The 72,089-nt window shown below is 38.6% G+C and overlaps 2 protein-coding genes and 1 non-coding gene across 4 annotated transcripts in view; 1 reads left to right on the top strand and 2 right to left on the bottom strand.

Annotated features, from left to right (window-relative positions):
- The window catches only part of LOC145639044 (uncharacterized), an 8,922-nt gene extending 6,818 nt beyond the window's left edge, over window positions 1-2,104 (bottom strand). For both annotated transcript variants that reach the window (XR_014114810.1, XM_081690151.1), the window contains exon 1: window positions 1,334-2,104. Coding sequence is in view for 1 of the 2 variants with exons in the window: in XM_081690151.1 (XP_081546277.1) it covers window positions 1,334-2,074 (741 nt within the window). In the remaining variant the exon portion in view is untranslated. The remainder of the gene's footprint in view (window positions 1-1,333) is intronic.
- A 47,987-nt stretch (window positions 2,105-50,091) lies between these two features.
- On the bottom strand, window positions 50,092-50,198 carry LOC145641344 (small nucleolar RNA R71). The gene has a single exon (XR_014115380.1). It is a non-coding gene; the product is annotated as a small nucleolar RNA R71 (small nucleolar RNA).
- Window positions 50,199-65,380: 15,182 nt separating this feature from the next.
- Window positions 65,381-70,894, top strand: LOC145637892 (putative inactive heme oxygenase 2, chloroplastic). Its single transcript, XM_081688896.1, has 5 exons — window positions 65,381-65,955; window positions 68,350-68,573; window positions 69,576-69,683; window positions 69,785-69,881; window positions 70,428-70,894. Exons 1-4 carry the CDS (start codon window positions 65,397-65,399, stop codon window positions 69,878-69,880), a joined length of 987 nt encoding a protein of 328 aa, XP_081545022.1. The 5' UTR covers window positions 65,381-65,396; the 3' UTR covers window position 69,881; window positions 70,428-70,894.
- Window positions 70,895-72,089: the final 1,195 nt, after the last annotated feature.

The raw sequence follows: 72,089 nt of genomic DNA, 5'->3' as shown, positions 1-72,089 counted from the left end.
GGGGCCCTAAATTTGCTATTTTACGATTCAAATCCCTTAAAACTGTATAAGATTCCACTTACAATCAATTTGGCAACCACTTAATGAGAACTAACATTACAAAAGAAATATTTTTTAATTTCATAACTAAAATGTGACATTTAATCAACAAAAGCGGCAGGTCAAAGATGAAGTTATGACACTTAATACAGTCTCCCAAAGCAATTATCAATGCACCATGACAAATTGAAGAATGAATATATTAATCATAAAGCAGACAATCAATTTACCCAGTGTCTTACATCAAGAAAGAGTGCCTGCATATCATACCATTCAAATATAAACAATCACTAACTAATACAGAATTTATTATGCTCTATAAAGTCTATAAACTAATCAAAGTGACGGCTCAATTCCACCATAACCCACACATGAAAGAAGAGCTCGGTTTTACCTACTGTAATTTCAAATAGTACCAGTTTGTTCTACAAAACAAATCTTGTGATTCATTGTTTGTAATTTGTGGAACCACATCACCGCTGTAAAGTATATTCATATGCATTAAACAAACCTTTAAAAATTTTCATATTGATTCTGATGAATAATCCCTTAGTTCTATTCATTTAGTTTGAAAGTGGTGGAACAACATCGCCAATATTAAATTACACTCATGAATTATCCAGCCTCAAAAATTTCAAATATAAATAATCACAGGAAAATCCAACGATTTGTCGTTTGTAATTGATGGAACCATAAGTGATAACAACAATGACCTCAAAAATCCTTCATTTGGGTTCTTGTAGGTAAACCTATATCCATTTCTAGTTGGTGGAACCACAACACCAAGGTATAATATACTCATATCAATCATATGCATTACTCAAACTCAGAAGTCCTTAAAATTGGCTCTGGTAAATAAATCCTACAATCAGTTTCTAATTGGTCAAAGCATATCACCTATGTATAGTATACTCATAAGCATCACTCTTCTTCCTCTTCTGCTGGAACGCCTTAATCCCATAAGTGGGAACGCCTACATGAACCAACATGAGCACTTTCAAGTAGATCACCCATCCTAATACTACTCTCAGTCATTGTGGCTCATGTCAAGCAATGTGACAAAGTTTTACTCATAAGCATCACTCAATCTCGAAAATCATTCTTATTGGTTTTGATTGGAAATTCCTAGCATTCGTTTGTAATTGATCAAAACAGATTGCCAATATAGAGTATACTCATATGAATTAATCGAACCTCGTAAAACATTTAAATTCAACCATACTTGCACCAAACCTTCAAATTTCGAAACAAAAACAAAACTTAATCAAAACAAAATACGAAAAGGGATGCTAACCTTCTTGGAGCGCTGAGGCTGAGAAGAAGAAATGAACCTCAAAAGATAAGGAACAGAATGAGGCCTCCCAAAAACCTGAGGCCTAACAAGAGGATCAGCAATCAAGTAAGCCAAAGCTCTAGCAGCCTCAGCCTGAGTCCCACTAACATCACCGGAAACCGTCTCGAGTAGCCAATCAACAACCCTCCCACCACCAGCAGCAACAATGGCGGACCTTCTCGCAGCATTAGCAGCAGCAATGTCAGCCAAGAACGCCGCAACCCTAAACTCAAAACCGGACCGAACCTCGTAATTGGCAGACGAAAGAACCGACTGAAGCGACTGCCATAGGACCGCAGCAGCAGCACCAGTATGCTTCATTTGATTGATGATCCGGTGAGTCGAGTCGGTGGATCGGTGGACTGCTGCCTCGATTGCGGAGGTGATTTTGCGAATGTCATCGCCTCCACCTTCGGAGTAAAATAGAAATGTTGTTCCAGTTACGGCAAGGATGGAGAGGAGAGAGAGGGAGAGGGTGGTGCGAGAGACGGAGGAGGCGGTGGTGGGTGCGGAGAGAGGAGAGAGAGTGGAGGCGGAATTGACATATTTAATCGGCGAATGGTTCGGGTTGTGAGGGTGAGAATTCGATGACGGCGTTGATGGTTGACACGAGGACGGCGGGGTGGAGGAGGAAAATCGGCGTTGGCGAAGGTAAAAGGGATATCGACGATGGCGGATGTTGTGGAGGAAGATACGAAGCATCACAGAATTTGATTAAAAATGGTAATTGGAATGATATGTGATGTAATGTAATTCAATTGTTTGGAGTTGTTTTGGTGGTGTTGTAGCAAACTAGCAATCCAAGGAAAGGAGAATGGAGGAATGAAGAGTGTTGGGTGTTTCTTGGAGAAGGGGAGGGGAGGAGAAGAGGAGGGAAAATTGCTGGAAGATGCGAACTTTCGTGGAATAATACCACTTACGGTTATCATACGGAACGGTAGTTCGTTACCTTTTTTTTTTTTTTTTTTTTTTTTTTACGAAAATACTTCTCTGTTTTTATTTACTTGTACACAGTACTGTCAAAACGGTTTGACTATTCAAAGTAATGAATATGTACTATTTTTAGAAACATGTACAATGTCTGCTATTGAGGTCCCTTGCTTAGGGTTTCGTGGTCCCTTGCTTAGGGATTGTGGTTTTTTTTCGCAATTTTGCCTGTTTCGATCGACAAATTGGGTAATCAGATTGCTCTGATTGCCATTAAGCAATTGATAGTTACTATGGAAGCAGATTTAATTCGAGATTGGGAGAAGTTTAAACTGACGGATGAGGAGAATGCAGTTATTGGAGGAAACGGAGAGATCGAAGATGAGAATGCGTTGAAGGATCAACTCAGACTGGTGCTAGTAGGAAAATTATGGATTGTTCGGACCTTCAATGTTGAAGCTATGAAACGTACACTGACGAATGTGTGGGGCCTTAATGATAACATTGCAATTCGTATGGTGAAGACAAATCTTTTTGTTTTTCAATTCTTTAATGATGCTGACAAAGAAAGAATTTTGGGGGGAGTCCATGGTTCTTTGATGGAAAATTGCTTGTGCTTAAGGCAATTCAAGGTGAAGAGCAGCCATCGGAGGTGGTTTTTGAGAAATCACCAATATGGATTCGATTATTTGATGTGCCTTTCAATAGACGTAATCACTCGACAATGTTTGATATTGGTGAAGCTCTTGGTGGTTTTATCGAGTTTGATGACTCGGACCCGCTTGGATGGGGTGAATTCATGAAATTGAAGATTATGATTGATATTAGGAAGCCTCTAAGAAGGGGAGTATTCATTGCCGCTGGAGGATCGAAGTCGAAGTGGGTGGATATTAAATATGAAAGGCTTGGGGATTTTTGCTTTTATTGCGGAAAGATCGACCATACAGATAAATAATGTGAATCTAAGGAGTTGGAGAGGGATTTTACGAGTACTGTGGTGTATCAATATGACACTTGGATGAGGGCATCTCCCCTTAAACAATCTGAGAAGACTTATACTCTTAGAGAGAAGGAAAGAGTTTAGGGGGAGAAATCGGATGCTATACGCAGGGGTGGCTACATTAAACCTGATAAGCATACGGTGAGGCTCGGTCCGGTGGGTGTGGCTCGTAAACTTCATTTCTCCAAGCAAAGTGATGACAGCCCTATCACTCAACCAAAGATGCGGGAGGCTAGCTTAGCATAAGTGTTTGATTCTCAGAAAAATAAGCAGGTTCTACGCCCGCAAAAATTGGTGAAGGGGGGTGATGGAGGTGGTGATCAGGGAGGGGTGTGATGGATATGTTGCATGAGTTTGAAAAAGATATGAATGAGGGGTTGGGTGAGAGGGATGTAGGGGAAAAAGTAGCACGTGGGGGGGATAAGAGTGGGGAAGTATTGAGGGTGGAAAGCTCTGTACAAGGAGAGGGTGTAAAGCTGCTAGGGGAAGGGGATTTCGTGGGGCACGTGGGTCAAATTCAGTGTATGAGGGAGGTCAAGGAGGGTATACAAGAAAAGGTTAAGGTAGCTAAAGGGTGGAAAAGATTAGAAAGAATGGAGGAGGGGTATAAGGGGGAGGGCAGTGGGGTGAGTGTTGTGTTAGCAAGGGAGGTGGGGTCAAAAAAGAGGGTTCTTTCCACAATGGAGTATGAAGGGAGTGGGAAGTCTATTATGGTGGACGAAAAGAAAAGAAAAGAAAAACTAATGTTCTTGCTCAATCTGGGGACAGTATTATCCAAGTAGAGGGTGTTGGTCATGACCAAGCCCTCGAACAGAAATGAAAATATTGAGTTGGAACGTCTATGGGATTGGCAACCCATGGACGGAGAGGACTCTCCGAGACTTGTGTTGGAGAGAGAGGCTGAATGTAGTTTATCTAATGGAAACTAAAGTAGATAGTAGTGTTATGGAGAGAATTAAAAGACGATGTGGTTTTGAGAATGGGATTTGTCTTAGTAGTACGGGTCGTTCGGGTGGTATGTGCTTTTGGTGGAGGGAGTTGAATGTTGTTATGCTATCTTTCTCTACTAACCATTTTGCAGCCAATGTGTGTAGTAGCGATGGGACACCGTTATGGTGTGCTATGGGTATATATGGATGGCCGGAGACGGAAAATAAACATAAGACATGGGATTTGATGTGAAACCTCAAAAATTCGTGCAATATCCCGTATATTATGTTTGGTGATTTTAATGAGATAGTTAGTATGACAGAGAAAGATGGGGGTGCAACCCGTAGAGAGATTTTGATGGATGCTTTTCGTAATACAATTGATGATTGTGAATTACGAGATCTTGGATATAAGGGGTGCATTTTCACATGGCAACGAGGGAAGTATGTTGACACGGTGGTGAGGGAACGGTTGGACAGGTTTTTGGGTAATGATGATTGGTGTAGCATTTTTCCGGATTTCTCAGTGCAACATTTGGCTAGAGTAGCTTCGGATCATACTCCTATTTTGCTAGATACTATCAATTATTATGAGAGGGGGAGGAAAAGGAAGTTATTCCGTTTCGAAGCTATGTGGCTATCAAATGTGGAGTGCGCAGAAACTGTTTTGAAAGCTTGGAAGGAGGGGGAGGGTAGTGCACTGCACCAGCGAATTGCTTTGTGCGCCCAACATCTGACTAAATGGGCAGCAAAGACTTTCGGCGAATTGAAGAAAAAAAATAGTAAATGTGAGGCTGAATTGCAGGAGGCTCAGGGGGCTCAAATTGACGCTGTGATGCTGGATAAATGTGAAAAGTTGGCGGGTGAAATTAATGAGCTTCGGAGGATGGAGGAGTCATACTGGTACACAAGGTCTCGGGCAAACGAAATGCGGGATGGGGATATAAATACGGCTTATTTTCACAGGAAAGCAAGTCAAAGAAAGAAGAAAAACCGCATCAATAATGGTTTGTTCGATTCGAATGGTGATTGGCGCACTGATGAGGGGCAGATTAAAAGCATTATTTCGGAGTACTTTGGGTCGCTTTTTACTACGGACAATCCTACTGATTTTGCAGCAGCTCTGGAGGGTGTAGAACGGGTTGTCTCTGATGAAATGAACAATGTGATGGACTCGGTACCAAGTTCGGAGGAAATTAAAAATGCTCTCTTTCAAATGCAACCTAACAAAGCCCCAGGAACGGATGGTATGCATGCTCTCTTTTTTCAAAAATTTTGGCATATTATAGGCCCCGATATTGTTACTTTGGTGAAAAATTGGTGGAAGGGTTTAGTTGATATTTCGGATATTAATAAGACTTGCATTGTGTTAATTCCTAAATGTAATGACCTGAAGTATATGACTGAATTTAGGCCAATTAGTTGCTGTAATGTGATTTATAAAATAATATCTAAGACTTTGGCAAATAAGCTTAAGCCATTTCTTAATGATATTATATCAGTGAACCAAAGTGCTTTTATTCCGGGGAGGCTGATAACTGACAATGCCATGATTGCTTTTGAGATTTTCCATTCTATGAAGCGAGGAGGGGAAGGGAGAGATGGTACGGTAGCTCTAAAATTGGATATGAGCAAGGCTTATGATAGAGTAGAGTGGAGTTTTCTGAAAATGGTTATGTGTAAGATGGGTTTTTCGGAGTTGTGGATTCGTCGGGTTATGGAGTGTATTTCTAGTGTGTCGTTCTCTTTTAAGGTGAATGATGAAACCTTCGGATCGGTGGTGCCATCTCGGGGTCTCTGGCAGGGGGACCCGATTTCACCTTATTTATTTCTCTTATGTGCGGATGCTTTTTCTTGTCTACTTACAAAGGCTGCTCATGAGAAGAAACTTAGAGGGGCAAGGATATGTAAAGCTGCTCTTAGGGTGTCGCATTTGTTTTTTTCCGATGATAGTATTTTGTTTGCTAAAGCTACTCTGCAGGAATGCTCGAAAATTGCTGATATTATCAGGGTGTATGAGAGAGCATCTGGGCAGAAAGTCAATCTAGACAAGACAGAGGTTGCTTTTAGTAAGTGTGTGACTATCAAAAGAAAACAAGAGATTGTTGATACGCCAGGGGTCCGCGAAGTTGATAGACATGAGAAGTACTTGGGATTGCCGATGATCATAGGGAAGTCCAAAAAAGCCATTTTTGCATTCTTAAAGGAGAGGATTTGGAAGAAGTTAAGTGGGTGGAAAGAAAAGTTGTTGTCGAAGCCGGGTAAGGAGGTGTTGATTAAAGCGGTGGCTCAAGCAATACCGACTTACATTATGAGTATGTTCAAGATCCCGGAGGGCCTTATAGATGAAATTCATAATTTGTTGTGTAGATTTTGGTGGGGGTCGACGGTTGACCAAAGGAAAATGCATTGGCAAAGATGGGAGAGGTTGTGTTTACCGAAGGCAAAGGGGGGATTGGGATTTCGAGACCTTAAATGTTTCAATCAAGCTTTGTTGGCAAAACAAGTTTGGAAGCTACATTCGAATCAAAATTCTCTAATTTTTAAAATACTTAAGGCTAGGTATTTTAAAAATTCTTCGGTGATGCATGGAAGCTTTGAGGGGTCATGACCCTAGCTACTCGTGGCGGAGTATTTGGGGTGCAAATGGGCTTCTTAGGGATGGTATGGCTTGGAGGGTGGGTGATGGTAGGAATATTAAAGCTTGGTCTGATGCTTGGTTAATCAAGGAAGGTAGACCTTTTATTATACCACAACCTGCTGGGGTTGAGGAGGGCATGATGGTCAGTGATCTGATGGTGGAGGGGACTTTATGTTGGGATGCAACTAAGGTTCGTGAGCTGGTGGATGGGGTCACTGCTGCAGCTATTTTGTCCATCCCGATTACCCCACCACATGAAGTCTGATGGTAGGTATTGGAGCTACACAAAGAATGGGATATTTTCGGTTAGGACAGCATATTGGTTAGCAAGGAGTGTGGGTAATCATATTGATGTAAGCAGCCACGCTGAGGAGCTATGGTCTTCAGTGTGGAAAATGAGTGGTCCACCAAAGCTTAAGCACTTTGTATGGAGTGTTGTGAAGGGGAATTTAGCAGTCAAGGACAGATTGGTGTCGCGTCATGTGCTCGAGGATGCTTCGTGTCAAGTCTGTAGTGATCAATGGGAAACAATTGTCCACTCTCTATTTCACTGCACTACTGCTCGTGAAATATGGGCTCATAGTGAATTGGTTGATCGATTAGTGGATGCACCAACTGAGTCTTTTGCTGCGTGTTGGAGCTGGCTGCAGGGTAAGGTGGATGGGCAGGTGCTAAAACGTATGGCAGCACTTATGTGGGCTGCATGGAGATGTAGGAATTTGATTGTTTTTTATAATGAAACACCTAATTTTGTGTTACTCGCTACTGGGTTCTGCAAATTGGTGAGTGATTATGATGATTATGCTAAGAAAGTGATCCTTCCTATGTCCCAACCAAGCGTTAGCAGCAGCGTTACTTGGATGTGCCCACCACAAGGCTGCATCAAAGTGAATGTTGATGCACATGTCCCTGCAAGTGGATTAGCTGGACTTGGGGTCGTGTTTAGAGACGAAAATGGCAGCCTACTATTGACAGCAACAAAGAGAGTTGAGATCTCTTCCCCGGAATGCATTGAAGCTCGGGCTATTAGGTATGCTCTTCTCCTTGCTCGGAGGTTTGGGTATAGGAATGTGTGGGTGGAATCAGATGCAATTAACGTAATCAAGGCAATTACTTTTAGTGCTTCGGGCTTTTCTCCAATCCATATCATTTATGATGATATTAGTTTAGATAGAGCTTGGTTTAATTTTTGTTTGTTTTCTCATGCGAAGAGAAGTTGTAACACCGTTGCCCACTTGGTTGCAAGGGGTGATACGGGTGATAGTTTGGAGTTTGTACGGTTTAGTTCCTTTCCCCAAAGCAATTACTTTGGCGGAATTGGACCTCTCTTCGTAATTAATTAATATATGCTCTATCTTGCTTTCAAAAAAAAAAAAAAAAAAAAACGGTTTGACTATTCAGGTTTGGTTTGGTTTGAAATCGGTTCGGTAATAAATCGGGTCGGTTTGAAATCGGTTTAAGTGTCTCCCGGGTCGGTTTCAGTTCGGTTTAAATAGTTATCGGTTTGATTCAGTTTTGGTTTATTCTTGGGTGGTTTTAATTCGGTTCGGGTTGTAAACAGTTCGGGTAGTAAACGGTTCGGTGCAGATAGGTGGTTTGTTAACGGTTCGGTGTAAACGGTTTTTATCTCGGTTCAAACAGTTTCGTGTTGGAAACGGTTTTGGATTAGAAACAGTTCGGTTCTTTTTTTGTTCAAGTTATAACTACTTCGGTTCTTTTTCGGTTCAGTTCATAATTGGTTCGGTTCTTTTTCGGTTCATACTATGATAATAATTTGACAGGAAGATATTTTATACTATGATAAATTTTTTATTAATATTAATTTGGCAGAGAGAATTTTTGTACTATGATAAATTTTCAAATTCTTAAATCTTAATGGTTCTTTGTACTATTAATAGTAAGATTATTTTGCTTAATCCATAAAATTACATTAAAAAAAAAGTTGAGAAAAATAATAATACTCGACCGATATTAAACATGTGTGCATAATTAAATTTCATTTAAAACACCTTTTAACTTAATTTTAATAATCTTTATAGTAAGCAGTTTTTAGCCGATTCGTTTATAAGCGGTCTGGTTCATAAACGATTCGGTTTGCAAGCGGTTTGGTTTATAAACGGTTCAGTTTATATACAGTTCGGTGCAAACGGGTCGCTGGTTGTTAAAAGTTCGGTGTAAACGGCTTTTATCCCGGTTTAAATGGTTTCTGGTTGAAAGAGGTTTCAGGTTAGAAATAGTTCGGTTCTTTTTTGGTTCGTTTTAAACTAGTTCGGTTCATTAACGAGTTCGGTTCTTATATGGTGTAACGTTATTCGGATCGGTTCGGTTTCGGGTTCATTCACATACGGTTCAGGTCGGTTATTGGTTTAAAAAAACGGTTTTTAATCGGTTCAGTTTTCATTTGGGTCAGTTTGTTTCGGGCAGTTAAACAATTTCGGTTTGGAATTTGACAGCACTACTTGTACCCAGAAAAACTCCGTTTTGATTCACGAATACTCACCAACTCTCATCAATATTCTCTTTATCACTCTCTCTCTCTCTCTTCTAAACTAGCCTTCTCACAAATATAAAAATTCCGCATTCATTAGAGTTAGAAACACCTAGCCATGCATATTCGAAGCTGCCTTCGCCCTAGATGTGAAAGAAAGAGGTACGAGGCATCCAAGTAAGTGCTTTAATGATTTTCATTGTTATTATGATATAGAAATCATGCTTAGTGTAGACACCCATTTGTGTCTCCCCAAAAACCAAACCCAGTGATGAGTACCTTTCACATCGAATCATAATCGAATGAAGTGAAAGTGTGGAAAGTTTAGTGTTGCGGATAGTTTTAATTTCTTTTCTATTCTCTCTGTTTTTGAAAACTTATTTTAAGAAAACAGCCAATCCAGTTTGTTTGGTCCATGATAGGGGTCCAATAGTAGTTTAGTTGGATGGGGCTTGACAAGAGCTTTCCAAGAATATATTATAAGCCCAATTCCGATGAATATTGAGGAAGTTATGGCCAATTTACTAAACTGGGCCCGGTTTGAGCCTTATATGCGACCCAATGATCTAGAGGAGGGCCTAATATGGATTTATCATTCCTAATGCAATTAGGAATGGTTTTAGTCTTCTAGATTCTTCTAGAAGGTTCTTTTCATTCCTAATTTAATTAGCATTGATAAATTGACTTTTGTTGACTTTTCAGAGTTTTAATTAAAATCAAAGAGCATTTTTAAGGGAAATACGATTTTATCCTCCTTTTAAGAAAACGCGTAATTTTCTGAATCAGCGCCAAACGCCAGCTGTACCGCCTGGCGCTACGCTTGGCGCCAATCAGCCAGCGTTGGCGCTGGTTTAATTTTTTGTGCGCCAGGACTCTGTTTTGATATTTTATCTTTTTGGCTGATTTTCCTATAAATAACGTACTAAAAACTCCGTTTTCGATAACCAGTTTTCAATAATCAACATTCACCAATACTCTCTCTCTCTCTTTTTCTTTTTCTAAACTAGCTTTTCTCAATACAGAATTTCGCATTCATTAGATCTAGAAACACCTAGCCATATTCGAAGTTGCCTTCGCCCTAGATGTGAAAGGTTTAATTTATGAGGGTTTGGTCCCAAATCTCTCTTTCCATTATTTGATTTAATTGTTTATTTTCCTTGATGTTACTAACGTGTGTATTTTGTTATTAGAAAGAGGTATGAGGCATCGAAGTAAGTACTTTAATGGTTTTATTGATGTTATGATATAGAGTTCATGCTTAGATTGTTATTTTGATTCCTAGTATCATGTTAGGATGTTTTCCTTAATTTGATGTTTAGGGTGACAACAATATATTCCTAGTATCATGTCTAGGGTAATTTTAATATCAAGTATGATTAAAAGTATGATGCCTTTTATGTTCTTCCTAATGTTTATTCATGTTAGTATCATGTTAGGGTTAAAGCTTTGATTTTTATTGCTTAGTGACATGCTAGGGTTTGTTATTAATCTTATTAGTATCATGCCTAAGATCTTGCTACTATTATGCTTTAACATGATTTATGATTATTAATTATAATTATGATTATTTTTATGATTCATGATTATGGTTATGAATATTATTATTATTATAATTTTATGATTATTATAATTTTTATTATGATTATTTATTATGTTGCTTGATATATACTTATTGTTATTGCTTGATCACACCTTTTTATGCATGTTAAAGGGAATTTGTACTTGTAATCACGCTTAATAAGATAATTAATAATCTTGTTTAGGGTTAATTTGATTATAATTCAAGTGATCGCCAATAATAGATTTATTTGTGCATTAAATTCAACCAACATAGATAAACAGGTTTAGGGTAAACCTATTGATTGCATGTTAGTCAGAAAGCGCACATGAATACGATCAGAATAAAGTAGAGGCCTATTATTAGGGCAGGTTAAATCTCTTTTAGGTTGGATTTGTACCTTCATCCCCGAACCCTTATTTGGTTCAAGACCTTATGGAGTTGACGATCTCTTGGATCGTTAAGGGGTGTAACCTTCACCCTATGAACGGTTTACAAGTTCCTAAAAAACTTGTTGGCGACTCTTTTGCTGTATCTTCTTCCCTTTTGGACACCACCATACTTTAGTGTATGATCACAGTGGGGTTCAAGCTAGGGGATTAACGCTTGAAATTATTCCCCACAGTTTTTTGGCGACTCCACTGGGGAGGATTTCTATTTTAATTCCTGAATTTGTTTCGGCAATGATTTAGAATGAGTGGATGAGACTCGAAACGTTCTAAGTATTTCATGTGCGTAATTTTGATTAACATTATTGTCATATGCATAAAAAAGATCTCATTGGAAAAACCATCCGTAATGAGTTAAAAACATATGATTTTACACGTAGGAAATTTGAGAAATATCTTTCACAACTAGGACCAAAATAACACTGCGCGAAACTGGAAAATTTTATCGAGCACAAAAAGCTGCTGAGGCATGTAGGAATTAGCGCCAGGAGCCAGAACATTGGTGCCAGACTTTTAACTGTAGCGCCAGACGCCAGCATTGGCGCCAGGCGCTACAGCTAAAACCTGGAACCAGTCTCTGTTTGCTTGCGCCAAATTCCTCCAATACCGAGCAAGAAATATGCGTTCTAATTTCGACCAGTTTTTCGTATTGTTTGCTCGATCCTACTTCCTGATTCAATTTTTTCTCACTTTTCTGAAACCCATATGTGTTCTAAATATGGACATAACCCTCTGGGAATTCATGCTCCATCTACCTGATTGAACGCTCTGAGCAACAAAGGGTACCTCCGAGAATGTTGAATTCACCAAACCATGGAAGCGAGTTTTTCTGAAACTCGCGGTGTCCCATCCACTCGCCCCAACCTTTCACAGTTAGGCTTCCGCGCGGTGCATCCGGACAATTAACCATTGACCCTCTATTGACTAAACCACATCCCGAACTTTAGAGAACTAGAGTCATGGTTAGGTTGCAAACTCATTGCATCATATTGTGCCTACTTGACTAATTGTGCATTATTTGATGTGCATATATTATATGTTTTCCTTAACCGTTTGTTTGACTTGTGTTGAGATTAAATAAATTAATGACTTAAAGTACTTTGCCTAATTAATTAATTTATTAATTAATTTGAGTCAATAAAGTCTAATATCTTAATCAGAATTGACCTAGTACGACTTTAGGCATACCCCTGTCGATTAATAACACCGAAAACAGTCCCAGATTGAAGCTCCAACATTGGCGCCAAAGTCTGGACTGTAGCGCCACTCTGTGGAGTGTGGCGCCTGGCGACAACTCTGTCGTCTGGCGCTACACTACACAGTGCGACGCCAGTCCTGTCGTTTTGCCGACAGTTCGGATTATTGACCGAGTCATCACCTAGTGTCTAATTAACCAGTTTGCTAATTAAGTTAGTTAAATTTCACTGTTAATAATACCTTGTCGAGTCATTAATTGAGTCTAGTCACATAGTCTAGCCACATGGTCATGACACGAGTCTTAACATATCACCTACACTCACTAGTCTTAGCACACACTTTGAGTATATGTCACCATGACCACGTCTTAGGTTCATGCATGAGTCGATTTTTTCCGTCATTTGAGTTGGGGGTACATTCTATTCCTAATTTTCCACATCTCTCCATCTACATGCTTTCTCCATATCACCACCCTCATTTTTATACCTTCTTCTATCCATTGCATGTTAAATAAAGTTTGAGTCAAATAATTAACAATGAATATCCCCAAATTCCTTTTCCACAGTACTTTGTCAAGGAGAGAAGGACGATTAATCAAGGACAACCTCTTTATTCAAGTTTCACTTTTTGATAAACCGATCCGTCAAAAGAGGAAGGCTAAAAAGATAATGGCAAGTCAAGAATAAGTTAATGAACTTAGGAGTCAATTGAATGACGTAACTGAGGTGTTAAAGGCTTTAACCCTCAAAATTGATGACCCTGTGAAGCAACAACAAATGAACCTCATGCAAGAAAGTTTGAGCAAGCTATCTAGTGACTATAAGTTTCAAGGGCTTACTTCACAAGGGGTCTCGCTGGACAAGGAACTTCTTTCGCATAAGTTCAACGCCACTGACATCTCTAAATTCAAGGCAAAAAATAACCCTTACTTCTATTTAAGAGCTTTTGAAACTATAATGAGCATTAAGGGTATCGATAAGAAGGTTTTCCTCTCTCTGTTCCCACTATCTCTCGAGACCGTTTGCTAACAATGGTTCTTCTCCCTTGACAAAGAGAAAACCTCTACCTGGGAATCGATAGTAAACGCTTTCGTTGATAGGTACAAGTGTAATATTCAAGTTGAAATCGGCCATAGACAATTCGAGATGCTAAGACAAAAAGAGAATGAAGGCTTTACTTCTTTCTTTAATAAATGGAGGGAAACTTCCGCTAAGATGATTGAGGCGCCCACTGAAAAAGAATCTGTGAGGATGTTTAATTATCAAGAATCTTCAAGAGAAGTATTCGAAGCATTTAAAATATCAACACAATCTGAATACTTTCAAGGCCGTTTATGACATCGGAATTGAAATCGAAGATGACCTCGCAAAACAAAAAGCTACTAATAATAGTAACCACGGTGGCTGGAAAGGAAAGAAGAACGACAATCCTTCTTCTTCCAAAAACTCCCACTTTAGTAACAATGTTAGTACCTTTGATCTTAGTGAAGTTTTAGCCATGGATAACCAAGGATCTAAGAAGCAAGTAAGGAAAGACTTCACCCCCATTGGGATGAGCTACGATACTGCCTTCGATCGACTCCATGCCAAAGGACTCATTACTCCCATTGGACCTATTCAAGATCCCACACCCGAAAAGAGATTGCCTAGCTGGAATCCAAATGTGCGCTGCAAGTACCATCAAGGTAGGGGTCATGCTACTGAGAGCTGTTGGAAGCTAAAGGAGGCTATCCAACATTTGATTGATAATAACAAGCTTCCCATGTCTCTAGTTAACAAGAAGAGCGAGTGATGATAAAGGAAACAACACAAGACAAGAGGCGAGCTTCAACGACAAGATTTCGTGACCTCTTTTTTCTATTTCTTTTTTATTTACCCTCTCCCCAATAAGTCTAGCATAGGTGTAGGGAACAATTTCAAGCTTTAAATCCCACTAGCTTGAACCACACTGTGATCATACACTAAAGTATGGTGGCGTCCAAAAGGGAAGAAGATAGAGCAAAAGAGTCGCCAACAAGTTTTAGGAACTTGTAAACCGTTCACGAGGTGAAGGTTACACCCCTTAACGATCCAAGAGATCGTCAACTCCATAAGGTCTAGAACCAAATAAGGGTTCGGGGATGAAGGTACAAATCCAACCTAAAAGAGATTGAACCTGCCCTAATAATAGGCCTCTACTTTATTCTGATCGTATTCATGTGCGCTTTCTGATTAACATACAATCAATAGGATTAACCCTAAACATGTTTATCTATGTTGGTTGAATTTAATGCACAAACAAATCTATTATTGGCGATCACTTGAATTATAATCACATTAACCCTAAACAAGATTATTAAATATCTTATTAAGCGTGATTACAAGTACCAAATTCCCTTTAAGCATGCATAAAAGGCGTGATCAAGCAATAAATATAAATAATCAAGCAACACAATAAATAATCAATATCATGAATAATAATTATAATAATAATAATATCATCATAAATAAAAAAATTATCATCAAAATAATAATAATAATAATAATAATAATAATAATAATAATAATAATAATAATAATAATAATAATAATAATAATAATAATAATAATAATAATAATATTCATAATCATAAATTATAACGATTATAATCATAATCATGTTCATGTTAATATTAAAGCATAATAATTGCAAGATCCTAGGCATGATACTAACAAGATTAATAACAAACCCTAGCATGTCACTAAGCAATAAAAATCAAATCTTTAGCCCTAACATGATACTAACGATCATAAATATTAGGAAGAATATAAAAGGCATCGCAGGAATCATATTTAATATTAAAAATACCCTAGACATGATATTAGGAATATTATAATAACAATGTAAACATGAATTCTACATCATAATATCAATAAATCAATTAAAGTACTTACTTTGATGCTTCGTACCTCTTTCTAATAACAAAATACACACGTTAGTAACTTCAAGGAAAATAATAAACAAAACAATTAAATTAAATAATTAAAAGAGATTTGGGACCAAACCCTCAGAAATTAAAACCTTTCACGTCTAGGGCGAAGGCAACTTCGAATATGGCTAGGTGTTTCTAGATCTTGTGAATGCGGAATTTTGTATGAAAACAAAGTAAGAAGAAAGAATTGAATGAAAGATGAATGCTAAAGAAAACTTATTGATTGATTGTTGAAAACTGATTGTAGGTGTATGTAGATGATGAATTGGTCCATGAAAACGGAGTTTTTGATACGATATTTATAGAGAGAATCAGCCAAAAAAGATAATTTAACAAAACAGAGTCTGACGCATGCAAAACAAGGTTGGCGCCAACCCTGGCTAGCTGGCGCCAGGCGCCAATGGCTAGCGCCTGGCGCCAAGCCTGGTTCTAGGCGCCAAGGCCTGGGGTTGGACGCCAATCTTGATTTTAACGCGTTTTCGAAAATCCGATAAATTTAGCGTACTGGAGGATAAAATAATATAATTTCTTCGAAAATGCTATTTGATTTTGATTAAAACTCTGAAAAGTCAACAAAGTCAACTTATCAATGCTAATTGAATTAGGAATGAAAAGAACCTTCTAGAAGATTTTAGAAGACTAAAACCATTCCTAATTGCATTAGGAATGATAAATCATATTAGGCCCTCCCCTAGATCATTGGGCCGCATACAAAGCTCAAACTGGGCCCAGTTCAGTAAATTGGCCATAACTTCCTCAATATTCATCGGAATTGGGCTTATAATATATCGTTGGAAAGGTCTTTGCAAGCCCCATCCAACTACACTACTATTGGACCCATATCATGGACCAACCAAACTGGATTGGCTGTTTTCTTAAAATAAAGTTTTCAAAAACAGATATAAGAGAAAAGAAATAAAAACTTTCCGCAACACTAGACCTTTCCACACTTTCGTTTCATTCGATTATGATTCGACGTGAAAGGTACTCATCACCGGGTTTGGTTTTGGGGAGACACAAATGGGTGTCTACAATAGGCACCTTTTCTTTTCCCTTAGATTAATTTTTTAGATTCTTTCTTTTCCCTTCTTTAATAAAATGAGCATTTATTTCATTATATATGATCATTTCATTATATTGCATCAAAAAAAAAAAAAATCCATGTCGAATTAAGAACAAGGTATACCAATGATTTGAGTCACCCCTTGTAGCCACATCATATCTCCTTTCACCTTTCAAATTTACAATCCTTTCTTCATAAACCACTTTGAGCCTCGTCTAACGATAGACCCTTCATTTTTTTCAACCCATATCTACCTAACCTTGGGATGGGATGGTGTGTAACTTATGCAATTCTAAAAAAGGCTTGAGTGCTTTCAAAAGATCAAAATAAATGAAAAAAATAATAATAAAGTGTACAAAAGGGCAAGTGTTCCAATGTCTTTGATATGAAAATGTCTTCGATATGGACACGTCTCGGATTGCGTCTCTTATCGAGTGCTCGGTACCGTGCGTGAGAAACATGAATGCCAAGTGAGTGATAGACCGCATGATCGGGATTGCCCACACTTATAAAAATAAAATAAATGTTAAAGCAAAAAAAAAAATAGCTAAAAGCCTCAAGCATAAAAATATAAAGATTTCAAAAGCGAGGTTGCACACCTTGGGGGCTTATCTAGGGTCTTGAGCCTTTATCCCTTTCTTCTATAACCTTTATCCTAACCACGTTACAACCCTTAAAAAGACTTTTTTGAGGTATACATACTTGTGCGAGGTTCGGCTAGAGCTACGTTCGGCCTGATTCCTAACGAATACGTAGGCAACCTCACATCGAGGTGCGGCCGTAATATAAATGCATTCATATTTACATTCACAATTGATCATATAAAGGGATCTCCTGTGCTCATCCCTATTCACTTAGAGCTAGACTTGGGGGCTTGATCCCCACATCATTAGCTTAGCTAGACTAAGAGTCACCACCATTTGACTCTTTTCAATATATTTTCCCACACACTTAGCCCTTGCGGCCTAACTTTAGTGTCACTTTCACACAGCGCACAGATACATGACCAAATATACTTCCCTTAGGAACCCTTTGTCATGGAATCTTAACACACCGTTGAAGCATGCCTTGTCATATCAACATCACTCATCAATCATAATTGTCATTGCATCACGAAGTATGAAGTGCTTAGCCTCCGTGCCTAAGTTACCCAAATACTTTCATCATAGAGTCAACTAGGATAGCCTAGGATGGTTTAATCCTTGCACCGTGAGAGATAGTATCAAATGACATTTGACTAAGCTCATTCAACATGCATTAGAAAACTTCGATTCTTTCTTTTTCGCGTCTTTCTTTTTCGGGAGAAAGGCAGTACCCTCCACAAAAATGACGGAAACGAAATTTTTTCGCTTTTTTGCATTTTCGAGTCACGCGATCACATTACAATGCACACACGAGTCATGTACACATTGAGTCATGTCGTGTCATATCACCTTGATTTGAGTCTACCACATGTGTCAAACAGTTCGAGTCGAGTCAACCTCGAGTCAATCACAGCGAGTCAAGTATATGCCTTGAGTCGTGTCGAGTCAATAAGTCAAGCGACCTTAAACCTTAGGTCAACCCTAAGATAATTAAAGAGATTGGCAAAGTTCTATTGTAAAAATTAAATACAGGTGCAGCAGAACAGGGAATACCCTACTCCAGCGCCAGAAGAAAACATCAAGCGTCTGGTAATAGTTTTTAGCGCCTGGCTCTAGATCTCGGCGTCTGGCGACAGAGCCAATTCCTAGCGCCAGAGATATTCCAGCAGCGACAGAACGACAATTTCGGGTTCCTTGGTACGCCAGTTAGCCCCTATAAGCAATTTGACATGATTGAGTAGTCGATTTGATTACAACCGCAAATAAGTGATCGACCTGACGAAAGATCGTCTCACTTAGCTTAAAGCGCCTAATAATTGGCTCATCACGGAGACACCGACATACTGGTTTTAGCGGAAGCAATAAATTTCAAGCAAGCTTTAAAGATCGACAAGCGTTGGTCTTCGGTAGTTTTCTTCGGAATATTATCGCAACAACTGAGGGTGACTTCAAGCGTTCGCTAAGATTGTGGAAGTTGTCGCCAAAGATTTGAGAAGATAGCACGAGATGGGTGGTCTTCGACGGCATTCGTTAAGATTGTGGAGGTTGTCACCCAAGATTTGAGAAGATAACACGAGATGGGCGGTCTTCGACGGCGTTCGCTAAGATTGTGGAAGTTGTCACCAAAGATTTGAGAAGATAGCACGAGATGGGCGGTCTTCGATGGCATTCGCTAAGATTGTGGAGGTTGTCACCCAAGATTAGAGAAGATAGCATGAGATGGGCGGTCTTCGATGGCGTTCGCTAAGATTGTGGAGGTTCTCACCAAGATATGAGAAGAGCGGTTCATGATGAGGCGGTCTTCGACGACTTTTGCTATGATTGGAAAGGTTGTCACTATGATTCAAGAAAAGGCTCGAGATGTAGCAACATTGATCGACGACGTTCCCTAGATTGCGGAAGATCGTCAAAACAAACAGCAAGATGGCGTTCCATAGATTGTGGAGAGTTGTCACAAAGAACTGAAGGGGATGATTTCAAGTGAAGTTATCTTCGATAGTATTCCCTTGGACGTGGAGTATTATCATAGCGGGAGAGGATTGTTCCAAGCGAAGCAATCTTCGATAGTATTCCCTTGGACGTGGAATATTATCAAAGCGGAGGAGGGTCGTTTCAAGCGAAGCAGTCTTCTATATTGGAAGCAGTTACAAGCGTAGCGATTTTCAAGCGGGATGGCATTCTCTTGGCAGGAGGTCATCAAAACAACAGCAGTAGCAAATCAGTTACTTTCAGAGACGTGTGCTCGACAGTGCAAGATACGCGTTTCTTAACTCTTTTATCTGTTTAACTAACGCTAATTTGCAGGTATCGGCGTTACAAGGGTGATTTAGGATCGCAGAACGTTCTGAATCATTCTCCGTCCCTATCAATACTTTGACTTTCGTTTTCGAAACTTGTGTTTCTCCAAACTCAGTCAAAGTGGGGGCTTCTGTAGACACCCATTTGTGTCTCCCCAAAAACCAAACCTAGTGATGAGTACCTTTCACATTGAATCATAATCAAATGAAGTGAAAGTGTGAAAAGTTTAGTGTTGCGGATAGTTTTAATTTCTTTTCTCTTCTCTCTGTTTTTGAAAACTTATTTTAAGAAAACAGCCAATCCAGTTTGGTTGGTCTATGATATGGGTCCAATAGTAGTGTAGTTGGATGGGGCTTGACCGGAGCTTTCCAACGATATATTATAAGCCCAATTCCGATGAATATTGAGGAAGTTATGGCCAATTTACTAAACTGGGCCCGGTTTGAGCCTTATATGCGGCCCAATGATCTAGAGGAGGGCCTAATATGGATTTATCATTCCTAATGCAATTAGAAATGGTTTTATTCTTCTAAATTCTTTTAGAAGGTTCTTTTCATTCCTAATTTAATTAGCATTGATAAATTGACTTTTGTTGACTTTTCAGAGTTTTAATTAAAATCAAAGAGCATTTTTGAGGGAAATACGATTTTATCCTCCTTTTAAGAAAACGCGTAATTTTCTGAATCAGCGCCAAACGCCAGCTGTAGCGCCTGGCGCTACGCTTGGCGCCTGGCGCCAGCATTGGCGTTGGTTCAATTTTTTGTGCGCCAGGACTCTGTTTTGATATTTTATATTTTTGGCTGATTTTCCTATAAATAATGTACTAAAAACTCCGTTTTCGATAACCAGTTTTCAATAATCAACATTCACCAATACTCTCTCTCTCTCTCTTTCTCTTTTTCTAAATTAGCTTTTCTCAATACAGAATTCCGCATTCATTAGATCTAGAAACACCTAGCCATATTCGAAGTTGCTTTCGCCCTAAACGTGAAAGGTTTTAATTTCTGAGGGTTTGGTCCCAAATCTCTCTTTCAATTATTTAATTTAATTGTTTGTTTATTATTTTCCTTGAAGTTACTAACGTGTGTATTTTTTTATTAGAAAGAGGTACGAGGAATCCAAGTAAGTACTTTAATTGATTAATTGATTTATGATGTAGAAATCATGTTTACATTGTTGTTATGATATTCCTAGTATCATGTCTAGGGTATTTTTAATATTAAATATGATTGCTATGATGCCTTTTATTTTCTTCCTAATATTTATGATTGTTAGTATCATGTTAGGGTTAAAGATTTGATTTTTATTGCTTAGTGACATGCTAGGGTTTGTTATTAATCTTGTTAGTATCATGCCTAGGATCTTGCTATTTTTATTATGCTTTAATATTAACATGAACATGATTATGATTATAATTGTTATAATTTATGATGATTATGCATATTATTATTATTATTTTTATGATGATTATGATTTTTATTATCATGATATTATTATTATGTTGCTTGGTATATTTTTTATTGTTATTGCTTGATCACACCTTTATTGCATGTTTAAAGGGAATTGGTATTTGCAATCATGCTTAATAAGATAATTAATAATCTTGTTAGGTTAATTGTGATTATAAATTCAAGTGATCGTCAATAACAGAATTCCGCATTCATTAGATCTAGAAACACCTAGCCATATTCGAAGTTGCCTTCGCCCTAGACGTGAAAGGTTTAATTTCTGAGGGTTTGGTCCCAAATCTCTCTTTCCATTATTTGATTTAATTGTTTATTTTCCTTAAAGTTACTAACGTGTGTATTTTGTTATTAGAAAGAGGTACGAGGCATCGAAGTAAGTACTTTAATGGTTTTATTGATGTTATGATATAGAGTTCATGCTTAGATTGTTATTTCGATTCCTAGTATCATGTTAGGATGTTTTCCTTAATTTGATGTTTAGGGTGACAACAATATATTCCTAGTATCATGTCTAGGGTAATTTTAATATCAAGTATGATTAAAAGTATGATGCCTTTTATGTTCTTCCTAATGTTTATTCATGTTAGTATCATGTTAGGGTTAAAGCTTTGATTTTTATTGCTTAGTGACATGCTAGGGTTTGTTATTAATCTTGTTAGTATCATGCCTAGGATCTTGCTACTATTATGCTTTAACATGATTTATGATTATTAATTATAATTATGATTATTTTTATGATTCATGATTATGGTTATGAATATTATTATTATTATAATTATATGATTATTATAATTTTTATTATGATTATTTATTATGTTGCTTGATATATACTTATTGTTATTGCTTGATCACACATTTTTATGCATGTTTTAAGGGAATTTGTACTTCTAATCACGCTTAATAAGATAATTAATAATCTTGTTAGGGTCAATATGATTATAATTCAAGTGATCGCCAATAATAGATTTATTTGTGCATTAATATTCAACCAACATAGATAAACAGGTTTAGGGTTAATCCTATTGATTGCATGTTAGTCAGAAAGCGTACATGAATACGATCAGAATAAAGTAGAGGCCTATTATTAGGGTAGGTTCAATCTCTTTTAGGTTGGATTTGTACCTTCATCCCCGAACCCTATTTGGTTCAAGACCTTATGGAGTTGACGATCTCTTGGATCGTCAAGGGGTGTAACCTTCACCTCGTGAACGGTTTACAAGTTCCTAAAAAACTTGTTGGCGACTCTTTTGCTCTATCTTCTTTCCGTTTGGACGCCACCGTACTTTAGTGTATGATCACAGTGGGGTTCAAGCTAGGGATTAATGCTTGAAATATTCCCTACAGTTTTTTGCGACTCCATAGGGGAGGATTTCTATTTTAATTCTTGAATTTATTTCGGCAATGATTTAGAATGAGTGGATGAGACTCGAAACGTTCTAATTTTTTCACGTGCGTAATTTTGATTAACATTATTGTCATATGCATAAAAAAGATCTCATTGGAAAGACCATCCATAATGAGTTAAAACATAGGATTTTACACGTAGGAAATTTGAGGAATATCTTTCACAACTAGGACCGAAATAACACTACGCGAAACTGGAAAATTTTATCGAGCATAGAAAGCTGCCGAGGTATGTAGGAATTAGCGTCAGTGAACAGAAGATTAGCGCCGGAATTTTGACTGTAGCACTAGAGGATAGCTCTGTCGCCAGGCGCTACAGCCAAAAGCTGGTGCCAATCTCTGTTTGTTGGCGCCAAATTCCTCCAATACCGAGCCAAAAATATGCGTTCTAATTTTGACCAGTTTTTAGCATTGTTTGCTCGATCCTACTTCCTGATTGAGTTTTTCTCACTTTTCTGAAATCCATATGTGTTCTACATATGGACATAACCCCCTGGGAATTCATGCTCCATCTACCTGATTGAACGCTCTGAGCAACAAAGGGTACATCCGAGATTGTTGAATTCACCAAACCATGGAAGTGAGTTTTTTCTAAAATTCGCGGTGTCCCATCCACTCGCGCCAACCCTTCACGGTTAGGCTTCCGCGCGGTGCATTCGGACAATTAACCATTGACCCTCTATTGACTAACCCATATCTCGAACTTTAGAGAACTAGAGCTATGGTTAGGTTGCAAACTCATTGCATCATATCGTGCCTATTTGATTAATTGTGCATTATTTGCTGTGCATATGATATATGTTTTTCTTAACCGTTTGTTTGACTTGTGTTAAGATTAAATAAATTAATGACTAAAAGAACTTTGCCTAATTAATTAATTATTTTTAGTAAATAAAGTCTAATATTTTAACCCAAATTGACCTAATACGACTTTAGGCATACCCCTGTTGATTAATAACACCGAAAACAGTCTCAGTTCGAAGCTCTAGCAATTGCGCCAAAGTCTGAACTGTAGCGCCACTCTGTGGAGTGTGGCGCCCGGCGACAACTCTGTCGTCTGGCGCTACACTGCAAAGAGAGGCGCCAATCCCGTCGTTTTGACGATAGTTCGGATTATTGATCGAGTCATCACTTTGTGTCTAATTAACCAGTTTACTAATTAATTCGGTTAAACTTTACTGTCAATAATACTTTGTTAAGTCATTATTTGATTCTAGGCACCAAGTTCCATGGTCTTACACAAGAGTCCAAGCATGTCACTTACACTCAACGCACACACCAATACACATACTTTGACCATGTCTAAGAGAGTCTTTTATGCTCGTTTTTCCGTCATTTTTTAGGGGGGTAAGTCGGATATTAATGCTCCAATTTAAATACCATACTTGGTTCTTAAAAAATATATACATTATTTTTGCCAAAATATATGCACCTATTTTTTCCTCTTTAAAACCGTAAAGTCAAGGTCGATTTGAGTCAAGTAATTAAAACAAAATGGTTTAAATTACAGCGCGTGGTCAAGAAAGGAAGGACGGTTAATCAAAGACAACCTTTTCATACAAGTCCAACTTTTCGACAAACCCATTGCTCGTAAGAGGAAAGCTAGAACAGTAATGGCAACACAAAAAGAAGTCAATGAGCTCAGGAAACAACTGGTTACCGTGACTGAGGCACTAAAGCTCCTAACTCTTAAGATCGATGATCCCGTGAAATAACAACAGATGGACCTCATGCAAGAGAGTCTAAACAAGTTAAATAGCGACTACAAGTTTCAAGGGATTAATTCACAAGGGGTCTCGGTGGACAAAGATCTTCTTCCGCAGAAGTTTAATGCCAACGACATCCCGAAATTCAAAGCAACCGATAACCCTTATTTTCAATTAAGAGCCTTCGAAACAATAATGAGTATTAAGGGTATCGACAAGAAGGTGTTCCCCTCTCTGTTCCCACTATCTCTCGAGACCGTTTGCCAGCAATGGTTCTTTTCTCTCGAGAAAGAAAAAATCCCCACCCGGGAGTCCATAGCAAACGCTTTCGTTGATAGATACAAATGCAACATTCAAGTTGAGACTGACCCTAGGGAGCTTGAAATCCTCAAGCCGAAAGAGAACGAAGGCTTCACCTCCTTCTTTAACAAATGGAGAGAAACCTCAGCTAAGATGATTGAGGTGCCGAGTGAAAAAGAGTCTGTAAGGTTATTCATAAAAAACCTTCAAGAAAAATACTCCAAGCATCTCAAGTATCAAAATAATCTCCATACCTTCAAGGCCATCTATGACATTGGAATCAACATTGAAGAAGACCTGGCTAAGTTGAAAGCTGCCAACAATAACTCCAACAGTGGCTGGAAAGGCAAGAAGAACGACAATCCTTCTTCTTCCAAAACCACCCACTCAAACAATGTTAGCACTTTTAACCTAGGTGAAGTCCTTGCTATGAATAATCAAGGACAAAAGAAACCATTTAGGAGGAACTTTACTCCTATTGGCATGAGTTATGACACCGCATTTGATCGATTAAATGCAAAAGGTCTTATAACTCCTATTTGACCATTTGGGGACCCACCAGTCGAAAAGAGGTCAGCTAACTGGAACCCCAATGCACATTGCAAGTATCACCAAGGTAGGGGCCATCTTACCGAGAACTGTTGGAAGCTTAAAGAAGCTATCCAAGACTTAATCGACAACAACAAGCTGTCGTTGCCCCCTGCCATTAAAAAGCCAAGTATTGATAATGCGCCTCTCGCTCATTCCTTGGCTATCTCTGATGAGGAAAACGAGGTTGACCCCTCGTCTCTCATCAAACCTGTTAAAAAAATCCATGCTATCGAAGAAGAGGAGGAGATCTTTTTCGACGCCATGGATAATCTCCGGGAATTAGCAAGTAAAGAAGACATACAATCGCTTACACTGTCTATGATCGAAGGATCGCACTTGCTACGTGAAACTCTCAAGGCTATAAAGGAACTTCAGGAGAAATATGACGAGGTTCCACTCCCGAAAAGCGAACCTAAGAGAGAGTTCACACCTATGGGAACGACTTACGAAGCGAAACGTTTTCCTTTACAAGTCACCGAAAAACCCAAGAAGAGTAATAGAATCTACACTCCAATTGGGATCCCATAAATACAAATGTTCGAAATGCTCTCCGAGAGTAGCGAGATCAAACCTCTCGAACCGAGACCATTCGAATCATTGAAAAGGACAGATAGATATTACTGTCAGTATCATCAATCAGGAGGTCACACTATCGAAAACTGTTTTAAATTCAAGGATTTAATTCAGAAAATTATTGATGAAAAGAAACTAGTCCAAGTTCCACAAGAAGAGGATGCAAACATTAATGGAGTTTGGGACATCGACGAAGAAGACGTCTACTTAAAAGACATGGTAGGGCCTCCACCTTCAGTGTCATACGCCATGGATGACTTTTGGGTTGAAGAAGATTCATCAATAGACGTCCTCACAAGATCCGGGAGAATGCAACCTCCCGTTTCAACACAACCCATGCAAACCACACATCAAGTTCCCTTGCCTATCATTGAAGATAATGATATCGTTAAACAGTTCAAGAAGACAAAAGTTGAAATGAACGTATGGAAACTTCTGGCGACATATCGAGAATATAGGTTGGCTGTAATGAATGCCTTGGACAAAATAGGGATAGATTCCGACACCACTCCTGAGGGGTTGGCTAACTTCCTCACGAGTGATCTACCTAGTCCCATCAATTTGATCACCTTTTCTGACAAGGATTTGCCCCTAGAAGGTGACAAACACTATAAGGCATTAAACCTCACAGTAGTTTGCAAGAGAATGAACGTCCTTATGACTCTTGTAGACAATGGATCAGCCATTAACGTCTGTCCACTTAGAACTGCGAGGATGTTAGGCATAAGGGATGAAGACCTAATCCCGTCAACACACGAAATAAGAGCCTATGACAACACTCGTCGTCAAGCTCTTGGTAAAATTACCATGAATGTAACGGCGGGAGCAATAGAACATGCTAGTCTTTTCCAAGTAGTAGATATCAAAGCTTCATTCAATTTGCTGTTGGGACGCCCTTGGCTTCATGACCTAAAGGCCGTCCCCTCATCTCTCCACCAACAAGTGAAAGCCATAGTTGGGGGAATTCCTGTCACCATCGATGCTTCACCTATGAGAATCAAGTCTATAGAAAATCCAATAATTAATGTGGAGCACGATGAGGATGATGAAGACTTATGGGGCTTTAACGAAGAGGTCTCCTTAATCCAGGAGGATGAAAGGACCCCTCTTTGCCACGACCCCCATTCTAACATGATCATGAATGCTATTCTAAAGAAATAAGGACATTTTCCTGGGATGACCCTAGGAAAGAAAAGGGGAATAGCAAAACCGCTGGAGTCACCTGGCCTCCCTAAATTAGATACATTCGGACTTGGCTTCGAGCCGACTCGGAAAGATCTTAAGCGAGCCCAGGAAAAATCAAAGGCACGTAAGGACGCTCGCACTCAAAAGAAAGCAATCCCAATGGATCAGTACCCTCTCACCCTTAATGGTCAATTCATAAAAGAAGGAGAGGACTATCCATGCCACGAATTTCCTGAGCCATTTGTCATAAACGGCATAAGGCAACCGGGATTTGAAATTTTCTTGGATTGCTATTTCATAGATGAAATCCCAACTCCTATCCATAAGGAGAAAGCACCCTCATGCTTTGACTTTAACGTCATGGGATTACTATTTGGGCGAGAAAAGGATGAGCCGACATACAAAGAGGATAACTCCTCGCTCATTCAAACAGTCCTACAAAGTGAAAACTTCGATCCTTCGAAGCTAATCACTCCAGCGGAAGGATCACTACAAGGGTGGCGCAAGACCGTCAAGGTGACGACTCCAAGTGGAAGAAAGATCTCCATCACGACGGGGCAAGGACCGATGTTCGAAGAGTCGTCAGAGTCAGAGTCTCTCCCTATAGAGTCATCTAGGTCTTTAGTAGTAGCACCCTCCTCTTCTATTTCTCCTAGAATAGTTAGTGATCAAGTCCCTGAGGACATATCACTCTTTGATGTAATGATCTCAGAGTATAATAATACAATTTCTTCTCCTTACTTCTTGTGTTCTTCTTTATCCCAAGATGACGAGCATTGCTTAACTAACAATGAAAAAGACGAAGAACTTATTAAAGCAATGGAAACACTCGAAAAGAAAACACCAGTAATTGAAGAAACTGAGACGGTTGATATCTCAAATGATTCAACCAATAAAAGAGAAGTTAAAATCGGACTAACACTTAATGAACAAGAAAGAGCCTATTTAATTAACTTACTTAAAGAATTTATCGATGTATTTGCTTGGTCATACGAAGATATGCCAGGCATTAATAGAGAAATAGCTCAACACACTATACCACTAATTCCAGGAATGAAACCTGTAAAACAAAAGTTACGTCGAATGAAACCCGACGTAGCTCTTAAAATAAAAGAAGAAGTTCAAAAACAGATAACTGCAGGTTTCATCAAGGTATCTAAATACCCCAAATGGGTCGCCAACGTCGTCCCAGTTCCGAAGAAATATGGAAGGGTAAGAATGTGTGTCGACTATCGAGATCTAAATAAGGCAAGTCCAAAGGACGACTTCCCTTTACCACACATTGATATTCTGGTAGATAACACAGCAAATCACGCACTTCTTTCATTCATGGATGGATACGCAGGTTATAATCAGATTCTCATGGCAGAAGAAGACATGGAGAAAACAACCTTCATAACACCATGGGGCACTTACTGCTATACGGTAATGTCATTCGGGTTGAAAACGCGGGTACCACTTACCAACGTGCAGCGACTGCCTTACTCCATGACATGATGCACAAAGAAGTCGAAGTATATGTGGACGACATGATTGTAAAATCAAAAGACCGTCCAGGCCATCAAGTAGCCTTAAGAAATTTTTTCGAAAGGCTAAGAAAATATAATATGAGGTTGAACCCATCTAAGTGTGCTTTTGGAGTCACCTCAGGCAAGCTTTTAGGTTATGTCATAAGCTCTAGAGGAATAGAGATAGACCCAACCAAAATCAAAGCAATCATGTCAATGCCACCGCCCAAGACCGAGAAGCAAATTCGAGGATTTATTGGCCGGTTGCAATACATAAGTAGGTTCATATCAAAATGGACAACGATATGTGAACCAATCTTTAAAAAGCTTAAGAAAAATGTACCAGTAATATGGGATGACGAGTTTCAAAAAGCCTTTGAAAAGATCAAAGCCTATCTCGCAAATCCTCCCGTATTAGCACCAGCGCTTCCCGGAATACCTCTTAGGTTGTACTTAACAGTTACCAAAGAGACAATGGGAGCTATGCTAGCACAAGAAGTAGAAGGCAAAGAGGACGTAATCTACTATCTAAGTAAGAAAATGCTCGAATATGAAGTACGATATACACCACTTGAGAAATTGTGCCTCGCCTTGGTGTGGGCCACAACCAAGTTAAGACATTACATGCTAGTGCATACAGTCTTTGTAGTTTCCCGTTTAGATCCTCTCAAGTATCTATTCGAGAAATCTACACTCAATAGACGCATATCAAGATGGATAGTCAATTTAGCCCAGTTTGATGTAAGGTTTATGCCGCAAAAAGCTATCAAAGGATCTGTGGTGTCAGACTTTCTAGCAGACTTTCCAATAGAAGACTCGACGCCAATACAAGACAATGAATTTCCAGATGAAGACTTGATGGTCACTGAAGATGATACTTGGACCTTATACTTCGACGGAGCCTCAAACCAAAAGGGATATTGCTAGTATCACCTAAAGAAGAGCATGTTCCAATCTCCATAAAGCTGGATTTCGACGTTACCAACAACGCTGCTGAATACGAAGCATGTGTGGTAGGCCTTGAAACAGCCTTGGCATTAGGAGTAAAAAAGTTACGGATATTCGGGGACTCTTCATTAATCATCAATCAAATCTCCAAAAGGTGGAAAGTAAGGAGCGAAAGTCTAGCCCCTTACCAAACCTATCTGGAAACTCTTACTAATCAGTTAGAGAAGGTATAATACACATATCTACCTAGAGAAAAAAAAATCAAGTTGCTGATGCCTTGGCAAGACTAGCGTCAATGGTTAGGATTTCTACGGAAATCGAGCAAATGCCTCTAACTATAAAAAAAAGGCACAAACCAGCATATATTCAAGCTATAGAAGATGATGAAGTTGTCCAAGACGAAGAAGAAGAAGAAGAACCGTGGTACACGGATATAATCAACTACGTCACCAAAGGAGAATACCCTCCCCATGCTGACAAAAGAGCAAAACGAGCATTAAGACTCTTGGTTCCCAATATGTACTCATAGACAACAAATTACATAAAAGGGTACCTAAGGGTCAAGCTCTATTATGTGTAGGAAAAAAGGATGCTCAAAGAGCAATGAGGATAGTCCACGAAGGAATTTGTGAGACTCACGTAAATGGCAAAATGTTAGTCCAAAAGATAATGCGAGAAGGATACTATTGGACTACAATGAATAGGGATTGCCATCAATACGTAAAAAGATGCCCTAAATGCCAAATCTAAGCCAATTTACAACATGTTCCTCCATCCTTGCTCTACACCTACACGTCGCCATGGCCGTTCTCTACATGGGGAATTGACATCATCGGCAAAATCACTCCCCCAGGAACAGGAGGCCACGAATATATCCTAGTGGCAACTGACTACTTCACAAAGTGGGTTGAAGCACAGTCATACGCTAAACTCACTGGAAAACATGTAGCACTCTTTATCGAGAGAAATATTATTTGCCGATACGGAGTCCCACATGAAATGATAAGTGACAATGGAACTCACTTTTAAGCCGAATGTGAAGAATTGCTACAAAAATATGGCATTCAACATCATCATTCTTCCCCTTATAAGCCTCAAGCAAATGGAGCGGTCGAGGCAGCTAATAAAAATCTAAAGACTATCATCGAGAAAATGACAGAAAATTATAAGGATTGGCCTGACAAACTTCACTTTGCATTGTGGGGTTATCGCACGTCAATTCGCACATCAACAGGAAATACGCCATTTTCCTTAGTTTATGGAATGGATGTCGTACAACCTGTCGAACTAGAAATTCCATCTCTACGCATCGCGTTAGAGAGCAAACTCGATGAAGTTGAATGGACTAGGGCAAGATATGAAGAGCTAATTCTACTTGATGAAAAATGACTAGAAGCTCTACATCACACTCACTGTTATCAAACTCGTATGGCTAGGCATTTTAATAAGAAGGTCAAGACAAGAAACATCAAAGTAGGAGACTTGGTGTTAAAAGCATTAAGGAAAAATGTTTTAGATCCAAGGGGAAAATTTAGACCTAATTGGTCTGGACCCTACATTGTCAAAACGATCCTGTCAGGAGGTGCAGCTGCAAAATTAACTGATATGGATGGCAATGAGTTCTCGAACATGACAAATCTTGACCAACTTAAGAAATACTACCCATAATTACTTAAGTAGGATACTCAAGAGAGCTTCGTTTAGCCTGATTCCTTAAGAAAGGATACGTAGGCAACCCTTAACGGGTGCGGCCACTTTATTTTTTTAAAATCTCGCATCCCAGAATTAATAAAAATTCGACAGAAGATCGACGAAATATCGGCGTCACGGATAACGTTCCGGCGGCAGCCGAAGAATGTTGGCGCCAACCGATGAACATCAGCGCCAGATGACAACATCCGTCGCCTGACGCCAGACTGCCGCAGTCGGCGCCAGTCGCAGATCTGTGGCGCCAATTTACAGTTACAAGTCTGGGAATATTTTGGTGTTTTTCGAAAAAATTTCGACTTCCGTACTCGAAAAATTTCTGAAAAATTAATTCTTCGATTTTCATTGCTTTGATAAAATAAATTTAAAGTAAATAATTTAATTTAAAAGCTGGAATTTCATTAATAAAATAAATTATATTATTGATGGAATTTAAATAAAGCTTAAATAAATTAACTTTAAATAAAAAAATAATAATAAACTAAGTCTAATAATTGGAAATTAAGCAATGCTCTTAATCTTCTTTCTCTTTCTTTTCCCTTTTCCAATTTTTGTCTGCTTCTTCCTCCTCATCCATAACCTTAGGTAGTAGGCATCCTTTAGAGGACCTACATTCAATCTTGGAGTAAATAGTTTCCCCCTCATCTAGGACTCCATGCTTCTTTTCTACCCAGGCTTTCTTTTCTGTGGTGTCAGCTTTCCTTTTTCCTTTATCTTTTGCAGTACTTTTCTTCTTAGGTATTATAGGTGTCTTGAACTCAATTCTTTCACCTAGGCGTTCCTTAACAGGAATCACCTTGTCACCTAGACGGCTCTTCACATCAGTTTTACCCTGATTTTTCTTCACGTCCTTTGAAGGCTTCTTCAGAAGCCACCTTTTCACATCATTGGGCAGGGAAGGAGGAACCTTTTGGGTAATGACTTCCCATAAAGGTCTAGCGCTCCAATAAGCATCAAATTTGTCTACTTCGTGGGAGACAAGGAACTCGTAGGGACGACGAAGATCACCGGAAGGAATAGTCTGAAGTAAGCCGTATTGTCTTTTTACCCTGCAGGGATAATAAAAAGTCATACGGGACAAGCTTGGAAGACGACAGAAAGGCTACTTGTTGACACCAACCATCTTTTCTATTTTCCACCAAGGGATGACCCACTTGATGGTAAAATTACAAGACTCGAAGACCTTCTTCCATTCATGGCGCCCCATCTTAGAGAAGCGTTTCTTCCTTCTCACGAAGCAATTTGGAGTATACTTCTCAATGTTGCCCGGAGGGCTAATTAATTCCAGTCTTTCCATTAGCCACATCTGTAAATATTGCAATGCAAATAAATTATTATTACTATACAAAAATATATTTTTGATTTCCGTAATTAAAAGTATTATTTTTCTACCTGTAATAAAATTGGAGAGCCCCGAAAAGGTGCTTTTGGATTCCTCTTCAATTCATCAAGACAAAGCATGGTCTCTCCAACTATTAATGGCATTGGATTTCTCCCTGATTCAATTTGTTCTAATACAGTGGATATAATTGATTGGCCCTCATTATTTTTACCACTAGTAGGGAAAAATTGATTAAACATGCAAAATAAGAAAGCCCTTCTTCTATAAACATGAAAAGATTCAGAATAAGGCCTATCAAAATAATGGCGAGCAAATTCTTTCAAATTAACTACGCTACCATCTACTATTTTTGATAGATCTTTATCTTTTAAATTGAAGAAGCGTTCAAAATCCTTATAATAATATTCATTTATTCTAGGGATTACTACAAGATCTATTGCAGGGAAACCTAAAATAGCACCAAATTCTTCCGGCAAAGGGCTAATTTCATCATACCCTATTCTAAAGTAATGAGTATCTACATCCCAATATTCTAGAGCGGTATGAATAAAATCTAAATCAAGATCTACCCCTTTGACACCATAAATACCCCCCAAGTGAAAAACATCTAATTCTTTTCTCTCTTTGGCATTAAGTGACCGACACCATTCATGGGTGTAGTTGGTAAAACTTTTGGTGACTAGAGACATGATATTATTTTTTTCTAAAAGCTAAGAAATATTTTATCTGCTGAAATTATGAAGAGAATTGGCTGGGCAGGGGGCTATTTATGCACAAAATCGGAGCAGTTTTAATCTATGAAGAATTCGGAGCCAGCGCTCATTAGCGCCAGACGCCAATATTGGCGCCTGACGCCAAAGCCTGGAGCCAAACGCTAAGTGTAGCGTCTGGCACTACACCAAAACGCGTGGCGCTAGCTGGCGCCAATACGCCTCATTGTACGCGCTTTCAAAAAAACCGTGTTTTTAATCTGATTCGAGTCTGCTAATGACTTTACGGTTTCCTTATCTTTTTCTAAAATATTCATTTATTCCTCCCTTTTAATTAATATAGCTAATATATTAATTATATTATTTTTCTGATTTTATTTGGACTACCTTCCAAGTCAATATTTTATGTGACTTTTCCTTTTTTCATTTTTTCTTTTTTGGGGGAGAAAGTCAGATACCCTCCATCAATAATAAAATTGACGGAATTTTTGCGCAAAATTATTTTTCACATTTTCCTTGCATACACAAACATACACATAATAATAATAATAATAATAATAATAATAATAATAATAATAATAATAATAATAATAATAATAATAATAATAAAATGAAAAACATGATAAATAAGGAATAAACTCATAATAGTATGTATATACAAAACATGTCTAAGTAATGAGTCTAACTAAAAGGCAAAGTTCTATACAAAGTCAAAATAAATAATGAAAAGCACAGGAACAAACTACGGCGCCGGGGGACGTAAACCCATCATTTCATAAAACTCCGCCGTACGAGGAGTAACCTCTCCACCAGCTCCAGCACCAGCTCCATTCTCCGCGGGAGGAAGAAAGCTCAACACGGGACCCGTCCACCCAAGATCAACCTGATGCTGAGGCTGCGGAGGCTGCTGCGATGATGAGCCGACCTCGTACATCCCACCACCTCTAACAGCCGAGGTAGCCTCTCCCTGGCCTACCGGCGCAGCATGTGCACCCTCAGATGAAGAGCCTGAGCCCTCTACCGCCTCAGTACGAGCAGCCTCAGAACGACCGCCCCGACCTCCCGATGTAGTGCGGCGACGTCTTGAGCTAGACCTCGCTGGATCCCTCCGCGCCTCAGGTCTCGTTCGGGTACGAGAAGGAATGGGCTGACCCTGCAAAAGAAATTAAGATTAGAAATAGGCAAATTAAAAGCGGTAATACAAAAACATATGAAAGGAAGACAACCTCCCGAACGGCGTCGTCTCGACGACAGGTAGCCACGTTCCTCATCCGGACAAGCTGGCTCCGGAAGGCATCTATGCATCGTGCAATCGCCGAAACCACCTCGTGTGAGAACTGTTAGAGAAATAAAGTCAGTAAACATACATAACATATATGTACAAAAGTTGCAAATAAACAAGCTTACCCGAGTTTGGTGGCGAGGAATCGACCGCTCCACAAAGCGCTCGTCCTAAAGAGCCGGAGGAATCATCTCCTCAATCGGCCCATATGTCCCCTGATAATGGATAGACATACGGGGTGGCACGAACTCAGCAGCATCATCCTGAAAAGGCAAAACAAAATCAGTAAAGCATTACTTGGGGGCTACTTAACTTAAGGTGAAAAGCTGAAAATCATACCGCCACATCCTCAGCAGGTACAGGAACTGGAGCTAACAACGGCAATAGCTCCTCCCCATTGCATCGCCTAGGGATCGTGTAAGATCGCCAAGGAGTACCAGTTCCCTCTGACATGCTCACCAACCTCGTGGCGTTAAACATGTGACGTGGTGGAGGAGCATGAACGACAAAGGTGTCAGAAGAATGCTGAATAGCAATTCTCTCTCCAAGATACGAAACCGCTCCATAGGTCCCCAAGAAATAGCGACGCTCAACAGAATACTGCGCGGCTAACCCAGGGACTGCCAGGTCGACCCATGGTCGGTACAACACCTCAGGCTCCTGCAAAGAGCATCAATCAGGCAAGAGTGTATCTAAGGTATCGCAAAATGTCAAATGAGAAAAGAATAATACCGAGATGATCCAATCTCGGATATAATCAGTGGACATCCCCACACGGCGGCTGCCCCAGGAAGCGCTAACTGGAACCCTGCGTGGCGACGGTCTCGCCGGCGCAGCTGAGGGGAAGTACTCGTAGAACCAGATCTACAAAAAGACAAGTTATCAGCAAGTGCTAGCTAAAATCTAGAGCTAAACTTTATAGGGAATAAAGAATACCTCTACGACCCTCCAAAAGCTGGACAAAGCAACATTCGACCCAAAGGATCGATATCGACACGAGTCCTGCAGCGCTCGAATGAAATCAGCATAGGCCTAGCTGCCCAGTCATAAGTCCCGATCCGATGAAGATCGCGAACGGCAGGAAGGTAGTAAAGCAGCGCCCTACTACCCTTGTCAGGGGAGAACGTCCCTAACAGCAAGATAAGTGCAAAGATGCGCACCCGCTGCTCTCGGGTAGTCGCACCATCGTCAAAAGCCGCTGCCAGAGTCGAGCGACGAATCCCCCTAGCACTGAACTGAGTCGACTCTTCCTCAGCTCGAGCCCAAATAGCAATCGGACCCAACAGCTCCTCGACCTCAGGAGAAAAGACGTCGATCCCGCTGTCGAACGGCAGTGGCACGGAGCTAAACTCCAGTCCTGTGATGAGACTGAAGTCGGTAGGATTGACCATCATCTCACCCCAAGGGAAGTGGAAAGTGTTGGTGGTGTCCCAAAAGAACTCCACCAGAGCACGAACTACATGATTACCCCCGCTAGAGGCAACCATGGCCTCGGAGGTCTCGTACAGCGCAGTAAGACCGCAAGACTCCCATAGAAGTCTCGTCTGATCATCTCTGGCGATGTACATCTTGTACAGATCGCCTAAGCCATCACAGCCAGAACCATGACAGCGCGTCCTCCCAACAGTGATGCCCCGTCCCACCCTCTCAGAGATTTGGTGGATAGGAGAGAATTACAAGGTCCGCTCATCCCACTCAGGGAATCGACCAAGCGAAGTGGACGGTTCGGCATCATCCTCTACGGGCTCGTGCTCTCGTCGAACGTCTCGGGACCGTGAACCCGAACCTCACTGTCTAGCCATGCTAAATTGTGCAGAATTATCATAAATTAAGGTTCTATAGTATCTAAGGTTCGCCTAGCTGCATGATACTATGTTCGCAAAAAACAGAGTACGTAGTACTAAAACAGAGCACAAATTCAAATTGAGCATGCACGGCATTTTTCAAGCAACCAAACAATTTCTTGCAATACTATAGTAATTATTGTGACAAAGGACAAGAATTGCTAGCAAAAACATCAAGAACAAGCCACATTGTTTTCTCAACCTTAAGAGGTTCAACAATGGCAATTTGTTCATTTCTTCACCAAATTGAGTCAACAATTCTCAAATTACTCCCAAGGCAATATATAAACATAATCAAGCAATTTCATGGCATAAAATTTGATAAACAAAGAGAATTAAGCATTCTAAGTTTCGAATTTTCAAGAAATTCGAGAATAAACACATGCACAAAATTCATTAAAACCGGTGTGAGTTTAAAGGAAACTTACATAGATCGGGAAAATCGATGGAATAAGCTTTGATTTGCAACAAATTTGAGTGAATTTGGTTGAGAAACGAGCAAGAACGGATCAAATGAAGTTTTGAGAATTCTCGAGCAAGAAACACGAGCAACAGCAGCGGAAATGAAGAGGAGAAGGGTATTTAAGGAAAACCCGACTCTAGCGCCAAGCGCCAGACCTTGGCGTCAATCGATAAGCTTAGCGCCTGGCGCTAGCTCCAGCGTCTGGCGCTACAGCCAGATAAGTGGCGCTGATGGTATTTTAGCGGCGCTAGAATGTTCAGCCACTCAGTACGGTTGTTCCGACTTTTTTGCAATATATTTTCGGGTTCCTTTGTACGCCAGTTAGCCCCTCTAAGCAATTTGACATGATTTTTAGTAATCGGCTCATCGTAAAGGCACCGACATACTGGTTCATTCAAAAAAGCACCGACATATTGGTTCATAATTCAGCAAAAGGCACCGACATATAGGTTCAAAAGCAGTAAAAGCGCCGACGTACAGGCATAGCAGAAGCAAAGTTCAAGCGAACTTTTAAAGATCGACAAGCGGAGATCTTCGGTAATTTTCTTTGGAAAATTATCGCAACAGATGAGGATAGCTTCAAGCGAGGATATCTTCAGCAGCATTCCCTAGATTGTGGAGAGTTGTCACCAACAACTGAAGGTGATTTCAAGCGAAGTTGTCTTCGATTGTGTTCCCTAAGATATGGAAGATGGTCACAAAGCGGAAGAGGATCGTTTCAAGCGAAGCAATCTTCGATATTGGAGGCAGTTTCAAGCGTAGCAGTCTTCAAGCAGGATGGCATTCTCTTGCGGGAGGTCATCAAAACGATATACAGCAACAAATCGGTTACTTTTAGAGACGTGTGCTCGACGGTGCAAGATACGCGTTTCTTAACTCTTTTATCTGTTTAGCTAATGCTAGTTTGCAGGTATCGGCGTTACAAGAGTGATTTAGGATCGCAGAACGTTCTGAATCATTCTCCGTCCCTATCGCTACTTTGACTTTTGTTTTCGAAACTTGCGTTTCTCCAAACTCAGTCAAAGTGGGGGCTTCTGTAGACACCCATTTGTGTCTCCCCAAAACCAAACCCAGTGATGAGTACCTTTTACGTAGAATCATAATCGAATGAAGTGAAAGTGTGGAAAGTTTAGTATTGCGGATAGTTTTAATTTCTTTTCTCTTCTCTCTGTTTTTTAAAATCTATTTTAAGAAAACAGTCAATCCAGTTTGGTTGGTCCATGATATGGGTCCAATAGTAGTGTAGTTGGATGGGGCTTGAAAAGACCTTTCCAACGATATATTATAAGCCCAATTCCGATGAATATTGAGGAAGTTATGGCCAAATTACCGAACAGGGCCCGGTTTGAGCCTCATATGCGGCCCAATGATCTAGAGGAGGGCCTAATATGGATTTATCATTCCTAATAGGAATGGTTTTAGTCTTCTAGATTCTTCTAGAAGGTTCTTTTCGTTCCTAATCTAATTAGCATTGATAAATTGACTTTTGTTGACTTTTAGAGTTTTAATCAGAATAAAAGAACGTTTTTGAGGAAAATACGATTTTATCCTCCTGTACGGCAATTTCTATCTGATTTTAAGAAAAAGCGTCAGAATCTTAGTCAGCGCCAAACGCCAGCATTAGCGCATGGCGCTAGCGTTAGCGCTGGCGCTAATGTTAGCGTCTGGCGCTAACTCATGTTTTACGCGTCAGAACTCTGTTTAGATTTTCTATCTTTTTGGTTGATTTTCTTTATAAATAGCGTTCTAATATCTCCGTTTTGATTCATGAATATTCACCAACTCTCATCCAGATTCTCTTGATCACTCTCTTTCTCTCTTCTAAACTAGCCTTCTCACAAATATAAAAATTCCGCATTCATTAGAGTTAGAAACACCTAGCCATATTCGAAGTTTCCTTCGCCCTAGACGTGAAAGAAAGGGGTACGAGGCATCCAAGTAAGTGCTTTAATGGTTTTCATTGTTATTATGATACAGAAATCATGCTTAGATTATTATTTTAATTCCTAGTATCATGTTTAGGGTAAAGAATATAATATCAATTATGATTTTTATGATGCTTCCTATGTTCTTCCTAATATTTATGATTGTTAGTATCATGTTAGGGTTAAAGCTTTGATTTTTGATGTTTAGTGACATGCTAGGGTTTGATATTAATCTTGTTAGTATCATGCCTAGGATCTTGTTATTATTATGCTTTAACATGATTATTATTATAATTTTATTATTTATGATTAGTATGTTGCTTGATTATTTATATTTGTTAATGCTTGATCACACCTTTATGCATGTTTAAAGGGAATTGGTACTTGTAATCACGCTTAATAAGATAATTAATAATCTTGTTAGGGTTAATATGATTATAATTCAAGTGATCCCCAATAATAGATTTATTTGTGCATTAATATTCAACCAACATAGATAAACAGGTTTAGGGTTAATCCTATTGATTGCATGTTAGTCAGAAAGCGCACATGAATACAATCAGAATAAAGTAGAGGCCTATTATTAGGGCAGGTTCAATCTCTTTTAAGTTGGATTTGTACCTTCATCCCCGAACCCTATTTGGTTCAAGACCTTATGGAGTTGACGATCTCTTGGATCGTTAAGGGGTGTAAGCTTCACCTCATGAACGGTTTACAAGTTCCTAAAAAACTTGTTGGCGACTCTTTTGCTCTATCTTCTTTCCGTTTGGACGCCACCGTACTTTAGTGTATGATCACAGTGGGGTTCAAGCTAGGGATTAATGCTTGAAATATTCCCTACAAGTAATAAATTGCAATTTGTAAATCATTTTGTAGGAACGAAAATATATTATTTAAGTGTCACATTGGATATATACTGGTTAAAAATCAAATTACTGACTCGGTGGTATTTGACTATTTATTTAAATTAGTTATTTTGATTGAAATATATTAAATTAGCATATTTTAATTCATTTACATATATTTTTTTTAATGTTAAAGCCCAACATCCAATATACATAAAAACTCTAAGCCTAGGATGTTTTCACTCTATAAAAAGAGCACTCTTTACCTCATTTGAAAAGAGGGGAGGAAAACAAGTAGAATCAAATTACAAAGAAATGCCTCTCAAATCGACGGCCATCAACACAAAGGAAAGAAAAACTTTGAAACATCATCAAATAGTCATTGATCAAAATCAAGCCTCGTCAACAACAAGTCAAAGGTCTACATCAATATAAGTCAAAGTTCTGCATCAAATCTTCAATCGAGATCAAGCTTCTACGACCCTCGTTCAAGAATCAAGTCAATCTGTGAATTACGTCAAAGACAAAGTGTAGATCAAATCAGAGGAACAAATTAGAAATTGTACCCAAAATTATCAAATTAATAAAATGCTTTTTGTTGCATTTATTTTGAATCTATATTTTGCATATTTAAAATTTGTGTTTACAAATTTGGCACGCTTTGGTTTCTTTTTCTTTTTTGTTTATTCTCCTATTTATGACTTGGTTTATTTTTGCTCCTTTTTGGTTTTCACCCTGGCTTACTCTTTTTTCTCTTCTTCTTAATATTAGCTTGTCAGGTCAGTTGGGGATTTATCCAATGCCTTGCTTACAGTGGAGTAGGAATACCAAAATCAAGGTTTGACCCTTACTCAGAAGAATTTGGAGGTTTGGCAGGCTCGCTCTAATAGGGATGCCTTGGCCAGTGAGGTGACTCCCCTAAGAGAGAGAGAGAGAGCGAAGGCCCTGCAACTTCAGCTGGGAGAATTTCAACTCACCGAGACCAAGCTGACAGACTGCGAGGAATAGATGCAGACTTCTCAAGCTAGGGTGCAAACGTTAGAGGCGGAGATTGCTAATTTGCGGGCTGGGCATTCGACTGAGTTGGAAACTTCTAGGAAAGAGGCACTTAGGACCTTTGTGCTTTCTCCCGCCTTTGCCAAGCTACTGGATTATCGCCATGATGAAGGCTGGGAGGCTGCAGCTCGTTGTGTGAGTAGTTTATATGGTGAGGGTGAGGAGCAACAGGCTTATTTTAACGCTTTCTGGGCTAAGGTTGAGGCTGCTAGAGATGTTGGCCTGTTTGATTTGCCTGTTGATCACCCTCGCGTTGCCAACTATAAGGTTACTGATCATGTTGTACTGAACTTGAAGGTCCCCCTGTGCCCCGATGTTGCTGCGGCTATTAGGGTGGAGACCTTGGCTGGTGGGCAATAAAGGTTTTGGCGGCTGTCACCTTCCTACTCCAGCGGTTCCTCTGAGTTTCCCTTACCCAGATCTGTGGTAACTAGGTAGTTTTTGTTATTATCTTTGGGGTGTATAGCCGCCAAAGATTATGTTTTCTTTGTGCCTTCTCAAAACACTTTATCCTTTCGCTACTGGGTCTGTCTAGCCTAACTTGAACTTGTGTTTTATTAACTTGCTTTGCTAAATGTTTCCTTATCTTGGTGGATGAGGGTTCAACTTTACAGATATTGTGACTCCTGCTGAATGTTTTACTCTGCCTGGTGGGCAAGGGTTCAGATTTACGTTGTATGTATTTGATAATCTATCTTTCTATTATTTCGTCCCTTAATTGCCTTGTAGTTTGCGTGTTTGCTTGGATTTGCTGCTAAGCCACGGTGTAGTAGTACCTAGACCTTAGCATAGCAGCCCCTTCAACGTGCTTAGTGAAGCCTCGTAGGTTGGGTCTCCCTGTTTTCCCGATTCTTATTTTTAATTTGGCTGTAGAGGACCTTCACGTTTTCTGGCCCCTTGCCGCATTTTGTAGGAGCTTTGATGAGCTCTGCTCTTCTTATCTTTCTCATGCTGGATACTTGTATATTATGTACTCTACTTAATTTTTGTAGAGACTTGTTTGCACATTGCTTAGTTTATTTGGCTATAGCCTGTTTAAGCATCATTCAGCTTGTTCTGCTGTGACTTACTCATGTCAATCAGTTTTTTGGCTGCACGTTCTGTGTTATCTAGCTTGTTTCGCTGTGACTTTTCTATGTCGTTCAGCTTGTTTTGCTGCGAATTTTTTATGTCGTTCAACTTGTTTTGCTGCGAATTGATGTTTTATGCCCCTTACTTATCTTTGTCAGGGCTTATCACTTGTCCATCTCATCTTCTCCCCTTCAAAGGAGTGAGTTGGGTGGGACTAAGAGAACCTTAGTGTTTCTCTCTCAGCTCATCCTTATACGCTTTTCTGCCCTTCCCTGCTCAAGTTGAACGTGTCAATCCTCCCCCTTATGCGTCCCCGAGGTGGTGCTTTGTTTTACCTTGAGCAGGTAAGGCGAATTTTAGGGTGGGTTGTTCTATTATGCTTAATTTTGTTTCTCTGCACCATGTTATGGTGCTTTCTGTTTTCAGCACTTATGTGGTTTTGTCTGCATGTTAGTGTGTGATGCTAAAGCACGACATATTTAAACAAGTTTATGCAATATACTCCTCACGTAGAGGCTCGTATTTCATTGAATTGAAATGGCCTGAATGCCTTAATTAACATGATATGAATTAGACAGAGCCCTTGCAAAATCAAAGTAAGCGTTCCAATTTCTACTCAACTTTTTACTTTTTAAACAAAATATTTCTTTAACACATCAGCATTGAAACTATTCCTTAAGACTTAACCTTCTTAATCTGCGAGGAGGAAAGCACTTGGTCCCACCAGATAATGAATGATGAAGGGGCCTTCCCAATTGGTTGATAGCTTTCCATGCTAGTTTCCTCTTCCCACTGTTGTTGTCCTTCTGAGGACTAGGTATCCAGACAGCAGCTCCCGGTGCTTGACTCTCTTGTTGAAAGCCTTAGAAATTCTGCTTTTCCGGGCTGCCAGATTGAGAGCTGCTTTTAGCCTCATCTCCGGTAGAAAGTCCAGCTCTTCCAGCATGTGTTTTTCATTTCCCTGCTGCTCATAGTGTTGTATCCTCGGGCTGGGGATTTGCACTTCCACTTAGACGACTGCGTCAGCCCCGTAGGCCAGAGTGAAAGGGCTTTTCCCAGTAGATTCTTTCTCGGTGTTTCTATTTACCCATAACACCTCTGGGACTAGGTCAGCCTATAGGCCTTTGTGTTCCTCCAACTTATTCTGTAGAGCCGTTAGGATCAGCTTATTTGGCGCTTTAGCTTGGCCATTGCTCTGTGGGTGGCAGACTGAGGCACTTGCATACTTGGTGCCCATTTCCTCCAAGTAATACTTAATAGTGTCGCAGTCAAACTGGCACCCGTGATCGAAGACTATGCACTGTGGCACCCCAAACCTTGTAATGATGTTCTTCCATATGAACGTTCTCACCTGGACTGCCTTTATGTACTTGGTGGGTTCGACTTCTATCCACTTGGTAAAATAGTCTACTGCCACTATGAGATACATCCTGCCCGCTGACCCAGTAGTGAAAGGTCCCAATATGTCCATTCCCCACTAAGAGAACGGAATTGGGCCGAGGATCGGAGTCAGGTCGTTTGCTTGCTAGTGTAGGGAATATTTCAAGCATTACCCCAAACTTGAACCCCACTGTGATCATACACTTAAGTACGGTGGCGTCCAAAGGGAAGGAAGCTAGAGCAAAAGAGTCGCCAACAAGTTTTAGGAACTTGTAAACCGTTCACGAGGTGAAGGTTACACCCTTTAACGATCCAGGAGATCGTTAACTCCAATAGGTCTGGAACCATGACTGGTAGTTCGGGGATGAAGGTACAAATCCAACCTAAAAGAGATTGAACCTGCCCTAATAATAGGCATCTACTTTATTCTGATCGTATTCATGTGCGCTTTCTGACTAACATGCAATCATTAGGTTTAACCCTAAACCTGTTTATCTATGTTGGTTGAATATTAATGCACAAATAAATCTATTATTGGCGATCACTTGAATTATAATCACATTAACCCTAAACAAGATTATTAATTATTTTATTAAGCGTGATTACAAGTACAAATTCCCTTTTAACATGCATAAAAGGTGTGATCAAGCAATAACAATAAGCAGCATCAAGCAGCATAATAATAATAATCATAAAAATAATAATTATTAAAATAATCATAATAATTATAATCATAATATTCATGTTAAAGCATAATAATAGCAAGATCCTAGGCATGATACTAACAAGATTAATAACAAACCCTAGCATGTCACTAAACATCAAAGATCAAATATTTATCCTTAACATGATACTAACATGAATATTAGGAAAAGAATAGGAAGCATCGCAGGAATCACAATTGTCATATTTGATAATAGAAATTATAGTTATTACCCTAAACATGATACTAGGAAGATCAAAACGCCCTAAGCATGATTTCTATATCATAATAACAACCTAGAAACGATTTCTATATAATAATATCAATTAAAGCACTTACTTGGATGCCTCGTACCTCTTTCTAATAACAAAATACACGCGTTAGTAACTTCAAGTAGAACATAAAATCAACAATTAAATTAAATAATTGAAATAGAGATTTGGGACCAAACCCCTCATAAAAATGTCTAGGGCGAAGGCAACTTCGAACTTGGCTAGGTGTTTATAAATCTTGTGAATGCGGAATTTTGTATGCAAAAAGCTAGTTTAGAAAAGAGAGAGAGAGAGTAAGATTTAGATTAGAGAGAGAGGAGAATTAGAGAGTTGTTGATGGAAAATTGATAGTTGTTGATGATTGAAAACGGAATTTTAGAAGGCTATTTATAGAGAAAATCTGCCAGATATGATAAAAAAGAATAAGAGTTTCGAAAATAATAAAACACGACTGCAGCGCCAACAACAGGATCTGGCGCCAGACGCTAGACTCTGGCGCCAGACGCCAGGAGTGGCGCCAGGCGCTGGAATCCAGTTTTCCACGCGTTTTCTTATTTTGATAAAATTTAACCGTACAAGAGGGCAAAATCGTATTTTCCATAAAAACACTTTTTTTATTCTGAAAAACTCTAAAAAGTCAACTAAAGTCAATTTATCAATGCTAATTGTTATAGGAATAAACGCTCATTTTATTAAAAGGGAAAAAGAAAGAATCTACAAAATTAATCTAAGGGAAAAGAAAGGTGTCTATGCTAGACTTATTGGGGAAAGGAAAAAATGAAAAAGAAATAGAAAAGGAGGTCATGAAATCTTGTCGTTGCAGCTCGCCTCTTGTCTTGTGTTGTTTGCTTCATCATCACCCAGTCTTCTCGCTAGCTAGAGGCAATGGGATCTTATTTGCTTCTATTAGATCTTGAATGAGATTTTGAAACCTGTAGCATTAATCGGTAGTATGACCGTTTCCTCGATGGTACTTGCAATGTTCATTTGGATTCCAACTAGGCAATCTCTTTTCAGGTGTGGGATCTTGAATAGGTCCAATGGGAGTAATGAGTCCCTTAGCATGGAGTTGATCGAAGGCGGTATCGTAGCTCATCCCAATGGGGGTGAAGTATTTCCTTAGTTGCTTCTTAGGTCCTTGGTTATCCATGGCTAAAACTTCACTGAGATCATAGGTACTAACATTGTTACTAGAGTGGGCGTTTTCGGAAGAAGAAGGATTGTCGTTCTTCTTTCCTTTCCAGCCACCGTGGTTACTATTGTTAGTAGCTTTTTGCTTTGCGTTGTCGTCTTCAATCTCGATTCCGATGTCATAAACGGCCTTGAAAGTATTCAAGTTGTGTTGATATTTTAAGTGCTTTGAATACTTTTCTTGTAAATTTTTGATGAACATCCTTACAGATTCTTTTTCGGAAGGCACCTCAATCATTTTAGCGGAAGTTTCCCTCCACTTGTTGAAGAAAGAAGTAAAACCTTCATTCTCTCTTTGTCTTAGCATCTCAAGTTGTCTATAATTAGTTTCGACTTGAATATTGCATTTATACCTATCAATGAAAGCGCGTACTATTGATTCCCAGGGAGAGGTTTTCTCTTTGTCAAGGGAGAAGAACCATTGTTGGCAAACGGTTTCAAGAGACAAGGAAAACAAGGAATGAAAGACTTTCTTATCAGTTCCCTTAATGTTCATTATAGTTTCAAAGGCTCTTCAGTGAAGATAAGGATTATCTGTTGCCTTGAATTCAAAGATGTCAGTGGCATTGAACTTCTGCGGAAGAAGCTTCTTGTCCACCAAGACCCCTTGTGAACTAATGCCCTAGAACTTGTAGTCACTAGATAGCTTGCTCAAGCTTTCTTGCATGAGCTCCATTTGTTGTTGCTTTACAGGATCATTGATTTTGAGGGTTAAAGCCTTCAACACCTCAGTTACATTAGTCAATTGATTCCTAAGTTTATTGACTTCTTCCTGACTTGCCATTATCTTTTTAGATTTCCTCTTTTGACGAATCGATTTATCAAAAAGTAAGACTTGAACAAAGAGGTTGTCTTTGATTAATCGTCCTTCTCTCCTTGACCAAGTACTGTGGAAAGGGAAATTAGGGATATTCACTGTTAATTATTTGACTCAAACTCTATCCAACATGCAATGGATAGAAGAAGGTAGAAAGAATGAAGGTTGTGATATGGAGAAAGATGATGTATATGGAGAGATATGAAAAATTAGGAGTAGAATGTACCCCCAACTCAAATGACGGAAAAAAACCGACTTAAGCATGAACCTAAGATATGGTCATGGTGATATATACTCAAAGTGTGTGCTAAGACTACTGAGTGTAGTGAGTGTAGGTGACATATTAAGACTCTTGTGTAAGACCATGTGGCTAGACTATGTGACTGGACTCGATTAAGGACTTACTGAAGGTACTGTTGTTAACAAAATAATCGAATTGATTAGCAAACTGTTTAATTAGACACAAAGTGATGACTAGAGCAATATACCGAACTGTCGCCGAAACAACAGGACTGGCGCCGCAATCTGCGGTGAAACGCTAGACAATAGAGCTGTCGCTAGGCGCTGCACTCCACATAGTGACGCTGTAGCCCAAATCGCGGCGCCATTGCTGGAACATTGATCTAGGACTGCTTTCGGTATTATTAATCTACAGGGTATGCCTAAAGTCGTACTAAGTCAGTCCCGATTAAATTATTAGACTTTAATTACTCAAATTAATTAATTAATTAATTAGGCAAATTCCTTTTAATCAGTAAGCAGTTTATTTAGGCATATTCATAATTACAAGTCAAATCAAAAAATTAGTTTAATCAGATGTAAATATGCACAAGCAAATAATGCACAAGTAGTCAAATAGTCACAACATGATGCAATGAGTTTGCAACCTAACCATGGCTCTAGTTTTCTAAAGTTCAGGATATGGGTTAGTCAAAGAGGGTCCATGGTTAATTGTCCAGATGCACCACGCGGAAGCCTTACCTTTGAAGGGTTGGCGCGAGTGGATGGGACACCGCGAGTTAAAAACTTGCTTCCATGGTTTGGTGAATTCAACATTCTCGGATGTACCCTTTGTTGCACAGAGCGTTCAATCACGTAGATGGAGCATGAATTCCCAGAGGGTTATGTCCATATGTAGAACACATATGGGTTTCACAGTGAGAAAAACTCAATCAGGAAGTAGGATCGAGCAAATAGTGCTAAAAACTGGTCAAAATTAGAACGCATATTTCTGGCTCGGTATTGGAAGAACTTGGCGCCAGCAAACAGAGGTCGACGCCGCAATTTGGCTTTGGCGCCTGGCGACAGGAGTTATCGCCTGGCGCCATAGTCAAATCATCGGCGCTAGACCCTGTTTTCTGACGCTAGTTCCTACATGCCTCAGCAGCTTTCTATGCTCGATAAAATTTTCCAGTTTCACGCAGCATTATTTCGATCCTAGTTGTGAAAGATATTCCTCAAATTTCCTACGTGTAAAATCCTATGTTTTTAACTCATTACGTCTTTCCAATGAGATCTTTTTTATGAATATGACAATAATGTTAATCAAAATTACGCACATGAAATACTTAGAACTTTTCGAGTCTCATCCACTCATTCTAAATCATTGCCAAAATAAATTTTAGGAATTAAAATATAAATCCTCCCCACTGGAGTCGCCAAAAAACTATAGGGAATATTTCAAGCATTACCCCTAACTTGAACCCCACTGTGATCATACAGTAAAGTACGGTGGCGTCTAAAGGGAAAGAAGATAGAGCAAAAGAGTCGCCAACAAGTTTTAGGAACTTGTAAACCGTTCACAGGGTGAAGGTTACACCCCTTAACGATCCAGGAGATCGTCAACTCCAATAGGTCTGGAACCTTGGCTGGTAGTTCGGGGATGAAGGTACAAATCCAACCTAAAAGAGATTGAACCTGCCCTAATAATAGGCCTCTACTTTATTCTGATCGTATTCATATGGGCTTTCTGACTAACATGCAATCAATAGGTTTAGCTCTAAACCTGTTTATCTATGTTGGTTGAATATTAATGCACAAATAAATCTATTATTGGCGATCACTTGAATTATAATCAAAGTAACCCTAACAAAATTAATAATTATCTCATTAAGCGTGATTACAAGTACAAATTTCCTTTAAACATGCATAAAAGGTGTGATCAAGCAATAACAATGAATATAATCAAGCAACATAATAATAATCATAAATTATTACAATTATAATTGATATGTCCATTTTATATAGTATTTTACCCCCGTCCCATGGTCATAATTAGTAGTTTTTTTGCTCTTTAGAGCCACTTTTATTACTAATTGTGTTTTATAGTGTTTTCGTAGATTTGGTTGACTTTTGTAGGGATTTGCACTTTTGGAGCATTTTCCCGAGATATTATGGAATTTACTAGCATTGGAGAAGCACAACTAGTTTTTATAGCCCAAGACCGGTTAGAGCCATCGAACCGGTGATTAAGGGCTCGGTATATGTGATACTGGGGCATTTGGACCTAGTATTCAAGACCCGAAGAGGAAATACGGATTGACCCGAAGAATTGGAGCCCAATCGAAGTCCAAGGAGTAGCCCAAGAGTGACGCCCGACCATTATTAGAGCTCCCGCCCAAAGGCGCGCCCGACCGGGCAGGGAAGAGAAGCTGGCGCCCGAACTCGCACCCGGCCGGGTGCGAGAAACGATCACCTGAAGAAAAAGGCAGGCCCGATCGGGCGGTGCCTCGCCCGATCGGGCGCGTGTCAGCTTTAGGAGATGATTAGCGTCGTTTAAGTTTGTTTTAGTTTAGGATTCTATCTTATTATAAATACTTTTCCGTTACGCAAGTTTAGTATTCTTTTACTCTTTCTTAATTCTTCTCTTAGATTTTTTCTCTCTACTTAGCTTTTAGATTAGTATTCTCTCTATACAACTTTGTCCTTAACTCAACTCTTAATTCCAGATTACTTTGGTAACGATTTCTTTTCTCTTAATCTCAGTTATTTATTTTATTCCTTCGATCATGTCTTATTTTATTGCTTTGATTAGTTTAGATTTAATTATGTGTGAGTAGTTTCCTTTCTAGGGTTTGTGGGGATCCATAAATAATATGAAGGGGTAATTTATTATTGTTGATTATCAATGCTTGATTAATTTCCTATTGATTGATTTAATGCTCTGTGACTAGATTAGGCCTGATCTCTTATGCATGAGTTTGACAATATTAATTCGAGATTCGAGAGATGAGAATTGATGTTTAGGTCTAGTTTCAATAGGCAGGTTAATTTATAAATGGTTAAATCGAGATTCGAGAGATGAGATTTAATACTGGTAGATTAATTATGTGATTGTAATACGTAGAGAAAGCCCTTTATGATCTGATTAATTGGTGCATTGATGATTGATTATTATGTTTTACCCTGGAATGTTATTTATTGGTGAACCTATGCCCTAGGCCTTTATTCATTGTTTTCTCTTTACTCTTAATCTCCGTAGTTTAGTTTTATATCCATATTATTAAATTGTTACTTGATAATTTAGATTGCTTAAATTAATTAGGAATAGAAAGACCAGCTTCCCTGTGGATTCGACCCTACTTCCCTATCTACATTAGTTAGAGGATTTAGGAATTACTTTTGATTAGGTGATATGACTTTAGCTTGTCAAAATTTGGCGCCGTTGCCGGGGAAACGGTTTTATTTTTATTTTTTGATTATTTTTGTAGTCTAGATTATCCCCTATTGTCTCAGAGAACGTTAGTTCTTTGAGGCAATTCTCATATTTGTCTTTTAGTTCTTTGTTTATGTCCAGGTGTTCCAGATCAGGTTACATTCCATTCGATCCTGAGATCGAGCACTCGTTCCATAGACAAAAGAATCTCTACAGACAAATCCTGGCGGGTTCTGAGGAAGAAAATAATCGAAGAGACCCTCCAACTGATTCTAGTGACTCGGAAATTCCATCAGATCCAGAAGCAGATATGGTGGTACCTAAGAAGCTCAGTGATTATTCACAACCAAAGCTTACAGATTTTCCACACCTTACTCCCACTCCAGCTCTTGATGGGGTACAATTCGAGATTAAACCCCAATTTATCACGATGATAGAAAGGAAGCAATTCAGTGGAGCTAAGGGTGAAGACCCAAATCTTCATATTGCAGACTACTTTCAGTATTGTAACACCATCAGGCAAGCTGGGGTCACACAAGACCAAATCAGGGAGATTCTCTTTCCTTTCTCTTTATGTGGAAAAGCCAAATTATGGTTTAATGGATTAAATAGAATTGCACTTGGTATAACTGACTGGGAAACTCTTGTTTTAAATTTTTACAATAAATATTATCCTGCAGAGAGAACAGCTGTACTAAGGAGCGCTATTCAAAACTTTTCCCAAGAAGCCGATGAAACTTTATATGAGGCTTGGGAGAGGTTCAAGGACCTACAGAGAGAATGTCCCTACCACAATCTGGCACAATGGCAGTTAATCCAAGCCTTTTACAATGGGATTGGAAATTCATCTAGAATAATTTTGGATTCTGCGGCTAGTGGGAGGTTTATGAACCTTAATGTTGATGATGCAGGTCAAGTTATTGAAGATATGGCAATACATAATTCCCAATATGGGAATCCCAGAAGCTTTGCTAATAAAGGGAAACATAGTGTCGACTCTGTATCCTTTTTACAAGCTCAATTAACCTCTATCTGCCAAAAATTAGATAATCTTAGTACAGCAAATGTAGCTAATGTTCTGCAATTAATAATAATGCTAATGAGGCTTTCTGTGAAAATTGTGGAATTGTAGGTCATTGGGAGCAAGATTGCAGGAGTTTCGTGGAGCAAGTCAATGCCTTTCAAGCTTATAGGCAGAATAACCCATACTCCAACACCTACAATCCTGGGTTCCGGAATCATCCATATCTTTCCTACCGGAGCACCAATGTTCAAAATCCGCCACCTCCACAAGAATCACAGGCGCCACCACAAACTCAGCAGAAATATTACCACCCCAATGCTGGCCAGAAGAACCAACCACAACAACCCTCCTCATCTTCCGACCCTGCTTTGGTAGAAATTAGAGCGATGCTGGCTAGTCTGTAGAAGCACATGGAGAGCAGAGATGCCCAAATTGATTTGATCATAGCACATAATAAAATTGTAGATAATCAAATTGCGCAAATTTCTGATACTCTGCAAGCCCGTCAACAGGGAGCCCTGCCAGCACAGCCAACCAGGCCTACGGATCAAGCTTTTGCAATTACTCTAAGGAGTGGTTCACACTATGAAGGGCCCCCTATGCCCAGAGATGATGAACCTATTTTATTAAATAATGCTAATCTTGATTCCATTAAACCTGACAATGTAGCTAATAGCCCTGCAGGGCTAAAGAGTAGTACTAATATTTCTGAAAATTCATTAAAGTGTACGACTCCAGGGAAGGTAGCAACTCCAGATAAGAGCAGTAATGCTCCAAAGCCAGTTATCAAACTTCCATTCCCCAATCGTCACTTGAAAACAAATTTGGATAAGCAGTTTGGTAAGTTTCTGGAGATGGTTAAAGATTTGCAGGTAACAGTTCCCTTCACTGAATTAATTACACAAATTCCTGCATATGCAAAATTCATGAAGGAAATATTGACAATAAAAAGGTCTATGAGTGAGGTAGAGATAGTATATTTCACTGCAGAATGTAGTGTCGTACTTCAAAATAAATCTCCACCTAAACTGAAAGGTCTGGGTAGTTTTTCTATCCCTTGTCATATTGGCAATCTAATGATTGGTAATGCTTTATGTGATTTGGGTGCTAGCGTTAGTGTTATGCCATTGTATGTGTGTTCCAAGCTAAATATGGGTAAATTAAAAGCTACTAATATTACTCTACAAATGGTCGACCGTTCTTTTAAATACCCCTTAGGTGTTTTAGAAGATGTTCCAATTAGAGTAGGTAAATTTATATACCTGTTGATTTTGTTGTTCTTGATATGGATGAGGATACGCTAACCCCAATTATTTTGGGTAGACCATTCCTTAACACGGCAGGGGCAATTATAGATGTGAGATGTGGCAAATTGACACTATCAGTAGGGGACGATAAAATTATTTTTAATCTGAATAATACCCCTAAAATCCCCATGACAGAGGAGAAGTGTTTTAATGTTGATGTGGTTCATAATTATTCTAACAAGCCCTAAGCTCTTGTAAAAGATCCCTTGGAGGCGGTATCTTGTGTTACATCTTCTACAGATGAGATAGACAAATGGCAGAAGGAAGTTGATGCAATAGAAAGAGCCTTCTACACTACCGGGCGCGAGAGAAGAAGAAATTTCGGGCAATAGATCACCCGATCGGGCGAAGCTCGCCCGACCGGGCGCGAGAGCGACACATCATTAAGAAATCAGATCGCCCGACCGGGCGACAGCCCGCCCGACCGGGCGCGGCACCAGAGGCTCCGTGCTTTTCTTCTTTCTTCTTCCTTCTTTTTCTCATTTTCTCATCTTTCCTCCATACTTTCTCTCACTAAACCTCCAATTTCTCTAACTTCTCTCTAAGTTTCCCTCTCCATCTCTTACCTAAATCCAATAATTTTTACATATTCTTAATCCTCTCTTCATCCTCTATAATCCTACATAAAAATTTTCAAGTTTCAATCAAATATTTTTCATACCCATTTCTCTATTATGGCTTCAAAGAGGTCCCAATCGATTTTTGGGAGGAGTTCTAGTTCAAGGGAGGAGTATGTTCCGGATTTGAAACTCCCTTATTGGCCAACAATCGAATAGCTACCTAGGAGCAAAAAGAATGGCTAGAACACCTTACCGGTCGAGAGGTAATTCCTTCACGGTGGTTACACCGCTCTACCCTTGAATCTTATGGTTAGTATGATTTTGTTAAATGTTTTTTGAACGATATAGAAATGAGAAATTTTTTTTACATGCATTATCCTACATATCGTGAATTAACGTGCGAATTTTTGTCCTCTTTGAAAGTTGTAAATAGTAGAATGGACCGAACTTATTTTTTAGGTTGAACAATAGGAATATTAGTTTGACCTTTGTTGAATTTTGTAAATTATTTGAATTGAATTCTGAATTACCTCATCAATAGCATGCTGATTATAAAATGGGTGATATTTATCATGCTTTAACTAGTTTACCGACCCCCGACCCCCAACATGCTAGTACGAAACCTATCCATCACCCTATCACAAAAATCTAGCAAAGATTTGCAGGATTGTGTTTTCTTGGTAGGAACGAGCCTCACAACGCCCAAACAAACGAGCTAGCTGTTATTGGACACTATGTGTATGGGTTTGGTAAACTGAACATAGGTAGATACATCATCCACCATTTAAGTAGACATGCCACGGCCAGTACCAAGTCTAGTACCCCTATTTGTATAGGAGGTCTGATCACTAGGATAGCAGTTAGAAAGGCCGGTTTTGTTGAGAGTGGACCCCACTAGATGACTAACTGTGGACCGGATACCTATATGACTTCTAGGTACTTTGAGGAGTTGGATGGGTATGATTGGATAGTGAGCAAACCCCCACTGGTGTATTAGGACTGGGACCGAACAGCCATTGCCTATCTTTCCCTTACCTAGTCCTGACTTGACCGCTTTCCCCCCCGGGCAAGCGTCCTACACGTACAACCTATTAGTTGCCTACGCTAGGGGCCAAGCACCGCCAGTGCCACCGCCAGTTCCACCACCCCAGCCCGAGGTAGCGCTTTCACCACTTTGCATGTCTCACTACTCTGTCCCCCATGGTGACTCTGACCCAGTTTGGGACCTCCAGAGTATAGGTCAGGCTTTAGGCCGTATTGAGCATTCTCATACTGACCTTAGGAGGATGGTAGGCTCCATTGACCATAGATTAGGGTACCTTGAGAGGAACCATGGTAGAGCCCTTTACCCTATGTATGATGATTATGCTCGTCGGGGCAACATTCCCGACGATGTCATTTACCCTGACTGGTTTCAGCCTCCACCCCAGGGATACGATAGGGATCCCACTGCCCATGGTATTTATACTGACTATTCTACCTTCCATGGGTACGGCCAGGACATTCCTTTTGGGGGACCGGAGGGGGGGAGTTTTCACGCTAACTATTTTGGTGGTAGCTCTTCTGGTGCAGGTGGCAGCGGAGGTGGAGGTTTTGGCTCCATGGATGAGGATGATGAGGATTAGCCATGCTGGGCTAGTTCCCGAGCCAATGAGGACGTTGTCTGATCCTGGCTTGGGGGAGATTTTGGATTTGGTATCTTTCTTTCTCTTTTCTTTTGTTTTTGGTGTGTTTTCTTAGATTAGATTTATTGCTTTCTAGGTTAGTTTTATTGCTTTCTTCTATGAAAAATACAAAAATAAAAAATCAAAAATAAAAAAAATTCAAAAATAAGTTCCAATGAATTATAAATCATGCTTCCCTGTGCCCCATACTTGATAAATATTGTTTTGATTCTTGGTATATGATGATAAGCATTGTGGATTTGTTGATCATGATTTGAAGTTTTAGTACTTAAATGTCCTAACATGCGTCAATTTTGTCCAACTGCTTGTGAATATAGTGCTTGACTAGTTGATTTGGTTAGGAATGTGTGATAGTTCCTGGTATGTCAATGAATTTGAGTATTGGTTTGCAACTATATTATAAGTAATGTTTATATGACTCATTATTATGCACATTGTGGAGGACGAAGGCATTTGTTCTTTTAGGTAGCCTCCAGATGATTTTAGATACATTTGTTCCCTTCTTGCTACCCATGTTGTTGCCTTGTATTTTTGTTGTTTATTAGCCGCTTTACAAGCCTAATTTGCCCCATTGGTTACTAGTCCCAAGCTTGGCTTGGGGGAGCTATTAGTAGTGAGGTGAGGGAGTTTGTAGTGTGCTTATTATTTGCACAATTTGGGTGGGTTTTGAGAAGTTATTTTGTTCTTGATCATAGCTATTTTTGATGAGTTTGAAAGTTGAATTTTCTTGAAAAAATAAAGTATGATGATATGAAAAAAAAAAAAAAAAAAAAAAAAGAAGTTCATAGAAAAAATAAAGTGAAAAAAAGAAGTGAGTGAACTTCAATAGAAAGAAAAAGAGCAAAAAGGAAAAGATTGTTTAATGTTCAAATGTTCTAGTTTGGAAAATAAAGTTTGTTTATTCACTCAAGTTCTTTATTATTATATTTTTTGTAAGTGAATTTGTAAGTGTTGGGATTGTTTGTTATGTTTGGTGTATATTTGGTGGATTTTTGTTGGAGTTGGTTATGTAGGAGATATTGATCATTATTTATTTTGATCATGGGTTTTATTAGGATTTGCTCCCTTAAGCATAGATTTTCTCTCACTTATTCCCAAATGTTTCCTTCCCTTTACCCTAGCCTTACATTACAAGCTTTAAAGACCTTATGACCTTTGTGCACAAAATTGTATGGATGTGAAAGTGTTGTTTATCAATTCAAGTTATGATTTGACATATTTCGAGTCGACTAGTAGGTTGAGTGTACATCTGTTTAAACACACGAGAGTGTGAGTTGGGAGGGCATTGTTCACATAAAAGGGGTTGGTTGGAGAGCGATCGAGTACATCTTTTACTCGCCACATAAATGAGATTTGAGTGTGTAAGCACTAGTCTTGAATTCTATATGCTCTTGTGGTTTGCTTTATTTGACAATTGTTAGGGAGGAAGAGTAATTGGATGGATGAGATTGGTTGATGTTGAAGCATGTTTATTAGATTTACCTTGAATTGTTTGTGCTTGGTTTTTACTTTTTGGGGTGAAGCATATTTATTTATTCATTGATGAGATCTTTGCATAGGGACAAGCAAAGGTTTGGCTTGAAGGAGTTTGATATGTCCATTTTATATAGTATTTTACCCCCGTCCCTTGGTCATAATTAGTAGTGTTTTTGGCTCTTTAGAGCCACTTTTATTACTAATTGGTGTTTTATAGTGTTTTCGTAGATTTGGTTGACTTTTGTAGGGATTTGCACTTTTGGAGCATTTTCCCGAGATATTATGGAATTTACGAGCATTGGAGAAGCACAACTAGTTTTTATAGCCCAAGACCGGTTAGAGCCATCGAACCGGTGATTAAGGGCTCGGTATATGTGATACTGGGGCATTTGGACCTAGTATTCAAGACCCGAAGAGGAAATCCGGATTGGCCCGAAGAATTGGAGCCCAATCGAAGTCCAAGGAGTAGCCAAAGAGTGCCGCCCGGCCATTAGAGCTCCCGCCCGAAGGCGCGCCCGGCCGGGCGGGGAAGAGAAGATGGCGCCCGAACTCGCTCCCGGCCGGGTGCGAGAAACGATCACCTGAAGAAAAAGGCGGGCCTGATCGGGCGTGTGTCAGCTTTAGGAGATGATTAGCGTTGTTTAAGTTTGTTTTAGTTTAGGATTCTATCTTAATATAAATACTTTTCCGTTACACAAGTTTAGTATTCTTTTACTCTTTCTTAATTCTTGTCTTAGATTTTTTCTCTCTACTTAGCTTTTAGATTAGTTTTCTCTCTCTACAACTTTGTTCTTAACTCAACTCTTAATTCCATATTACTTTGGTAACAATTTCTTTTCTCTTAAACTCAGTTATTTATTTTATTCCTTCGATCATGTCTTATTTTATTGCTTTGATTAGTTTAGATTTAATTATGTGAATAGTTTCCTTTCTAGGGTTTGTGGGGATCCAAAAATAATATGAAGGGGTAATTTATTGTTGTTGATTATCAATGCTTGATTAATTTCCTAATGATTGATTTAATGCTCTGTGACTAGATTAGACCTGATCTTTTATGCATGAGTTTGACAATATTAATTCGAGATTCGAGAGATGAGAATTGATGTTTAGGTCTAGTTTCAATAGGCAGGTTAATTTATAAATGGTTAAATCGAGATTCGAGAGATGAGATTTAATACCGATAGATTAATTTTGTGATTGTAATACGTAGCGAAAGCCCTTTATGATCTAATTAATTGATGCATTGATGATTGATTATTATGTTTTACCCTGGAATGTTATTTATTGGTGAACCTATGCCCTAGGCCTTTATTCATTGTTTTCTCTTTACTCTTAATCTTCGTAGTTTAGTTTTATATCCATATTATTAAATTATTACTTGATAATTTAGATTGCTTAAATTAATTAGGAATAGAAGACCAGTTTCCCTGTGGATTCGACCCTACTTCCCTATCTAAATTAGTTAGAGGATTTAGGAATTACTTTTGATTAGGTGATACGAGTTTAGCCTGTCAATAATCATAAATCATAAAATAATCATAATCATGTTAAAGCATAATAATAGCAAGATCCTAGGCATGATACTAACAAAATTAATAACAAACCCTAGCATGTCACTAAGCAATAAAAATCAAAGCTTTAACCCGAACATGAATATTAGGAAAAGAATAGGAAGCATCACAGGAATCATAATAAGCATATTTGATATTATAACCTTTTCCCTAAACATAATACTAGAAATTATTGTTGTCATTCAAAACATCAAGCATCCTAGCTAACATGATACTAGGAATCATAATAACAGCCTAGACATGATTTCTATATCATAATATCAATAAAATCAATTAAAGCACTTATTTGGATGCCTCGTATCTCTTTCTAATAACAAAATACACACGTTAGTAACTTCAAGGAAAATAATAAAACAAACAATTAAATTAAATAATTGAAAGAGAGATTTGGGACCAAACCATCAGAAATTAAAACCTTTCACGTCTAGGGCGAAGGCAACTTCGAACTTTGCTAGGTGTTTCTAGATCTTGTGAATGCGGAATTTTGTATGCAAAATGCTAGATTAGAAAAGAGAGAGAGAGAGAATAATCAAGAGATTCTTGATGAGAGTTGGTGAGAGAGAATAAGAGAGTTGATGATGAGAAGAATTGTTGATGATTGAAAACGGAGATTTAGGAGGCTATTTATAGAGAAAATCAGCCGGATGGATAGAAAAACGAATTAGAGTTTCGAAGAGAATAAAGCGAACTAGCACCAGATGCCAGACATTAGTGTTAGACGCTAAGGTTAGCGCCAAACGCCAAGCATTAGCGCCAAGCGCTAATCCTGTTATCAGGCGCTAGAAAACGTAGGAAACAGTTTCCACGTGTTTTCTTAATTTTGATAAAATTTAGTCGTACAGAAGGGCAAAATCGTATTTTCCTTAAAAACACTTCTTTTATTCTGATTAAAACTCTAAAAAGTCAATTAAAGTCAATTTATCAATGCTAATTAAATTAGGAATGAAAAGAACCTTCTAGAAGAATCTAGAAGACTATAATCAATTCTAATTGCATAAGGAATGATAAATCAATATTAGGCCCTCCTCTAGATCATTAGGCCGCATATAAATATCAACCCGGGCCTAGTTTAGTAATTTGGCCATAACTTCCTCATTATTCATCGGAATTGGGCTTATAATAATATATCGTTGGAAAGCTCTTTTTGAACCCCATCCAACTACACTATTATTGGACCCTTGCCATGGACCAAACCAAACTGGATTGGTTGTTTTCTTAAAATAGGTTTTCAAAAACAGAGAGAAAGAAAAGAAATAAAAACTATCCGCAACACTAGACTTTCCACACTTTCACCTCATTCGATTATGATTCGACGTGAAAAGTACTCATCACTGGGTTTGGTTTTGGGGAGACACAAATGGGTGTCTACACTCCTCAACTGGACCAAAAGTGCCCTGGTAGACGATGGATACCGGCGGAGGCACAAACTCTCTAGTCAAAGCCTATCAAATGAACAAATGAAAAATACAAAGATACCTCTATCGGCTCCGACAAGCGAGGCGGTGGGGCCAAGCGCAACAAAAGTCTCTCCTCATAGCTACGATTCGGATGGATGTGACTCCTCCAATCTGAACCTGCTGGCGTCCTAGCCGCTCGAGCTCTTAGCCTCGTCTGATCGAACATATGACTAGGAGGGCGAAAAGGAACAACAAGGGACTCTAAAGAGTGCTGAATCACAACTCTCTCACTCATCCAGGTATACCACAGCGTCATATGTCCCCTGAAAATACCGACGCTGGGCAGTGTACTTCACGGCCAATGTAGGAAAGATAAAATCATCCCACGGTCAAAACCGAACCTCAGGCTCCTACAAAACGAACATCCACAAGCTCAAGTCCTACTAAGGGTAATACAAACACAAAATGTTAAGAAAATATACCGAGAGAATTAACTCTCAAACACGAGCAGTAGTAGTCTGGTCGTTAAAACAACCTTCCTAACTGGCAGGAATGGGGAGCCCTCGAGGTGAAGGCCTCGCTGGTGAAAAAGAATGGAAATACTCGTAGAAACATACCTATAAGACAGGGTGAGGTGTCAACAAATGCTAGCGTAAAACCTAAAACCACATTTGGTTAAAAGAAATAAAATATACCTATACGATTCCCTAAAAACTGGAAAGTGTGACTTTCTCGTCGAAACTGCGGTGGCGACAAGCGAGTCGCAAACCAAGCAGGAAGTCAGCACAGGTCAAGCTGGCTCAGTCATATGTTCTGGCCATACGAAGGTCACGAAGAGCAGGCAAATAGTAGAGTAGCACGCGGCTACCCCTGTTAGGGGAGAAGGTCCCCGACAAAAGGATCAAAGCAAAGATGAGCACCCGCTGCTCTAGGGTAGTCGTACCATCCTGAAAGGCCTCCATCAGCATGTTCCGGCAAATGCACTGAGCGCTGATTTGCGTCAACCGAGCCTCATCACGAGCTCGAATAGCTATAGGGTCGATCAACTTCTCTACCTCCGAAGAGAAGACAGTAATGTCGCTGCCAAATAGAACCGTAGCTGCCCGGAACTCTAAACCAGTGATGAGAGATAAGTCGAGATGTGTGATAGCCATCTCACCCTAAAGAATGTGAAAAATTTTGGTGGTGTCCCAAAAGAACTCCACCAAAGCTCGAACCAAAGAACGGCTGGACGTGAAATAGTATATGGCCCGAGTAGCCTGGAGAAGAGGAGTCAAACCACAAGACTCCCATAGCTCGTGCAACTCGTTGTTGTCGCAAAAGTGAAGGTCGTACAACTGACCAATAAACCCGTTGCCTGAGCTGTGGCAACGAACACGATTGTCGGACATCCCGAGCTGCTCTCATTCTGAGATGTGAAAACTCGGGCGCGAAGTAGAGAGTGTGCTCGTCCCACTCATGGAACTTTCCTAGCTAGGCTAATGGAAGGTCCCTCACCTCCGTCAACAGGCTCGTCCTCCCGGTGAGCCTCGCGGGAGCGAGAACCAGAGCCACGACGTCGAGACATGCTAAATTGTACAAAACAATAATAAATCAAAGGTTCTATAGTATCTAAGGTTCGCCTAGCCGCATGATACTATGTTTGAATAAAAACAGAGTACGTAGTACTAAAACAGAGCATGATTTTGATTCGAACAAAAATAGCATTTTCAAGCAATCAAACAATTTCTTACAATACTATGACAAAAATTGTGACAAATTGAGCATGAATAGCTAGCAAGAACATCAAGAACGAGCCACATTGTTCTCACGAACTCAAAGGGGTCAACAATGGCAAAACGTTCGTTTCTTCACCAAATCGAGTCAAACAAGTCTCTAAACACTCCCTAGGCAATATATAAGCATAAACAAACAATTTCATGGCATGAAATTTAACAAACAAGGCAAATTAAGCAACATAAGGCTCAAATTTTTCAAAAATCCGTGTACAAACATGCGCAAAACTCAACAAAACCAAGGTGAGTTCGGGGAAAACTTACATAGATCGAGAAACTAGAGATCGAAAGCTTCGATTTGCAAAAAAAAACTTGAGCGAATTTGGTTGAGAAACAAGGGAGAATGAGTAATTTGAACACTCGAGCGAAACCGAGTGAAACAAAGCAGCCACGCCGAAGTGGAGAAGTAAGGGGGTTTTATTTCGAAAACCCGACTCCAGCGCCAAACGACAGAAATCACGCAATGCGTGATTCTTGTCGCATCGCGACAGCTTCGATGCATGGCGACAGAAGGTTCCTGCGTGCGCTGGCTCGGCGAAAAGTCCTGTGGCCCCCATAAACATTTATACGAACCTAATGCAGCTGTTTGGGTTCCTTGGTACGCCAGTTAACCCATATAAGCAAATTGACATGATTAGTAGTCGGCTCGATTACAATCACGGTAAGTGATCGACCTGACTATGGTCGTCTCACTTAGCTTAAAGCGCCTAAGCATTGGGTCATCACAAGCACCAAGGTAATGGTTCACGAAGTGGGAACAAGCACCAAGAAAATGGTTCAAAAGCAAGCACAAGCGCCAAGGTACCGGCTCATTTACAAAATGCGCCGAGGTACTGCCATAACAAGCAAAGCATTGACGATCACAAGTATTGGTATTTGATAATTTTCCTAGGAAGGTTATCTTTATAAAACTGAAGATAGCTACAAGCAGCGGTATTCAACGATGTCCCAAGGTATAGAGGAGATTGTCTATAGCGGCGAGGTACTGCCGTAGCGAGGTACTGCCACAACTTTGAAGATGGCTACAAGCAGTCACCTTCGACGATGTTCCCGAGGTACTGTGGAGGATTGCCACAAACAATCGAGGATAACTACAAGCAGCGGTCTTCGACGATGGTGTTCATGAGGCATTGTGGAGGTTGTCACAACAAAATGCAGCAACAAAATTGGTTACCCCAGAGGCGTGTACTCGACGGTGCAAGATACACGTTTTCTAACTCTTTTATGTGTTTAACTAACGCTAGTTTAAAGGTATCGGTGTTACAAGAATGATTTAGGATCGCAGAACGTTCTGAATCATTCTCTATCTCTATCGCTACTTTGACTTTTGTTTTCGAAACTTGCGATTCTCCAAACTCAGTCAAAGTGGGGGCTTCTGTAGACACCCAAATGTGTCTCCCCAAAAACCAAGCCCAGTGATGAATACTTTTCACGTCGCTTGATTATCGAATGAGGTGAAAGTGTGAAAAGTCTTGTGATGCGGTCGTTTTAATAAAAAATTTCTTTCTATTTTCAAAAATCTTCTCTATTTTATGAAAAAAGCTAGTCCAATTTATCTTGGTCCATGAAAAGGGTCCAATAATAGTGTAGTTGTGTCGAGCTCGTAAAGAGCTTTCCAATGATATATTTTAAGCCCAATTCCGATGAATAATGAGGAAGTTATGGTCAAAATACTGAATTGAATCTGAAATGGTTTTATGGCCCAATGATCTAGTGGAGCTCTCATTAATTATTATTCCTAAAATTATTAGGATTAATCTTAATCTTCTAGAATAGTTTAGAAGGTTATTTTGAGTTCTAATAGCATTAAGATTGATAATGAATCTTTTTAGAAAAAAAATGAATTTGGTTTGAAATAAAACGAGTGTTTTATTTTGATAAAATCTGATTTTAAATTAATTAAAACGGAGTTAAAATTGCTTAATTATATTAACAAGAGGATTGCGTACAAAAGCGCGTTTTATCTTTTGATTAGCGCCAAACGACAAAGCTGTCGCCAGACGACATAGTCTGTCACCATGTGTGATGCTTGTCATTTCACGCTGGGCTTTGTCGCTGGCAACAGGGGTCAGTTTTATTCCGATTCAAATTCTGATTTTTTTTCTATCGATTTCGGACTATTTTCTTATAAATAGGGGTCGTATTTTCCCGTTTTTATTCATTCACAATCATCTAATCATCCTTAACTCTCTAAAAGCTAGAAGCTTATTCTTCTCCCTCTTTCTAAACCTTCCCTTTCACATAATTCCGCATTCACAAGTCCTAGACACACTTAGCAAAGTTCAAAGTTGTCTTTCGCTCTAGACGTGAAAGGTTGATAATTTCTAAGGGTTTGGTCCCAAATCTCTATTTCAATTATTTTATTTAATTTTTTATTTAATATTTTCCTTGAATTTACTAACGTGTGTATTTTGTTTTTAGAAAGAGGTACGAGGCATCAAAGTAAGTAATTTAATTACTTTATTATTCTTTTGATATAGAAAACATGCTTTAATTACTTTAATTACTTTAATTACTTTAATTCCTAGTATCATGTTAGGATGTTATTTAATTCTTTCTAGTATCATGTTTAGTTTGCTTCCTATTCTTTCTAATATCATGTTAGTATCATGTTAGGGATAAAGCTTTGATCTTTATGTTTATTGACATGCTAGGATTTGTTATTAATCTTGTTAGTATCATGCCTAGGATCTTGCTAATATATTATTGCTTTAATGAGATTGAGATTATGATGATGATGATTGTTGTGTTGCTTGGTATTATTGTTATTGTTTGATCACGCCTTTTATGCATGTTTAAAGGGAATTTGTACTTGTAATCACGCTTAATAAGATAATTAATAATCTTGTTTAGGCTAATATGATTATAATTCAAGTGATCGTCAATAATAGATTTGTTTGTCCATTAATATTCAACCAACATAGATTAAACAGGTTTAGGGTTAACCTATTGATTGTATGTTAGTTAGAAAGTGCACATGAATATGAGAAGAATAAAGTAGAGGCCTATTTTTAGGGCAAGTTCAATCTCTTTTAGGTTGGATTTGTACCTTCATCCCCGCATATCAAGTCATGGTTCCAGACCACTATGGAGTTAGCAATCTCATGGATCGTGGAGGAGTGTAACCTTCACCTTGTGAACAATTTACAAGTTCCTAAAACTTGTTGGCAACTCTTTTACTCTAGCTTCCTTCCATTTAGACGCCACCATACTTAAGTGTATGATCATAGTGGGGCTCAAGTGTGAGATGCTTGAAATATTCCCTCATGCTTCCCTTCTAGCAACAAATCTAGCAAAAACAAAGATAGCAAGATGGCAAACATGCCACTTAGAGCATGGCAGCATAATGGTTGGATACTATCTAGAATATAAACCTTATAAGGCAATATGAAAATCAAGTGGAACTTACAAGGTTGCAACTAGAAAGGGAAAAAGAAGCAAGGAATCAAAGAAAAATTAAAATGGAGTTATTTAAACACCTCGATTCAAAGCCAAACTTATCTTCGGAAGATCAAAAACTAAGGAGCAATTTGTTGAAGAAGTTTAACGATGTTTTTTGAAGGTCGTGCGCCATCTATGAACTATGTTTTGAATTATCGTCATCAATACAATATGGGGTTTTATCTCACTGATGGTATATATATCATAAATGGGTAGCATTTATTCCTACAATTTCACTACTACAAAATGAAAAAAAAAAAAGGTTTTTTTGCCAAAGTACAATAAGTTAGATGAAAGGATGTTGACCGTGCGTTTGGAGTACTACAAGCTCGTTTTGCAATAACATGAAATCATGCGCTAGCTCGTGACGCATCAATGTTCGAAAAAATAATGACAGCGTGTATCCTATGCACAATATGATCGATGAGGATGAAAGAGATACATATAAAACATATTACGATCCAAATGAATATTATTAAGCTACAAATGCGTCATCAAGTAATGGAAATAATGAAGAGCCTTTTCAGTTCCAAAATAGTAACAACCGAACTACAAGTTTGAAAAATTACATGTTTAATAGAGTTTGTGTTTGTGATGAAACTATACATAAAGCCTTGAAGAAAGAATTAGTTGAACATATGTGGCTCAAATTTGGTGTTGATAATAGGCAAAATAATATGCGCTAATGGATATGTAATCGTAACAAATCACAATTCATTGTTATCGTTCAAAGACTGTTGTCATTTGATAGGATATGTATTATTTAATTACTTTTATTATTATGGAATTTAGTAAAGTTGTAATTATTGTTTATTTCTTAATTAACGACTAATTACTTACTAATTAAATCTCAAAATGCATGGGTTCGTTCCTTAAAGGTTTGATAGACTTGGCCGAACTTGATTTTATTTAATCAATATATTGCTCTGTTTTTCTCAACAAAAAAAAAAGACAAAATAAAAAATCTCATAATGCATTATTTTCAAACATAAGTCTTTTTATCTAATTAATGTATGCTAAATAATTATTAGTTTTGATTGATTATTACCAAGGACATTAGTTATATATGATAGGATTTTAGAGAGAGATTGTGTGGTGGGATTGGGTAAAAGTAGAAAAGAGAAAATGTATAACTAAAAAGTTGTGATTAATTATTGAGATATATTGGTTATTAAATGAGTATAAGCGTGGTTATAAGTGAGGTGAAAGATAGAAAAATTATTAAAATAAAACGATTGTGTTTGCTCTAAGAGCAATTTCAATGGTAAGTTAATTGTTAAATTAACTTGTCATGCCTCATATGATTTCAATATAACTTTATTTATAGATATTTTGTGCCCTAATGGTTAGTTAGTAGCTTGTTAATTAAATAATATTCAATTAGCCCTAGAAATTTAATTACTTTAATATATTAATCTTTAATAATTATGAAAACTTTTTATAAAGCAAAGTAGCTTAGACAAGCTAATTCCATTTTTGCTAATAACTAGTGACTTTTAAAAATTGTAAGTAAGTCTCTAGTTATAACCATTAGTGTTAGAGTTGCTCTAAGGTACTCATTGGCGGACATACTTTAGTGCACGCTAAGTGACGTGACTCATCATTTAGATAGATAGATAGATAAAAAAAAAAAAAAAAAAGGTTTTGTACTAGGACAGTCGGAGTACTCTTATTGCTAAATGCCAATACTCCGTGTAGGTGTTCATCTAATTGCAGTCCTTACGAGACAAGACGGCCAATTTCCAAAAGTTGGCTCAAAAATGGCGACAATTGCATTTTCTCTCCCCTCAAACAACATTATATCCCCATTATCAACCCAACACAAACACCCCCTTAATTCCCTCACCTCACTCAAATTTCTCAAAACCCCATTAAATTCCAACAAATTATCAGCCAAAATCTGTTGCTCCTCTGAAACCACCATTCCCACATTCACAACAACTACAACTTCTTCTTCAGAATCAGATACAGAAGAAGAACTAGAACAAGAACACCAATTTGAGGAGAGAGAATCAAACCCATTTTCCTCAACGACGTCGTCTTCAAATGGTGGGTTACCTCCACCTGTGCTGAAGAAGAGGAAGAGGTACAGGAAAGAATACCCAGGTGAGAGTAAAGGGATTACTGAAGAGATGAGGTTTGTTGCCATGAAACTTAGGAATGATAAAGGGTCTTCTAAGAATGATGTGTCTGATAATGGGGATGAGTCTGATGGGAGTTGGGAGCCTAGTATTGAAGGGTTTCTCAAGTATTTGGTTGACAGTAAGCTTGTTTTTGAAACGATTGAAAGTGTTGTCGAGGATTCGAACGATGTTTCTTGTGAGTTTTCGAACTTTGTTTACTTTTATAATGTGGAATTATATTGGTAGTTGCTCTTGTTTGTAGTTTGAAATGAGACTGTGGATTCTATTGGAATTGCTACTTACTTTTCATATGTAGTTTGAGTTAAGATTGTGTGGATTCTATTGGAATTGCTACTTACTTTTCATTTGTAGTTCGAGTTAGGATTGTGTGGATTCTATTGGAATTGCTACTTACTTTCGTTTGTAGTTTGAGCTAAGATTGCGTAGATTCTATTAGAATTGCTACTTACTTTCATTTGTAGTTCGAGTTAATACTGCGTGTATTGCTACTTACTTTAATTTGTAGTTCGAGTTAAGACTGTGGATTCTTTTGGAATTGGTACTTACTCGTTTGTAGTTTGAGTTAAGATTGTGTGGATATTGGATATTGTTGTGGATTTAATGCTAAAGTCGGAGACTACTAGTGTAGCCGTGTAGGTAAAGCTTATTGGAGTAGTTAGTTAGTTACTAACCATGATTTGTAGTTTGAGTTGAGACTGTTAGCTAAACTACTTGGTAAATTTTATTACTTACCGTGATTTTTAGTTTGAGCTGAGACTGTTAGCTTGACGATTTTGTAAAGTTTCTTGAAATCGGTACTTGTGTTTGTACTTTGTATTTTGAGTTGAGACTGCATGATTGTGAATTTTTTTGGCTAGATTACAGGTTAAGTTTTTGGAATTGCTATTTATTCCTGTTGGTAGTTTTTAGCCATGGATTTTGTTGGACTTGCTACATACAATCGATTGTAGTTTGAATTAAGACTGCGTAGTGTAGCTTCTTACCATAGCCCAAGGATACTTTTTGCAAGACATGAGTTGCACCCATAGGGAAAAAAAAAGTTGCTCCAAGTGCTTTTGGAAAAACCTCTCAATGCAATAGAAACTTCGCATATGTAGGCATAAGTAGTGCGCTAACATCTTTAGACCTTATACTGTATCATACTTTAACCGTAAACTTATTGAACCTGAAATAAACTTATGGAAAAAGCTAACAAAAGCCCGGATAAGATAACTAAAATTAGAGATATTAAATTGAAATGAACATTAACAATACTGATCGTCGCTTGATTTTGACATGTATTTCCAAGTTAATACCATTTAGGAAATATTTTAAATGATTATCTAAGGGTTCAGGGGCGTTCGTCAGCAAGATATGTGAAGTTTGAATTTATTAGTCCTTATTTAACATGTGTAGCCTAGTGCTTTGAAGTTTTATTGGCCCTTGTCCGTTTAGTTGATAGTAGATAAGGGACAAGAATGAAATAGTGGCGTTCATTAGCTAGGTATTATTTGGGCGTTATTGCAACTTAAATATGTTTGAGTTTATTGCCCTTACTTATCTTTTTACGACTTATTAGCTTTTGTTATATCTTATCTCAACTTAATGTTCCTTATTTTATCATAATTGAACTTATTAGCGTTTATCTTATTTTATTTGAACATGTCAAAACTAATCAAACCCAAAAAAAACTAAATATAAGGGAGAAAAATAGGTGTGTGAACCTGAGGTCCATACACGCGCAATTTTTGAACGTGGTGACCCTAATTTTAACTTAGTAACCTTTATTATTCATATTGACTGATATATAAGAATTTCATAAAATAATATTAACCTTTCATGACCTTTATAATAACCCTATGGACTTTTAATTTAACATAATAACCTGTATTTTTACATAGTGACCTTATTTTATTAATAAAACAGCCATAGTGTCTCTAATGTAGTCCACAATAAATTAATGGTGAACCAGGTCTATTTAAGATTCATGCTTCATGCTCTAATTAATATAGAACCACTATATTATGAATTAGCCAAGTGAGCCTAAGTTATAGTAGTGGGCTAGTGGCTGTGATGAGGAACGGCAGTTGCTTAATGGTAGGAATTATTGTAAGGATTCTCTGTTTTTGCAAAAAGGTATTATTTCATTATCCCAGTTATCTGTGCATCCTTATATTTCTTGGTGATATAATCATTAGCGTGCATGTGAGGAGTCTCAAGTTCAAGACTCACAATAAAGGAGCGGTTTGCAAAAAGCTGGGCACAATGCACCATGGCATCAAATGGAATTTTGAAACTAAGTCCAGGCTACTACTTGTATTGTATTTTGTTTCATGCTGAATATCCTTCATATTCCTCCAGAAGTAGATTGAGAAATGGATGCCTTATTGGTCATGTACTCATGTTAAAACAAGGTGGCTTGAAGTACTGTTGCATTGGAGCTGCAATAATATACCAGAGAGCTGCTACTTTTCTATTGTTTAAGCTTTTTGATAAGACTGGCGCCTTATTATACATGAAGATTGTCCGATAATGTAGTCTTGTTGATTTTGATGGTCTTTAATATTGACTTTTGGCTATTGATGAACAGATGCATACTTTAGGAGAACTGGATTAGAAAGATCAGAGGGTTTGGCCCAGGACCTAGAATGGTTCAGCCAACAAGGTATGGCAATTCCTGAGCCTAGCAATCCTGGAATTTCTTATGCCTCATATTTGAAGGAGCTTGCAGAAACAAGTCCCCCATTATTTCTCTCCCACTTTTACAATGTGTACTTCTCTCACATAGCTGCTGGGCAAGTGATAGCAAAGCAGGTGTGTTGGCCACTTTTCTGATTACTGAGAATGTTTTGTACCATAAGAAAACATGTAGATTGTATGCCAGCTAAATAGGCCTTCTATATCATTATGTGAAACTTTACACAATGTTTTGTCATGAGTATAGTTAGTGTCAGCAAGTGTTAACTTAGGAGTCATGTATCCATGATTATCTTGCAACTTGCACAACTGCTCCAATGTTTTTCCAATGAAATAATTGGATAATAAAGGAGCTGTATATTTTTTCATTTATGTGGCTATTTCCTTACACTTCTGGATGGAAAGGCGAGTTTTTTGTATTATGTCATTTTTTGCAGTGTTTGCATGTGTGCGTATTTTTCTTCTTTCTTTTTTCTTTTTTAATGCATTTGTAAACTTCAAAGAAAAATGTTTTTGACTATTTGTAGCTTTTTTTTTTATTAAAATAACTTCTGCTTTCCAACCTTTCTTTCTGCGAGTCCTCTAAAATTCGATGCATTACTAGAGTGATAGTCTCTACTAGTAACGTATATTCATGTATCAGACCCTGCCAACTGTTGGAACCTTATTGCTCTTCGCCTTTTAGTTGTAGGCTACTATAATATCATACAAATTCTAAGGTGCACCCAGATAAGATTTTGGTTAATTTTATCTCTCCAAATGATTAAAAAAAGTAAAAATCTAATATGCAAAATACCATTGGGTATACATAGCTCTTTGGTGTACCCAAGTACATTATAGGGGTTCCCCTATTACTAGGTTGGATAGAAAACTTTAGGTGCTGGAGAACCATGTCCACTTTATGCTGCTTATGGCACACATTTGCAACTAAGTACTATGAATTATCTTCCTGATCTGGGTTTTGTTGATGATTTTCAATCTTTGCTTGCATTGTTTGTCAATGATTTGATCAGTTTCCACCATTTCTTGCAGTTATCTAAGTCTTTTAATGGATGAAATCTTCTCATCCAAGTAGTAATTTACACATACTGCCCTTTTTTTGCACCTAATCTTGATCAGGTTGCTGATAAGCTTCTAAAGGAAAGGCAATTGGAGTTCTTTAACTGGGATGGAGATGAGCAAGTATTCCTGCAAGGGATTAGAGAAACACTTAATAGGCTCGCGGAGGTGGGTGCCTGAGATTATCACATCAGTTTCCTTCATTGCTTTCTGTCTTTGTTTAGCCTGTTTAAATTCAGTTTAGGAGTAATTATATGCTTGTATTGCAGCATTGGTCTCGTGATGCCAAAAACAAATGCTTAAAAGAGACTACAAAATCATTTAGGTACCTTGGTCAAATTGTGCGCCTAATCATCATCTTATAAGGTAAGCTAAAATCACCTTATATTTTATTTTACTGTTATTTATGTTAATCTGGCTTCTGTTCCCATAGTCCTGGATTCCTTCTTCTTTTGTTTCCATGGTTGGGGCGGCGGTAGGGGAGCAATTTCTGAAAGGTAGAATTGATCTGATGCAATGATGTGTTCATTAAGTAGGCACTTGTCCTGGAATACATAGCGTTGTTCTGAAACCAATTCTTAACATCTCTCAATTCCTCTCCCATTTTAGATGTGTATCGCTTGTTTGCTGAGTTTTCGTAATTACACCTATTCATCTCACACTCATGATTAGAAAGCCAAAAATTGGCATCTTTTATGTGCTTTCTGCCAATCTGGAGTTCAGACTACAGTGTGTGAAACTGTGAACAGTTGGATATAAAAGAAAATCTTTCAATTTAGCATTCTGTTCGTAGCCTTGTAGTATAGATACTTCTAAATTTTCTCATATCTGATCTACTGTTTTAATTTTCCCCTGATCTAGCTGACATTGTCCTGTTTTCTGACGAACAGTAATTTTGCCTCTGTTAAACAGGAATTATGATCTATAGTTCCCCGCTGCATCTGAACCCATTCCTGGTTCCTTGATGCCTCTCCTGGAAAGCAATCTGTTCTAAAAATTATGGATGGAGGTGTAATCATCAACCTGCTGTTGCAACTTGCTGGTAGGTTTATGTGGTTGGTGCCAAAAGCGATCATATCTGCATGCACAAAGCTCGTGTTTGCAGAATCGAAAGTCCAGAAGGGTTCACGTTGCTCGCCCTTTGCCTAAATACAATTGCTTCTTTTGTTGAATTGGCTAAGACTTTGCATAACTGGGATCAACTCAGCCACACACTGGGCTATCTGTCATTCCATCAAATGACCTGGATATCACTTCCCTTGTATAAATCATGTTCATGACTCTGTAAATTCAGGAAGTTCATGTCTTGTAAATGGGAATTTTTTTTACTAAAAGTTCGAAGTATTATGAAAAAAATTGTAACTAAAATTATTTATTTATTTTATGAAAGTCTAGCAATATTATTAATCAATAAACATAATAACATATATATATATATATATATATATATATATATATATATATATATATATATATATATATATATATATATATATATATATATATATATATATAAATTAATCAATAAACAAATTGTCCATGAGTACATAAGGAGAATTCCATGAGCGCAATAATTAACCCATACTTGTTCTACCCCTTCTACCCCCAATGAGATTATCCTAGATAAATAGGGGTGTCAATTCGGTTAAACAGTTCGGGTTTGGGTTGGGTTTATCAGTTTCGGGTTATAACGGGTCGGTTTATAACGGATTAAAATAATAAACGGGTCAGTTTGGGTCGGTTTTGAAAATTATCGGGTCAGTTCGGTTTGGTTTTTTTAATAGCAGTTTCTATTCGGATCGGGTCCTTATCGGGTCGGGTTCTAGTCGGTTCGGGTCATAATCAATTTGGGTTGAACTGGGTCGGTTTGAAAACGGGTTTAGCCCATTTAATGTGGGTTTTGGTTAAAAACAGTTCGGGTGTTAATCAGGACGGGTCGTAATTGGTTCGGGTCATTATCAGTTTGGGTTTAACTGGGTCGGTTCGAAAATGGGTTTCGGTTCAAAATAGATCGGGTGAAATCGGGTCCAACCATTATCGTTTCGGTTATAATCGGTTTAGATTGAACTTGGTTGGTTTGAAAACGAGTTTACCCAATTTGAAACGGGTTTCTAATCAAATCATATCGGGTTAAAATTGAGTCGGATGATTATCGAGTCGAATTAGTCATATAATGGGTAGGAACGAGTCATGTTATAATCAAGTCAAGTCATAAATAAGTTGGGTTTATCGAGTAGTGGGTTGAAACAGATTAGATCATAAACATATTGGGTAACAGGTTGTAAATGACTCAGTCATAACGGGTTACGGGTTTTAAACGGTTTGGTCATAACGGGCTACGGGTCGTAAACGGTTCGGTCACAACGGGTTACGGATTATAACCGGTTCGGTCACAACGGGTTACGGGGTGGAACGATTTAGGTTTATCGGATTTTTATCGGGTTTTAACGGTTTTCGGTTGAAAACGGGTCGGGTTACTATCGGGTTTAAACGTAATCAGTTTGGGTTGCTTTCAGTTTCGGGTTGTAACGGTTTGGCTTGATAACGGGTCGGGTTAGTAACGGTTTGCACAAA

Source organism: Chenopodium album, chromosome 7 (genome assembly GCF_948465745.1).
Source record: "Chenopodium album chromosome 7, dcCheAlbu1.1, whole genome shotgun sequence".
In the NCBI taxonomy this organism is placed as follows: Eukaryota; Viridiplantae; Streptophyta; class Magnoliopsida; order Caryophyllales; family Amaranthaceae; genus Chenopodium; species Chenopodium album.
Note: the sequence above shows the minus strand (reverse complement) of the source record. Positions and strands in the feature narration are given on the sequence as shown.

Bases quoted from the DNA above. Each gene is read 5' to 3' on its own strand.
- LOC145637892 (XM_081688896.1), top strand. From the start codon at position 65,397: ATGGCGACAATTGCATTTTCTCTCCCCTCAAACAACATTATATCCCCA. The intron at 65,956-68,349 runs GTGAGTTTTCGA...ATTGATGAACAG, and splicing joins GGATTCGAACGATGTTTCTT to ATGCATACTTTAGGAGAACT. The intron at 69,684-69,784 runs GTGGGTGCCTGA...CTTGTATTGCAG, and splicing joins CACTTAATAGGCTCGCGGAG to CATTGGTCTCGTGATGCCAA.